At 39.1% G+C, this 72,089-nt stretch overlaps 3 protein-coding genes across 3 annotated transcripts in view; all 3 read right to left on the bottom strand.

The window, feature by feature from the left end:
• The window catches only part of SRSF3 (serine and arginine rich splicing factor 3), a 4,790-nt gene extending 2,783 nt beyond the window's left edge, over nucleotides 1-2,007 (bottom strand). The window contains exons 1-2 of the mRNA XM_053457518.1: nucleotides 1,766-2,007; nucleotides 1,479-1,613 (exon numbers count right to left, since the gene is read on the bottom strand). Coding sequence (XP_053313493.1) covers nucleotides 1,479-1,613; nucleotides 1,766-1,971 — 341 coding nt within the window. The 5' untranslated portion in view covers nucleotides 1,972-2,007. The remainder of the gene's footprint in view (nucleotides 1-1,478; nucleotides 1,614-1,765) is intronic.
• Nucleotides 2,008-8,903: 6,896 nt separating this feature from the next.
• Nucleotides 8,904-17,553, bottom strand: LOC128474526 (parathyroid hormone 4-like). Its single transcript, XM_053456877.1, has 3 exons — nucleotides 17,490-17,553; nucleotides 12,334-12,435; nucleotides 8,904-9,744 (listed from the first exon to the last, which is right to left on the bottom strand). The coding sequence occupies exons 2-3, from the start codon at nucleotides 12,417-12,419 to the stop codon at nucleotides 9,492-9,494; spliced, it is 339 nt and encodes a 112-aa protein (XP_053312852.1). The 5' UTR covers nucleotides 12,420-12,435; nucleotides 17,490-17,553; the 3' UTR covers nucleotides 8,904-9,491.
• A 15,938-nt stretch (nucleotides 17,554-33,491) lies between these two features.
• Nucleotides 33,492-64,553, bottom strand: ADORA1 (adenosine A1 receptor). The gene is made up of 3 exons (XM_053457516.1): nucleotides 64,378-64,553; nucleotides 59,509-59,880; nucleotides 33,492-34,298 (listed from the first exon to the last, which is right to left on the bottom strand). The coding sequence occupies exons 2-3, from the start codon at nucleotides 59,841-59,843 to the stop codon at nucleotides 33,647-33,649; spliced, it is 987 nt and encodes a 328-aa protein (XP_053313491.1). The 5' UTR covers nucleotides 59,844-59,880; nucleotides 64,378-64,553; the 3' UTR covers nucleotides 33,492-33,646.
• Nucleotides 64,554-72,089: the final 7,536 nt, after the last annotated feature.

Below are 72,089 nucleotides of genomic sequence, written 5' to 3'. Positions count from 1 at the left end.
GATGGCCAAGTAGAATTTGTTGAAAAGGTTTTGCCAGGTGTTGCGTTGGATTTAGATGGTTTGCGAAGGGGGATGTTGTGGATTTTTCCTGCTTTTTTTTGGTTAGCCGAAGGCTGGTGCTGCAGTTGTTGTGAAGACATTTTGTCAAAGTTAACAGCCGTGCGGATAGGCCGGGAATGTGTGGGCGCTGAAGGAGGGCTGTTGCCGAGATTTGGTTAAGGTTGGAGAGGAGGAAGGCTGAGTGGACAGCATGCTCGGAAACCAAAGGGCGGTGCAACCTGATGACTGGCCATGCCTGGGTCATGTGATACGACACCAGCCAAGCTGAATGGGGCGCGCTGGTCACATGACGCTGAAAGGGCTAGTTGACTGGCTAATGTAGACCCAGAGGGTGGTGAGAAGAGACATGATGGTGACTCTGTAACAGGTTTCATTTTTATTAGATGGACCAAAGGCACACACAAAAAAATAAAATAAAAATAAAACAAGCCATCAGTACAACCATCTATTATCTACAATTCTTTTAGGGTCTACAATGAATGGAGTCATTGCGCACAATAGACACTTTATGAAATCAAGAAAGGCTTCCTATTCATACATATGAAATCTTAGCTTTAGAGTCTATATGGGAAGCGTTACCCTCAGGGCAAAATGCCCGATTCTTTACGTGAATAAATACTGTGCAACTAATGTGGATGCACCTGAAGACACAATAAGGGGCTGGAAAATGTACACTAGCGTTCACTAGCCAGAATGCATAGAAGATGGTAGAGTTTGTGTGTGCTACCTTTGCTATGGGTTAGCGGCGTAGTGAGAGATTCCAACCCCAAGTGCAACACACACAAAGCTATGCAATGGTATATCTAAAGTATACCTGTCAAGACTAGCATCAACCGACACATGAGAAGTCTAAATTACACAAATGAGGTAAATGTGTCAATAGAAACTGGTGCAATGTGTCATACAATCAAGTCACATTGTGTTAAACCAGGCACACATATAAACTGAAATTGTACTAAGACACGCTAAGACAAAATGGAGTGGATCTTAGTTCTCAAAAGAAAAAAATCTTGCTTTAGGGTGCAGGCACCTTTGCCACCTCTGCAGCAGATAAACTAGGAATGCAATCAGCTTACAAAAACTACACTTAACCTAGGCTGTTCTGATGAGGGTTTAAGATATTATCAAAATCAAACTGTAAAAAAAGAAAAAACCGAGGATGAGATTAAATAAAGATGACTTACCCCCAACAGGGGTAAAGTGTTGACTTCGTACTGTGAAAACTAGAACCCCCTCCAGAACAAAGGTAATAGTCATCTTTCAGTGTGGGATAAAGAAAGGCACAAGCTGTTCTCAAGTGAAATCAAGCCTACTTTAGATTTACATATCAATGTAATGCCTCCTATCAAGTTTACGCATATTATGACAATTAGGGATGATTTAAAACAATTATCTTGTTAGCGCCTAGTGAATCATACCTGCGCCTAGGTGCTGGACTTCTCCTTCGATAATCATCCCTGGGACGTCTGTTCCATGATGGAGGAGGTCCACGATTTCTACTCCTTTTCTCTCCATTAGATAATTCTACACGAACTCGACACCCACATAACGTCCTGCAAATTTAACATGTAAATATAAAGAGACTATCGAGACCGAGATAAACACACAATGGTATAGACTCCTTTGTGTAAAATGTTTATTAAAAAGTATTTTTTTCTTGCAATATCTTGGGAATGTCCTAAAGGAATCAATAAATTAAAGTTACCTTCCATCTAGTTCCCTAACCGCATCAGCTGCATCTCTGGGATCTTCAAACTCGACAAACGCAAAGCCAGGGGGGTTCCTAGCAACCCACACACTTCGCAGGGGTCCATAATAACCAAAAGCACGTTCTAATTCAGTTTTGTTGCCGTTGTTTCCAAGGTTTCCAACATAGACTTTACAGTCTAACGGACAGGAGTCACGATGCATGGCTGTAAGAAAAAGTTACATGTCAACTATGCCTTCACAACACTTATGAATATCAAGGAAGCTGTCAACAATTAAAAAAAACAAAACACTTAGCTGTGCCCTAACCTTAAAGCATGAGAAAAAAAATAAGCATTTATTTGAACCCGCCACTTTCTCCCCAAATTACCATTCTTAGAGTTCCGTAGATTTAGAAGCATTGTGGTTCGTTTTATTCCTTGATAACATGCATAGCGGAACATCAAGAGATGCCAATTGGACACTCATTGGGGGGTTTTCAGCCCACCCACCTTGTATCTGGACGAGCGGCAAATAACCGAGCAAACATTTGGAACACGCCAGACCCGTTTACAAATTGAATGCTCATTTGTTTGTATTCTGCATGGACCTCGATACTTTAGTTACTAGATTTTAGTCTCATTTCACACCTCCTCTGCTGTTAGTAAGTCTTAAGTGTTCGTGCATAATTTTTTTTGCACATCGAGCAGTGCGCCTAATGTATACAATAGGGAAAAAAAAAAAAAAAAAAAAAAAATAAAATCAGGTGTTCCCAGCATTCATGCTATTGGCTGCTGCACCTGGCGACCTTAATAAAAATGCAATTGAACACCTGCAGGAAGTATGCTTCTTGATTGCACTTCCTGTTTCAGTAGAGGCATTCAGGGGAAGCATTAAATGAGACAAATCACATTTACTAATTATATTAAAAAAACGTAATGCCTGCATCGACTTACAGAATAAAACACATCAGATCCCACGCATTTAAAAAACAAAAGTTGCGGGCTGCTTAAGTAAAGGCCCACAGAATATTACTACCCAAAGACGCATGCAAACGTTTTACTTAAGGAAATTCTAACCCCTCCCTTCTACTGAAGCAGGAAGTGTACTTGTGCATCCTTCCCCCATGTGGGAAAGCTATGTATGGTATGTGTATTCTTTCACATTCAAACATTACATATTTCCAAGCACTGAATGTATGTATGGATATAACCGCATGGGTGGTCCCTTTAAATTGTTATGGCGTCTCTTGCCAACACATTTCCTCCTTCCCCTAGGCCTCTTGCTTACGGGAGTTGTGTTTGGCTGAACATATCTCCCGGCGTGTAATATACTTATGGGACAACTCCAGCACCGGTGGGCCTAGCGCAGGCACCACAACAGCTTGAAGCAGCCAGCCCCCCCCCATTGATGAACGCATATTAAAGTATTCACAGTACTCTTAACATGCATTCATAGAGGGGCTGCAAAGGACAATTTTAAGAATCCATTTGCCCCAGATAACAATTACTATGCATTAGAACTACAAATGATTGATGCTAAGTAAAAAAAATAAAAAATAAAAATGAGGCTTAAAAACAGTGCAAACACTTAGGAAATTCACAATGCATGTTACACCCATAATGGTGCATGCATGTTTTATACATTTAGCATCTAGATTGTTTAAGCAGGACCCTCCTCACCTGTTTCTGCAAGCCAAGTTGTTATATTATATACTTATGCCCTGTCTATCCATTGTACAGCTCTACAGAATACGATAGCGCTATATAAAGCAACAAATACTAGCAGTAGTACAGCTCCAGTTTGATGATAAATATGTCAAGCACTCTGGGCCCCGTATGGTCTCCATATAGGGGAAAAACCTGTTCACGTTATCTGACTTATAAAGTATTTTTCTTAGTTCAAGATGTTTACCATAGAGAACTACAGAAATGCAAGAGTGTCGCTCAGTGCAATATCTATGGTAGCAACGTAACGTATCCCCGTAAATCGCTGCCCCCAAAAAGACAAAGGCTGCGGAATGGTGGAGACATTGTTTCATTCCTGGCCTACAATGTGTAACCAGCCTTGGGATGCTTCATAGATCTGCAACAAAAGCCGAATTCATCAAGTACTTGCAAAAATTGGTCGGTCGAGCCCATCCGTGCAACCGGATGAAAACAGCAGTCTAAAATAAAAACCGCGTTGGATCGCTCGATCAGGGTAGAACGCTCGTCACGATATGATGTATTAATATGACGTGTGATTTGCACTGATTAGCTTAATTAATTCCGCAGTCTTCCATATTAGATTATAGATAATAAGACGATGAAGACCCGGGGGGGGGGGTACCGTAACATGAGCCGGTATAAAAAAAAATACGAGTGGCCATTACACAGGCGCTTTCCCGCTCACAATTGTACGGACAAAATGGCGGTGCCTCCTTTGTTACACCGAGACACGCAGGTAGATAAAATCACGACCGGACACGGACTAGCACAAACGCATCGATAAGAGCAGGACACGCTGAGCTTATACAAATAACACGAGCGATTAATTACCGATATCAATAGGGACGCAGGCTTCGATGATCGTGTGCTCCTCTATGCTTCCTCTCTGCGTCCTCCCCCTTCAGTCTTCAGGCACAAAATGGCTCTCTATTCCTTCGAAAGCCACGCCTCGTAAAAACCACTGCCTGCGTGCCCCAAAATGAACCAATCGCTGCGCCGATGAAACGGGTTAAACTAGTCGCCACGCCCACGTAATGGAACGTCTGTCATGTGAAGCGCGTTCGGTAGTTTTTTTTTTGTATTGGCTGATTAGTTTAAGGCGTTCCCGCTGTATAGGAAAAATGTTTACTTAGAATTGTTTCAATGGTGCTGGGTTTGTGGGAGATAATGCCGCAGGGAAGAGGGCGTCGGGGTGGGGGACGCAATTACTGAATGCACTGCTCAGATTTAAATAGGGAAGGACTAGCAGAAGACAAAGTGAAGTAGCCACCAGGCTATCTTCAGTAATAAGGACTTAGACTGTGCCTTTTTGGCCACCAAACCTCTTCTGGGGGACCTTAGAAGAAAGTCATTTGACTTTGCAGGGAGCTGCAGAAGAAGAGCATTGGGAACCTGGTTTCCATTGTGGCCCTGCTACTTGGAGCACTTTTTTATTTTAAGTCAGAGGCTTGATAGTTAGCCTTTTAGCTAAAATAAGCTGGGATGGGGACGCTCGGTTCCTTTTGGTCGAATAGTTTTAGAAGCCAGGGGGCTGAGTACATTGGTCTTTTATCACTACACATGCTCGGCTGGTGAAAGCCCTGTCACATGATACACCTTGGACCCATCAATTCAACTATTTTTCTTTTTATCCTTCACTTACAATGCCCTAGCCTATGGCTAGTGGATGGAGGAGATTTTTTTGGACACCCGACATTGGCTGGGGCCCATATTTGCTTGTTTTACTTGGACGCTTTCATATTTTATGTGTATTTTTAATTTATTTTTTTTGTACAGATTTTGGCTTGTCACTGAAAAATGATGCAGTGGAGTCTGATCTTTTAAGACTCTGTTTTTAGTGTGAAAGGTGGGCTGTGGCTTTTGGTTGCCACCTCTCATTGAAGACTTCAGTGGGTCCTCTCTTTTGGGGCCCTCCTTTGGTTTGAGGGAAGGAAGGAAGGAAGGAAGGAAGGAAGGAAGCAGTTGGTTGTCACTTCACAGAGTGCAGCCCCAGAAGAAGAGTGGGGACCTGGTTTTACCACTTTGGAGCACCTGTTTACAGAATATATTTATTTATTTTAAAAAAGGATATTTAGAGGGCCACTCCAGCCCCCCGTATGACAAAGACTTTCCCAGCTGAACCAGGAGTTCAACTAACATTGCTCATGGTGGACAATTACTGGGGTCTGTGGTGGACGATTTCATAATGTTCTATGGACCTTCACAAACCTTGCCACAGACACTGGTGACCTTGTATGGACACTTCGCCTATCCCTGAGCTGAACGCATCCACTGCAAGCCAAAAAGCTGGGGGAGGGGAAGAGAACAAGAATCACACCCTCCCCTCCATTGATTTGGAATGTGTTATTGCTGGAGTGTCTCTATAAGAACCTGAGTGGATCATTCTTTATGGGCTTTTGTATGAATCTCTTTTCTGTAAATAATAATACAACTGATTATCTAGAGGGTAATAGACAGCTTTTTTACCATCACAGGATCACAGTGCACCTTCTAGTATGTCAGGACCATGTGCATTAAAAAGAGAGCAGCGCAAATGTTAATGAATATTCACGTAGCTTTTTGTCTCTCATAAGTTTATAAAAACCTTTCCAAGTTTTGGTGTATCAATACTGCTGAATTTTGGTTTATTGGACTCCTAAATTTTATAGATTTATCCTTTATGAATGCTTTTTATAGCTTTGTGAAATATTATTTTTTTGTAACTAGCTAGTGAAGGGGGGGGATATGAAATAATGAATAATAAAATTAATTATCCAGTCCTAGATTTAGACTTTCACTGAATATAAAAATTGCACACTATAAAAAAAAAAAACTAACAAGAAAGCTGTTCTGCTCACAAGGAGTACATAGAAGAAAAATTACTAACTGCTCAAAGATGAGAGTTGGTACCGTGTTAGCCGTAGAATTACAGGAGACAAGTGGAGTTTGAATGATACCTTCAGACAGCCCCCCAATCTTAAACAACAATTAACCAGGAGTGCCCTGAACAAGTCCACAAAAATGGGCACTTTCCCCTGCCTACAAGGAAGGTGTAAAACATGCACACACATCCACACTGTGGACTTGGTCCCTATACCAAATTCTAATACACTCCATAAGATCAATGGTGCTTTCTCCTGCAAATCTTCTAATGTGGTTTACCTTATTATGTGTGCAAAGTGTCCAACAGCCCTCTATGTGGGTGAAACAGGCCAGCCATTGCATAAAAGGTTTAATTCACACAGATTCAACATCAACAACAAGAGAGCAGAGACACCAGTGGGAGAACATTTTTGCCAAAATTGATATAGCATCAGTGACATCAGACTGGCTGTATTAACCCCTTCGTTCCCCTATAGACGTACCGGGACGTCCAAAAAACGCCCACTAAGTAACCCCTATGGACGTCCCGGTACGTCCAGCCCTTCGTGCAGTGTCAGGGACACATCCCTGACGCTGCACGGGAGACCAGGCTGTCGTTTGACAGCCTGGACTCCCCACTGACAGCAGAAGCCGGCTTTGCCGGCTTTCTGTCGCCTGTAACAGCTTCCGGCATGAAAGCCGGTAAGCTGTTACACTGTAAACTCCCAGATCGTGCGATCGCGCAGTTGCAAACCAAAAACCCCAGGGATTGAAGGGGTTAATGGGACTGTTCAAAACTCAGAGGGAGAGAAAAATATGGGAGGTTAAATTAATACTTAAATTTAACTCTTTAAATGCTGGCCTCAACCGGGATAGGGAATTTGTATCCCATTATCACTTTGTAGAAACAAACCAGACATATACACAACCTGAACCCCATTAGAGTTGTGAATACCTCCTGACACCTCCTTTTATGACTCCAATCCACCTCTGATTTTAACACTATTGACTGATCAAAGAACCTTGTCTTAGACATTTTGATGTTATCTGCTTCCCAATTGTAACCATGCTATTTGACTGATATTTAAAGAGAGGTTTTTCACATTGTTGTATAACATGCCTGATGAAGGGACCTGAGAGGTCTTGAAAGCTTGCAATCTATATTTACTCAGTTAGCCAATAAAGGTATCATTCAAACTCCACTTGTCTCCTGTAACTGCTCAAATGCATAGCGGGGGCAGGCCAGGGCCAGCCCAAGACACTGTGCTGCCTTGATTCAGGAACAAAATGCAGACCCCCAGACCAAAACCACAGCCACCAAACCATGCCCACAACCATTATGTGGCACCCATATTAACGCACACAGGAACTGATACTAATACACTCATCCAGAGATTCACACCAGCATAACCACACACTCACTGTAAGTTGCACACATGGTAATGTATCCAGACACACACGAACAGTCACCACACTAGTATACCCAGACACACACACACACGCACAGTCACCACACTAGTATACCCAGACACACAAGCACGGTCACCATACTAGTATACCCAGACACACAAGCACAGTCACCACACTAGTATACCCAGACGCACATGTACAGTCACCACACTAGTATACACAGACACACAAGCACGGTCACCACACGAACATACCCAGACACACACACAGACAAACCGTGTGCTTCAATTTCACAATGGTAAGTATGCTAAAATGATACAACACTGCTTAACCCCTCCCCTGTTAGAGTGCTGCCATGGTCCCATGGACCAACTGGGACCCATGTAATGTTTGGGACTGGGGAAAGGAACAAATACATGTAAGAGTTACTGCGTTTGCAAGGGGGGCGCTATGAAAATTCAAAATGACCACATAGCTATTATATGCATGAAAGTAGGCAAGGTAGGCTCTGGCCTAGATCACAGATCCATGTGGGAGTTCCTACTCTGCGATGGACTGGATGGGCAGTCCTTTGGAGAGGAGGCACCCCACGTAGATCCGCTGAAGGAAGAGGGCCGGTTGGGGAGATCATGGATCTTTCTCCAACCAGACCTCAATAAAAGGAGAGCAAGGTCTGTCCAGACCTCTGTCTAACTGCCCCCTTGTTATCCTGCTGGCTCTGGTATATGAAGTCATATGAGACAATAAAGACTTCAAGGAGAGATGGGAACCAAACAGTCAGCCCACCTCCCTCACCAGAATAGGAGTCCCCAGTGGCCTGGCTGTACTGTGGCATTTTTACCGTTCACCAAAATCCATTCACCCCATGACATGCACTGAAGTGTGGCCATTCTTTTGGGGCCATTGGAAGCATTGTGGGCTTCAATACATCTGTTTCTCTCTTACATGTCCTACACTTCATCTTATGTATTCAGTAGGGAAATTTTTATACTTTTAACCTTAACCCTACATGGTAGCACTGATTTTAGTGTTCATTTACTATGGCCATACTACATTAAGGAATGGAGGACTTGTCACTCCTCTTTTCTATTACAGAATGGAGCCCTGCTGTGTATGTATATTTATTAGTGATCACACCATGTGTCTCCCTGTCTTATGTTAAGGTATTAGTTTTGGACAGAGTGAGATCAGTGAACATTTATAGCATTAAACAGTGTGGTATATTTGCCATAGCTTTATTCTGTAATAGTTTAATGCTTAATAAAATATAAAGAAGATCACAGATGAGCACACGTGGCAAAGACAGCCCATGAGGGATCATACATGACTCCATAAGTCCTACCAACTGGCTTTATTTGCGTCCTTGACAAATGTCAAACAGTGTTTAAGGTGCAAACAAGGGTTTTGGGTAATGATATGCTCAAGGATTTACATCGTTTTTTATCCTCAATATAGATGATTCTTCAAAGCTGTTAGCACTTAATTATTACATTGGTATGTTTTTCCTTGCATTTATTTTCTCTGTTTTATTTAACATTTTGTGATAAAAAATGTTCTTCTTGTCCTTATTCTTGTTTTCGGCTGCATTGAGGGCTTTATCACAGACAGCTTCTTTGGGTGCATGCAAGGCAAATGTTTCTCGTAAAGGACTATTATATAATTATTTATCTTTATAAAACAAAGGTGACCCATAACCCAGCATACATCAAACCTTTAAATAACATATTATACAGGTAATAAAATGTAAGCATGTAAGCGGAACTGACTGTATTAATTTCTATGCACTCATTGAAATATCTTTTTACTGCGTGCTATAACTGTTCCTTTGTACTGCAGAACATTCTTCATATTGTCGATTTGCTGCTGGTCATCTTTATTTCCGTGTGTATCTCTGCGGGAATGTTGTATTGGAGAAACCTCTCTCCGACCTGGGTTGTGAACAGACCCCAGTATTCCTTGTAACCATCTTTGTCGGTTTAGTTCTTCAATAGTCTTTCCTTTGTCGTGCATTAGCTGAGCCTCTGCAACTGACCGTTCTCTGAAATGAGTCAACAGAGAATTATCACGTTGCTTAATAAATCTCTATGATAAGTTTGACTTACATTCCAGGAACCCTTAAGTATAAAGCTGCATTATAAAAATAAAATAAAAAAAGCTTTATAGGTGTGGAATAGTCCGAGGGGGGGCAGTTTGTCCTTGCCACTTGATCACAATGGAGACGTAGGATAACATTCTTTAAATAACTCCCTGGGCATGGGCAAATAGGGAGATAATGGAATAGCATTAACACACAGGGGAATCTAATTGGATTGTGCTTGCTAAAGTCCTATTTCTGAATATTTCTAGACGCACGCTCATCATCCAAGTGCGATGTTTAAGGGCTGCAGTTTAATTTCCCCATCTTCATTATGCATTACATAGTTACATAGTTACATAGTTACATAGGCTGAAAAAAGACATGCGTCCATCAAGTTCAGCCTTTCCTATATCTGTTAATTTGTTGCTGTTGATCCAAAAGAAGGCAAAAAAAACCCCGGCTTTGCTCTTTCCAATTTTGCACTAACCAGGGAAATAAATTCCTTCTTGACCCCAAAATGGCAGTCAGATTTCTCCTTGGATCAATAAGCTGTTTCCCCATAATTAAAGATTATATCCCCGAATATTACGTTTTTCCAGGTATCCATCCAGTTGCAGTTTAAACGTCTGTACAGACTCTGATAAAACTACCTCTGCAGGCAGAGAATTCCACATCCTTATTGTCCTTACTGTAAAAAACCCTTTCCTCTGCTTTAGTCTAAATCTCCTTTCTTCCAGTCTAAATGCATGACCACGTGTCCTATGCATAGTCCTGTTTATGAACAGATTTCCACACAATGGTTTGTATTGGCCCCGAATATATTTATATAATGCTATCATATCCCCTCTGAGGCGACGTTTCTCTAAACTAAACAGATTTAAATTAGTTAACCTTTCTTCATAACTATAGTGCTCCATTCCTTTTATTAATTTTGTAGCCCGCCTCTGCACCCTTTCTAGTGCTATGATATCCTTCTTTAGAAAAGGTGCCCAAAATTGCACAGCATACTCAAGGTGCGGCCTTACCATTGATTTATACAGAGGCAAAATTATATCTTTATTACGCGACTTGATGCCCCTTTTTATACACGCCAATACCTTACTGGCCTTAGCAACCGCAGACTGACACTGCACATTGTTGCCTAGTTTGTTGTCTATAACAATTCCCAAATCCTTCTCATTTGTCATTACCCCTAATTCACTACCGTTTAGGGTGTAGGTTGCATTGCAAGCTTATCCTGCAGGACGTGCTTAGTTCTACATCAATAATAGTTAAATTGGTGGCTTCCAAAAATTCTCCCCACAAACTATGACTGAAGAACCTGACTAGGTTTGGTCCTTCATAATAAATAAATAACGAAGAGAGCACATTGAAATGGCTAAACCCTTTGAAAAGAAAGAACCCTATCTGATAAAACGTAACATTTATTAAAACTAAAATAGACATCAATACACGTTAATCACATGAAAAAGACAATGTGTCCCTCCTTAACCTCCAGACAGGGTTTAGGTAGTGGACAAGATATACAGAGGCAGGTTGCAAAGAGCGAATAGATACACAGGAGGAGTTTCACCGGACTATTGTCTGGACCTGAGGTTGTAGGGTCTGTAGCTGCAGCTCTGCAGGACTAATTAGCACCCACTAGGGATACAATTATGCCATGTCCAGAAGGGACAAATTGTATTGAACTGTTGTTTAGTTGTATCTTAATAATTGTTACGTTTTATCAGATTCTTTCTTTTCAAAGAGTTTATCAGCTAGCAGGGAGTTAGAAATCTCTTTTCTGTTATTCAGTAGAGCAAATATTTGTGTTTGCCCTTCAGTTCTGGGGTTTGCATTCCCCATTCAAGGCTCTCGCACTCTCTAAAATCAGCATGAGTTTTTTTGTTGGATGCGTTGAGGAAGCGTTCAGGAACTTACGTATGCAAGTTTACATTTACAATATACTATACACTTTGGACAGGGAGATTGTCATGCTAGTAAGATCTGATATATGGAGCAGTTTTTTTTTTATGAAGATGCCTGTAATGAAAATGGTATATTAAATGTGTGAGTTTTAAATGGTTTGTCATATGTTTTGTTTTACCAATTGGAAACCAGGGGTGTGGCTGGTCTGCCCAATGGTGATCGAGCATGGGCTTTTTAAAGGTCTGTCTGTTGCTCACCAGCTCCTCACACATTGTCTTTTTCATGCGATTAACATGCATTGATCTCTATTTTATCAGATTCTTTCTTTTCAAAGAGTTTATCAGACAGCAAGGTTTTAGCACGCAGTAATCCAATCTTTTCTCATGTATTCAGTAGAGCCAATATTTGTGTTTGTCATGAATAAACCTCATGCCGGAGCACGTGACACTAAAATGTACAGCTCCGCTTTGTAATATTTGAATCAGGGAATGCCTGGTACCATATATTTGTTTAATAAATGTGAACAAGGTTGGTTGTCATATTTTAAGGGAGTAGGATCAAAAACATGCAAATAATTAGTTGACTTGGTTTTGCTTAAGGGAGTTATCTTGAAAAGTTAAGAATAAAACAAAACATTACTACCTTTCCTGGTTCTCTGATGCAGTCAGGCAAGCAAAGCAGACAATTCCTAGGAAAGCCACTAGCTGCAGATACTTCTGGGAAAGCATCTCCTGAGACAGCAATCTAGAAAAATGTAAGATAATGCAAGTTAAGGAATTATTTGTAGTGTGTTGGCAAACATTGGGAGATTGCAACCAGGGAAACCAAAACTTTACATAGAAAGAACACCAAAATATACATAACAAAAAAACAGAAGGCCATGTTCTCATCTGAAACTGATATAAGCATTTATAACACAGCATGAGATCAAACTGCATCTCTCACAGCCTCACGGCTGCTTGGTAGACTACCCCTCCAAAGTAACAGAAAACATGAGTAGAAAGTGTCATGCCCATGCCTTGATCCCCGCCGCTCCAGTCCCCCTTGGAGTACTAATGGCGGGTATCCTGGGAGCATGGTCTCATTGCTGACGCGCGGTGATGCACAGCCGGGTTTTTCTTTATTTTATTTTATTTTATTATAAATACATACAAAATTACATAAATACATATAAATAAGCCATACAAAATATATAACACATAACTTAGTACATTATGTTAATAGCCGGGTTTTTCTTACCTGGCGCTGCCATGCTGCTGGTATATAACAGGGAATGCTCTTCTCCTGTAGCAGTCACGCGTGACCTTCACCAGCATGTAGTTCAGTACTAGCTACTGGGCAGATATATAAAGGGTAATACCTGCCCTATATTTTTTAATGGGGAAAAAACGCCCAATTTTAATTGCTGAGTATGTACTACATTACTCTTATACCCATACCTGGGAACTCCTGGGCTCCGGCTACCCGGAGCCTTCCCTTGCAGAACGCGGCCAGGGTGGTCGCGTGACGTCGTTGGGAGTTCCCGCTCACGTCGGGGGCGTTCTGGCTGATGGTAGCGGGAAACACAGAACCGGAGAAGCAGTGCTTCACCCGGCAATCTCCGGATCAAACCCGGAGAGTTCCCAGGTATGCTTTATATACCCTTTATATACCCCTCTCCTTGTAGCCCTTGCCCATGCCATTGCTATCTTTAGTGTCTGGGTGTTATTCCTTGTCTTGACTTCTGCACTGGTTTTCAGGAGTTATCTTATCCTGTTATACTTTCGTCATTGGATTCTGAGATGTAAACTAGACCTTCACTTAGCATGACCTTCATTTTTGTCTTATCCCTGTGTACTGCACTTATTGAGTCCTGCAACCTGCCTTGACAATGATGCACTACATTCCTGCTGTTCCCGTGCTGTGTTTTGCCCAACTGGTGATACCAATGTGGATCCTTAACCTGACCCCTATACCTGGTGTGACAGGAAGTCTCTAATGTATCCCACCCCACACATTGTCTATAGTTACATCCCCAATTACAGTGGCTGAGGATATGAGCATTGCCCCCTCCCCCCGCTCCACTAGCCAGAAGATCTAGTCTGAGGTACCTAACCACAGGCAGTAGTCCCCTAGAAAAGAATAAAACTAATGGAGTTCTACATGTTTTCCCTCTTGGCCCAGTCTCAGGAGGTCTGATGAGTCACAGCAACACCTATGAGATGATGCTGACTAACCATAAAACAAGGGCATAATAAATAAATAAAATCATCAGGTTACCAAGCATAACCTCACTTTGTCAAACCTCACGTTTGGAACTTCCATTACAGCCCCCTGAGGGGAGAGGGAGGTCAAAGCATATATTAATGACAATTAGAGCCATGTGGTTTAAAACAGTAAACGCATTGCCACCATAGAGTTAATGGTCACTTTTCATCTCCATTAGAGGGGATCAATTTGACATCCCATGAAATCAAATCAAACGTGTGAGACTCCCTTTTGCTAGTTTAAGTTGCCAACTGATTAATGAGTGCATGAATTCTAGGCTCAAATGACCATAGTGGGTCTGGGTGGAATTAGAAATTCAAATTGATCTAAGTTCAAATATTATATATTAAGCAAACTTATTTGCTCCACTGGTCACTATTTCAGTAAGATACCAGCTCCCAAGGCATCCACTTTAGTACCTGAGTTCAAACTTGAACTCAACTTTTATGCATGCCACTCATTCATTGTTCTGGAAGGTTCTATAGATGTGTATGGAATGTAGAAGGCATAGTAGCCCTGTAGGGTGTTTTTCATACAAATGTTCTGCAGGGTACGAAAAAGAACTTATTTCTATGACTTAGAGATGTTGACACGAGCTGTAGCCATCATTACATTTTGGTAATATATCGGCGTGAAGAGAGACAGATCAGATAGTAGTTACATAAAAGAAGGGGGCATCTAGGACACTTTCTTTTCCATTTGAAGGTAAGCCATGAGAGTTTCTCTCCTTCTATCCCAGCTTGTTTTTTTCATTGTTTGGGTTTTTGTGCCCTAGAGCAAGTGTTATGTTTTTGTGCCCTGGTATGGTGACGGGGTTGACATATTTTATTTGGTCTTATCGTAAACAAGCCTGCAGGACCTTTCCTGAACCTGATGCCCCATTGATGGAAAGTGTAGCCACTGCACAATGGGCAATGTGGGTGGTCTAAACAGTAGGTTCTGTAAATATAGTTGTTAATTAGTAAATTGGAACAACTTATATTTAATATAGCAATTGTATAATTCAATATTGTCACTGTTTTAAACTATTTATCACTATCTATGTGACTATATTTAATAGTGTATGTCAGGGGTAGGCACCAACATTGCTCATTTACTGGGGTCTGTGGTGAACAATTTAATGATGTTCTATGGACCTTCACAAACCTTGCCACGGACACTGGTGTCCTTGTATGGACACTTTGCGTATCCTTGGTGTATGTGGCACAGTGTGCGTTAAGGACGGACGCACACTGTAGCCATATACGCAGCAAATAACAGAAGAATCAACTTTAAAAGTGTCTTTGTGTTTTATTTAAAATCGGCAAACTTACAGTTCCATAGTCAAGTGCTTCTGTAATGCCATTCATCATTGAAACACTCCCTCAATTGTGTTACTCTTCTCCAGTCCCATAATCTTCTTTGGTGGAGTGGTGTAGTTGAAGGTTAGTACGGTGAATGCATTCTAAGGCTATTTTTCTTAGCTGCACAAGTTATTATATAATTGAAAATAAATTACATGTTTTTCTCCTTTAATATATATTTAATATTAAATGACGACTCAAATATCTAAATAGGGTGAATTAAGCAACATTACCAAAAATGTTAATCGCATGCAACAACCAGCATAACTACATATAATCTATATATATATATATATATATTTAAATTTGTTATTGATTTAAAAGTCCTGGTGTACATGTCTATCACCTACGTCTTCAGGTTTTGTAAATAACAAACCTCGACAATTCCACATTTAATTTCCTGCACTTGAAGTACATTCTTAGGGTAAACCCATTAAATGTAGCCTGTACATTAAAAGCACACATGTAAACCTACGTTTTAATTCTTCCTTTTGTATAGGTGCCAATTTATTCACATGTATATTGTGTGCTTTTCTATTTGTTTTTTGCCATGTTCTCATTATATCACAGTTTATGATGTGTGTTAACCTGCGCAATTTTATTAATCTTGCACCTACAGCTTCCTTATGGGTATATCTTGGGACAGCTGTGCAGGTTCAGTGATGCAGATGGGAATACCTAGGTTATGGGCTACATAATGACCCTTCTTTTTATTGCATTTCATTAAAAGGTAAAAAGTAAAGTTTCACTAACCAGGAAAAATGAAACCTAGAAAATGAGTAATTGGCAGGAATATATAGGGAGATTGTACACAGATCACAGCGGTACAGGACAGCAGTGCCCAGTATCGATAGCCCAGAATGGACAATGCTTTATTGGAAATCTGAATGTTAGATAGATAGATAGATAGATAGATAGATAGATAGATAGATAGATAGATAGATAGATAGATAGATAGACACATACATAGACAGACAGAGATTCAAGTAGAACTTGCACACTAGAGTTAAAAAGAATACATAACAACAATAATCACAGTAAAGACATGGCGTAAAACAAATTAGCTTTTTGTGTTTCATTCTTGATTTACTAGGCTGAATTTGCTGCTTTGGCATCCTAATAGATTTTAAGCTTGCAAGACCATGGACCCCTTCTTCTTCTGCGGCAGTATGTCTTAACATGTGTTAATCTTATGCGCGGTTTTATATAGCGTCAGGTTTAATGTTGGTCATTTTGTTTCTACCCCTATTATAATAGCTCTACAAAATCTGCTGGTGCTCTATAAATGTAATGTATGTTTCCAGGAAAAGAATATAAGCACTGAGGGGGAAAAAAGGCTAAGTTCAACTGTCTTAGTTTGGGTTCCTTGGATTTTTCAGCTTTGTTTATGAAGTCAATGCTTAAAGTACTTACATGTTTAATTGCCTTTTTAGTGTAGCTATAATATATGAATTTATATGTAATCCATGAAAGATAGAGAGTGGTAAAGCTCTGGTACTAGAACGAGGAAAGAATTGTGCTGGACCTTTAAAAAAAAAAAAATCCTTGTATATTTATATGTTTTTTAAAGCTAAAACTATTAGAATTATTATAAATATAATATCATAATAATAACAATAGCATATCAACGGAAAATTTATTTTAGTAAAATATTTTTGTAGCGGTTATTACTCTAATATTACAGTAATCTCTGTACTTAGGTAGGACCTGGTGACTTATAATCAATTTAACTCTGGGACATCAGCGATTTTAATAATGATTATATAAGATATATTCCAAAAGATATATTATACAACAAAGCTTATTTACAGCTGAATAAATAGACTCATAGCACTTTTGGACTAGGTATGTTGATTGGATTTTCTCTTTATTCTATAAGAATCCCTGGGATATCTTTGCTTAGGAGATCTTTTTTTCAGTTGAAAGCTATAGTGATTGTATTTTCAATTTTTATTTTCATATATGTACCTGGAGTTGTTACAAAAACATGCTTTCACTTAGTACTTTATTATTTGATTTATGTAGTGCTACCATATTTCGCAGCCCTACTTGTGATAACAAGTAGAACATCACTTATCCATACTTAATAAATAACCGTATGAAAAACTGAAAATTATAATACAAACACAGAATCAAACACACTTGCTGTTCTCGCATTTCTTTCAATGATCATGATGTGAAAGTAATATTAAAAAAGGTACTACTCACTGTAAATTTGTAAAGCAGGGTTCCCAGCTATAGGATTTCTTATCTGGTAGTCCTTTAGCAACTTTGTGTCTCCTGCGGAGAGGAATCCTCTCCTGCCCTTTATATAGACACACCATTCAGACAAACAATGAAACGGTAATTGTGACTAAGACACTTCATTCCTTACAAGGAGCAGGCCATTCTCATTTAAAGGAACCATGCCACCTACTAAAGAATTAAACCTTTTTAGATATAGCATTAGAAAACACCATTTTCCATACCCATGAATGACAAGTCTTGTCCTGAAATAATCATTTTGTCATCTAAGACCTAGGCATTAATGTCTCCGGGAATGGTTAAATTACATGAAATAAAAATCTCTTTGCTGTTTTTATGTAATTTTTATTTTTTTGAGGGGTTTTTTGATCATACATTTGTTGTAAGAGATTTTTTAAATTCAAGAAAGCTGATGTGTGTGACAAAGTGTGGTTTGCTATGCAAAATTAGTAGTATGCCTCACCTTCTCATCCCAACCTTGCCACAGTGGCAAGGAACAATCAGTGCCTACAAAATGTGAATACCTTAAGAAAGAGGAGGAACAACTTACCAAAAGGTGAGGAATAGTCAGGGACATCCTGTAAACAGAAACCACCATGTGCTTCCATGGCACATACATAAATACCACATTTTAAAGGTTTGTTTATTGTGTAGAACTCAACATATAATAGTTGGGAAAGGTGACAGATCATCTTTAATATGATTGAACAAGCAAAGTTTTGTCGATGTCATTTAGGATACGCATGTGTCTATCTATCTGTCTATCTATTTATCAATCATCTGTCTAAATGTGGATTTATAATGGCATATGGATACATGGAATATGTTGATGCTTTGCTAATAAATCACAAAAAGCTGATCTATCTGTACTTTTAACATCCATTAATTAGCTGCTTTACATCTAATTAGCCATATGTCACATATACATTAATTCCAAACAGATCTAATTAGTTGAATTCCTTGCTGTGTGCATCACCGTGACACTCATATTGTCTGTAATATATTCAGACTTTGATCTGCTTTAATTATAACACCATCTAAATTTGAAGGTGATATTCTGAAACAATGTCACGAGAACTGGCCCCATTTTTTTTGTAGTGCCCAAGGTGCCAATCAGCAGGGGTCCTCGTGCTGGGTTTCCACAGGGAGCATTTATATTGATCTTTGATCTCCTTGCTAACTGGCCCTGTAGCATTAAAAAATGCAAAACACTGAAAAGAAGTCTGTGCTTGCACATACCTTCATACCAGTGTTCCCTCGCCCAATGTGCAGGCACACTGTACAAGGCAGCACTTCACCATTTTTTACCTTGCAAGCATCCATAATGATGTACTCAAGGAAGAATTTGAGACAACTTGGCTCTGGCTCTCACACCCCCAATCTTAATGAGCAAAGATAGAAGAACTGGGCCCCTCAAAACTTTTAAACTTTTTAGCATTTTACCACCATGAAACATATTTTTTATAAAAAAAATTAAAAGGGAAAAAAATCAAACATTGAACAAGAGGCCATGTTCTTCAGTTAGGTGGTAAACAATTTTAGATAAATACAGGGTTTGTATGGTTAATTCAGTTGATCTATACCTGCAATGCTGTGTTTCCATGTGTTGTTTATTTGATCTATGCCTGAACTACATAAGGGAGTAAAAGAGAGGTGTAGTACAGTGAAGAGGGGACAAAATGGACTCGAGGGGGTGGGGGTTGATGTGGAAGTGGCAACCACGTGGGGGGTATGCCAAGGGGTGTGGGGACCCAAGCAAATGCTTGCCCAGGTTCCAATTAATATTAAAGGTGGCCCTGTACCACCTGATAATATTTTGAGCAAAATTCTGTTTATCTGACCCATAATATAAGTGAGCAGCAATTTTACTCATTCCACCACATTTTTCAGTGACACAGTCATGTAAATCCAAAACAGGACACATATATATATAGAGAGAATGAAGTCCCTCAACACAGCTTTAAGGAGTGGATTTAGGATTTAGTGCTATGCCAATTAACACCTCCTCAAAATCACCTTTTAATGTTAATGTTAGTTTTTAAAAGTTTCTAAAATTGTTCTGTCTTGAAAGACTTTTAAGCGTGCGCCATAAAAATCTTTTGTAACATTTCCCATGAATACAGAAACATACTTTTCAAATCATAGCAATTTGTAGTCATTAAAATGTTATATGAAATCAACTTTACTAATTGTTTACAAACCTCTTCTAAAATAGCCACTGGAACTAAATAAAAGATACGCTTTCTTTGGTTACTAGGATATTTAAGAGTTGAATAAAACCATTCTCATCTGCTTAGTTACCGAGTCATCTTCCGGTAATTATTAGCAAAACTCATGTGTAAGAAATCTACTTTAAATGATCATTGAACTTTTAGCTAATGCTAGCAATGGGTATTAATATAAAGCAATCAACAAGTTTATTTTTCCTATGCATGCTTAGAAACTGCCGCTTTTCAGTGTAAATGAATTCATGAATGTGGAATCTAAAAATGGAAAATTGCAGACAAATAGTTTGCAGTTTCCTATACATCTCCCTGACTACACAGATAAATGAACTCCCCTCTTTTCATTTGTAGCACTAAAAGATACAAGTGATGGGTTTAAATCCAGTCTTTTTTATTTCGTTTCAAAGTATGTTCTGCTACGCACCTTGTTAACCCTTTAACGACCAATGTCGTGCCTGGCACGTCACAGATAAACGGACAGTTAACGACCAATTTCTTTGAATGTCGAGGCATTCAGAACACTGAAAACTGCCGCTAGGCCCCCATGCGGAGCCCCCCTGTGCATAATATGGTAGCAGATGTGTCCTAACTCAAACTGCGTTGCTGAAATGCCTCTATATCAAGGCATTCCGCGAGGAATTCTAGCTTTGGTTTGTGTTATTATATATGACTGCACCTTTCTAACCTTTCCTTTATTATAGCATAAACTGTAAAATACATCTGTAAGCACTAAATGACTAAAATTATGCATACTTTGAAAAAATGGTAATTCCTGTAAAAATGCTGTTTCATTTGGTTGATCATTTTTGCTTTATAGTTACTTTGAAAACAAATGATCTCATTTTATTCAAAATTAAATATCAGTGTTAAAGGTGCTGCTTTACTTATGCTGAATTTAACACGTGTACCTAAATGCAGCATCAGAAACATATCCATACCTTCCAACATTTTAGGACACCTTCATTGGGAGGAGGCATAGAGATGGTGCTAGGGGGGATGGTAAAAAGTGGGACCAGGGCAGGACCATTCATTGACCTTACCCTGTCCAGGCACCTTGCAGCACTCAGCATCTTTGGGCCTGAAAATCAAGATTGTCCCTCGTAAAGTGGGATGGTTGGGAGGTATGCATCCCTAGTGCTGCTCAATGCCAAAGGCCCTCCCAGAATTAATTCTTTAACCATTTAATATTTTTGTAGCCAACAACGCAAATATGATAGGTTGTTGCTATAGAAACCAAATTAAGCTTATTAAAAGTCCTGTAATCTTAGGTGTGTTTTATGTAATAAAACCCTCAGATGAAAGAATAAGATCAAAAATGTTTGTCTAAATGGAACAGTTGGGCCACAGTGGGAATTTTAAATGCACTTTCTATTGGGAGCAAAATATTAGTTCATTTTCTAGTCCCTGGAGCAACTTGCTCTGGTGTTGAGAAGGTACGGCTGCTTGGTAACCTTGTCAAAGCAGGAGAAAACAATGAAAATTCTCTAATGATTTCCTTTGAGTATCACAAAGAAACTGTGTTGTATAAGCGATATGATATATTAACCAGTTTGCTACCATATGGACGTACCAGTACATCTATAAAAGATAAGGCAACATGTCTGGGATTCCTGCCGACAGATATATAATGGTAAACTGTTAAAAAAAGGAGTGTCCTATCAAGTGATCAAGAATTCCCTTCTGGTTTGTGGGACATGGTCTGAATTTGTCTGAATTGATTTTGCTTGCATTACACAAGTCTAGTAAAAAGTCTAGTAGGCAAATTAGTACTAAATCAGTGCTAAAGCGATTAAATATAAAGAATAAATGTGTATTTTAATAAATATGACTGCTATTGTTAATGAGAAATTAACTCTAAATGAGAAAATTCTGTTTTTGCACAGCTGCATTCTCACATTCCCCAGTCTGAAAACATCTAGAATAGAACTTTTATCTCACAAATTATATTGGCTATATATATAATAAGGATGGATATTGGTCATATTACCATAGCAATGAATTCAATATTTTTGATTACTGGACCATTCCATTGATTGCTATGATTATAACACTTCTTAGGCTTTGAACCATGCTTTATATAGGTTATATAGCCTCCACTGTAACAGATGTACTGGCAAGAATGAGGTGGATTCCCCCCAGGGCTTTTCTGATTTAAAAATCTTGAAAAATGTTAAACTGATCAACATTGATGTTGAGGGAAAGCAGAGATCTAGGACAAGTCAAATAGGGTCAAACACCAATGATGGTGCCAGACACATCCTGGAAAAAACAACAGTTAACAACCAATAAAATGCCTGGCACGTCATGGCATCAAATGAGCTCAAAAAGCAATTTAAAGTCACTTTCTTTGATAAAATGGTGTTGATATAATGCCTTGATATTGAAACATAGAAAACTGCTCCAGGGGCCCATATGATCCCTACCCAGAGAGTCCACGTGCAACATATACAATATGGCTGTGGACGCCTGCTTTAAAAGAATTTAGCTAAAAATGTCTTGCTGAAATGCGACCAGAAGCAAGAAAAAAAATGTTTAAAAAATAATTAAAAATTTGGTAACATGCAAAAAAAACATGCAAGCGTGGTCTGCCGCTCGGTCGACAAAGCTGCTTCATGTCAGTGGGGATTGCAGTCGCCGGAGCAGCTTGCAGAGAGCGGGATGCTGTGGGACGCGAAGCCAGGTAAGTCCTAACACCATGTAGGGCTCCTCCTCTTAGTGACGTAAACATGCAATTACGCAATTTGCTAGAAAGCTTTGTCAGATGTCTGAGTTGTAATGCCTTTGCAACCCAGTAAGTGAATAAGTGAGTAAGTTCAATGCTCTAGCAAGTAGTAGAATTAGTGCATGGAAAGAATTTAATAACATCATTTGAAATACCCTGGAGTATTTTTCAAAAATACATATAGTTTGACAAGGTAAATTGAATTTACCAGGTTCAAAGATGTCGCAAATAGGACATGGAGGAAGGATGACAAGATGTCACAATCCCAATTTGAAAAATGCACACCACCCATATGTGAATCTTTAACCCTCAAAGAACCCAACCAACCCATAAATGGGTGGTATCATTGTACTTGAGAGATGTTGCTGAACACATGTTTTTGTGTTGTGTGGAAGTGACAAATACCAAAAGCTGTAAATTCATAGCTGACGTCCAGTATGTGTGTGAAAAAAACACAACAAAATATTATTACCGCAAACTTTGGCAAAGGCTGGTGGTAAAATTAGTGCATGGAAAGTTCTAAATTTCAAAGATGCCCCAAATAGGACATGGGGCATTGGTACTTGTACATATTGCCCTATAACTTGCAAAATATCCATAAAAACATTGGGTATTTCTAAACTCAGGACAAGTATTAGAATCTAGTTAGTAGGGTTTTTCATTAGCTTTTGAAGATGAGTAAAAGATTTTTCAAATTTTTCATTTTATTATTTTTTAGTAAATTAGTGGGTATTATCAAAATAATGGTATTGAAAGCCTTTCTCGTCCTGGAAAAAAAACAGTGTGTAATTTGCATGGGTACATTAAAAGCGAAAATTACATCTGAACACAAGCACCGCACAAATGTTAAAACAGCATTGATCTCAAAGGGTAGAAAAAGAAAAAACAGCCCAGTCTTTAAGGAATTAAAAGTTGTAGTTTTTTCCATAATATAATGCTTTCAGGCAGCTGCATATGTTCTTGCTGTTATCGTAGCCCAATCCACTTGACAAACACTTACTCATTATTATACTACTGTTATCAAACTACTTGTAGTAAACAATTAAATGGCTCACTGGTCAGCCAGAGAGGATAATGAAAGTCTTTGGAGGAACAGATTTAATGAGCATTGCCATAATCAGTTCAGCTTAACGTTTGAGCGGGGAAAGTCACTCAAAATATCAGGTGACAAAAATGTCAGGTCTGCTGATAAAGGATATTTATTTGAACAAAAAGAGATAAAGCCAGATTTATATCAATGCTAACCTACTTTACTATATGGGACACTGTGTTTTAGAGGATCTACAGAAATATTCTACCAGTCTACTATGGTATATCTGATTTAAACTGTACAAGTATCTCCCCTAGTGTGTTAATATTTTAGGTTTGGAATATAGTCAGTTTTTTTTTATCTGTGCTTTACTCTCCCATATTGGAATAGTGCTATGGCATCTGAAGGTGCTCTAGAAATAAAATGTAATGCAGTAGTAGATGTAGTAGTTTGCTGCCATCGTCTGGTCATTGACAAATATAACATTATTTACAGAACTCTGTAAAATCTGTATTTTGTTTTCCTGCAATTTTAACATAAATCTTTCTTTAAATAATATTTTATATATATATTTGTATGACTGCTTTATTCCACTTACTTTTCTGGCAATAACAGTAGAATATGCATAAGGAATGACTCAGAGGTGATATGACAGAATCATTGAATATAGGAGACTGAACAAAGTAAAGAAATGAAGCATATTTCAAAAGAAGGGGGAATGCCACGATAAGGTAATTGTATAAAAGAAAAGGTTAGTTGAAAGTATTTTCCTTTGAGAAGGTTGAGGATGAGCAAGAAGGTTGAAATCAGAGCAAGAGGAGCCAATCGCACGTCCTAGCAAAACATTAGTGTTCATATTGCATTGACGTTACATGGTTCATAAGGTTGGAAAAAGACCTAAGTCCATCAAGTTCAACCCTTCTACCTGATTGGCTGCTGCCACTACCTTTGACTAGACTGGGAGTTCTACTGAGTATCTACAAGAAGTGAACTGACAAATGCTCCCTGCTTTTTAGAGGCAGTTGGAAGAAGAGTTAATGAGATTGAAGTAACAGTAAATAAAACATTCCTGTGCCAATCTGCACACAGTAAAGTTCACTGGACACCATGCAAAATGGACTCCAATATGCATTTAACATGACAATAGGGCTGCAGTACTCCTTTAGATATTCTGTTGAAACAAGTATTTGCTCACGCCTTAGAATTTGTATGAGCACAACAATACCCAAGGCCAGATTAAGGAGTTTTGGCAATGTAGCAATAACACCAGGAAGAGCTCCTTTTCTGGATGTTTTGCCTTTAGCAAGCTCCCTTTTCTGCCACTTGTTTTTCCTTCTGTTCTATTCTTTACTTCCTTTTTGGCAATTTATTTTGTTCTAACTCTTTTTTGGACCACACTTACCGATATTTATTCCTCGTTGTCTTCTATCTTTTTTTTTTTTTCTTTTATTTTGCTTCCTTGCCATTTACATTCACTTGGTGCTCAGACACCAGCACCTGAGGACTTTAAAGGAGCAGAAAAGCTGTAAGCACCCTTCCAACTTCTGAGCCAACAGAGGTAGGTTGGGTGGGTGTGTAAGTGTAAATAAATATGTTATTGTGTGTAAGTATGTTGTTGTAGGTGTGTGTTAGTATATGTATGTAGGTATCATAGTGCGTGTAAGTATATTAATGTGTATTTAGGTATGTTACTGTGTAACTATGTATGTGTGTAATTATGTTAGTTCATGTGTGCTAGTATGTGCAATTATATTTCTATGTTTCTATGTCTGTAAGTACACTATATGGACAAAAGTATTGGGACACCTGATCATTACACCAACAGGGACTTTTAAGACATTGCATTCTAAATACATAGACATTAATATGAAGGTAGTCCCCCTTTGCAGCTATAACAGTTACCACTCATCTAGGAAGGCTCTCCACAAGATTTTGCAGTGTTTCTGGGGGAACGTACTTTTGAACGTTTGCCCATTCAGTAGAGCATTTGTTAGGTCTGGCACTGATGTTGGACGAGAAGGCCTGGCTCGCTATCCAGTTCCAGTTCATGCCAATGGTGGGTTTTGATGGGGTTGAGATCAGGGCTCTGTGCGGGCCAGTCGAGTTTTTCCACACCAAACTCATCCAACCATGTCTTTATGGACCTTGCTTTGTGCGCTGGGGCACAGTCATGCCGAAAATGAAAAGTGCCTTCCCCAAACTATTCCCACAATGTTGGCCAAAATCTCTCTCTCTCTGCATATCAGGGGGCAGATTGGTATTTCTAGGGGGCATAAAGCATATCTAGGGGGCAGAGTGGCATATCAGGAGATAAAGTGGCATACCTGGGGGGCAGAGTGGCATATCAGGGGAGCAGAGTATGGTGCATTATGATTTAACAGGGGGACCTTAAAATGGCTATTGGTTTTCTGTTTGTATATAACATATGCTAACTGCATAATAGATACCAAAAATGATAAAATACATATATATTCCTGTGTATTAGGTTAAATACTGTTTTACCATTCCACTAAGGTGTATTTTTAGCACCAAACTTTTACGGTGCGGACTATAATCGGGTGCGGACTATATTCGAGCCAATACGGTATATATATTATGTTATGCCTGAGAAAGAGAGATGAGAGGTCTTGGCAGCTTGCATTGTAAATCTACTCACCTGATAAAGGTATTAAAATGACTCTACTTGTCTCCTGTTTTCTGATTACTAACACTATATCAGCAATGAAGCAGAAGCTGGCAGGAATACATCTGACACAGAAAGTTAGGTAGAACTTAGTATTAACTTCAACAGAAGGATTAAATAGGAAGTTTAGTTATTGTCTTATCATTGTAAGGAACATGCATGAGATATTTTGTTGTAAAAACTCACATAAACACATCATTATTTCTATGTTTCACGCAAGTACTCCCCTACCCATGAGTCTCTATTTGTGAAGCATTTTCGTCACACTGACAAATCAGGAGCTAAGGGACTCATGATTTTATGCACGTTTTTTTGCTACTTCAAGTAACAAAAACCTACTTACCGTAATACTGGTAAATCAACCACAAAAAATGATAATAATAATGATAATACTTAACTTTTAATTATGTTTCCAAAAAAATAACATAATGGAAGGAAGCAACAACATAAACAGTAGTGAAAAAATCAATCCAGTTTTTTATTGAATTAATTATTTAATTGCTTCTCCTTAATTGACCCTGCCTTCAATGTATCGTTAGTTGTGAGTACAAATCAGCTATTAGTATTTTTACACATTCTTCCCAAACTGTAAAAAGGGAGACTCCAAATATAGTTTAATTGCGACAAACAACAGCTAATAGTGTTGGTTCACTTATTATACAGTATATCCTACACTTGCAACTAGACACTATAAAAATAGTGAACCAGGACTTGGAGAAACCTGCATTGGGATTGAGCAGTCCTCACCTTGTGTTTGTAGTTTCAAGTGTATAAAAAAACACACATAATAACTAAAATCGAGCTGCTGTTTGTAGCATGAAATGTAGCAACAGTGAAGTGTATCGACTAATAGCGCATATGTGACTGGAATGCTAGCCACACAGTGAAGGCAGAATGCAACTTAAATCACTTAGAGCAATTAAATACTAAGTTTAATTATATGAAAACAGGATTGGTTTTCTTTCCATTATTATATCGCTGCTTCCTTCCATTATATTAATTATTTTTTATGAAATGTAATTAAATTTTTTACAATGATTTTTTTTTTTGCGGTTCATACGATAAATTGCGGAATTCAATTTTCATTTTTTTTAGAGGTACTGAGATTGGCTGTTTTGTACATTGCTATTACCTTTACAACCTGTTAAATGTAAATCTCCATTAGCATATAAGTCTAATCTTGCCACAGGGGCTGTCCAGAATTTAAATGTAAGGCAAATTGATTCTGCATAAGGGAACTGTTCCACTTGGGGATAAACCACAGAGAGCTCTAGATGGAGGAAATATGTACAAAGTGGTATGATATTAGCTCAACCAAGAAAACACAGTACCCTATGGTGTGTCCACGCTTGGGGATTTCTTCGGGTTCAAACTAAACAATGAGTCCAGACGTGGAGCTCCTTGCTCACTTATGCATTGAGAGCTCATCAGGCCCATGAATGGTAAAATATGTGTCTGGGATTGTTGCTAGTTAGTGGGAGCACTAATCTAGATGTGTGAGGACAGCAAAGCTTCAGATGCCAATGTGAGGTGCAGTTCTTTGGACATTGGGACCAAGCAGCAATGTTGAGAATGGATTGGAGTAATGAAAGATGGAAGTTAGTAGCAAATTGCAATAATCTAGACTTGGTCTTTTGGATGGATTGTGGCATTGTCAACTGTGAAAGGAATCGTGGACAGGGGGGTAGTGGAATAACCAAAAGTTCAGTCATGGAGATGGTAAGCTTCTGGTAATGGGACATTATCCATGATGTAATTCTGGTAAGGCAAGAAGGCAGGGTGAAAGGTTGGGAGAAGAAATGTAGAATAGTGTGTCCTCTGTGTATAGGTGGTACTGGAAGCCAAATGAAGATATCAATTGTCCAAGGGAAGAGGGATAGATGGAGAAGAGTAGAGGCCCTACAACTGAGCCCTGAGGAACACCAACCGATAGCAGTAGGGTAGAGGAACAAGTTCCACCAAAGAAGACACTGAACGTATCATATTATTTGAAACAGGAGAGAACCATGTCATGGATGTCATTAGCAAGAAGGTTTTTCAAAAGGAGAGGGTGACCAACAGTGTCAATGTGAGGAAGCAGGGAGATATGACCTTTTGTTTTAGTGGCAATGAGATTGGTAGTGATTTTAGTGAGCGCTACCTTTGTAGAATGGCGTAAACAGAAACCAGATTGTAAAGGCTAAATTAGCACTTTAGCAGCACTTACACCCACTTTGTTTTGGGTTTTCTGCAGGCTCATTTGATTAATATGAGCTGGACAGTTTTTTTAAGGACCAAAGAACAGAGTCTGATAGGCCAGGGAAGGGCATTCCAGAGAATGGGGTAGCCCTTGAGAAATCTTGTTGGCAAACATGAGAAGTGAAAATAAGACCAGATAAGACAGAGCACGATCAGATGAGTCAGATGATTGGAGAGACCAGGTAGGAGTGTATTTGGATACCAGCAGTGAGATGTCAGTAGAGGAACCATTATGAGGAGGTTTAATAGTAAGAGTCAGGATTTTAACCTCAATCCTAAAGCGTATGTGTAACCAGTGAAAAGACTGACAAGGGGAGTGGTATTAGTAAATCGATGGGTAATTAAGATATGTCTGGCAGCAACATTCATCATGAATTGCAAGGGGGCAAGACGGGTATGAGGAAGACCAGCTAAGACATGAACAAAAGCTTTGGTTGCATCTTGCGTTAGGAATGGGCCTTCGGGTACACCAACTAAGAGAGGAAGGCCAAAGAAAAAGTTACCAGAAAGGGAGCTGCTGAAGGAGTGATCAGAAAGGTAGGTGGAAGAAGCATTTAGGGATATGACAAAGAGGTAAAGTAGGTCTCCTTAGCAAGGGTGAAAACAGAGTGATAGGGATGAAGGATTCATTTATAGTGCAGAAATACAGAGGCAGAATGAGACTACTGCCAGATACCCTTGGCAGTATGTGATATATATGCTTTGGGTCACTAGGATAGCCCCTGCACTGAATTGAACCAGCCTCCCCTTGCTGTTATACTTTGAATAATTAATACAGTATTACCAACGCCATTCCTAGTACTGTTGAATGTCTAAACCCTTCCCAGAAGTATTTTTTTTAATCATATAAAAAGTAGCTTTGTTTACACTTTTCCCAGGAATGGGAATATTTGTCCCAAAACACAAAAACATGCAAATGTAAAATCCAAATGTTTGTAGTTTTCACTGTTTATTAAGAAGCGTAAAATGCTAGAGGGGGTACTTAACGTTTAGTCTAAGTAAAAAAACACATTTAAAAGAAATATGTGATAAGATGTTTGGCATACTTTTTATAACCTTTGGAGTTAGGATACATCCTGATCTATTGGGGCCCAGCTGTCACTTGAGGCTCCTGCGAAAGCCATTCACCTGACACTAGGCTTTACCAGCTGTTGTCTCAGAGATATACAACCATCCCAAGCAAGAGCACACACCATGCGAGATAACAGCTGGTACGACAATGACACTGAGAAGAATGTATGTCTGAAACGTATTCAATGAAAGGGTTAAACTGGGGAAATGCCACTTCTTTTGCAAAAAGTATGCCACCATTGTGATGATGTATGCGTTACTCTGGAATGGACAACATTTCTTGAATTGAAGAAAAATATTTAGTTAATGCCAATGGAATGTCAACTTGAAAGTTTATTACTGTGCACGATAAGTTCCTGGTTGAATGTGAGGCCTACAATCTGAAGTGTAGGATATAGTAAAGCATAATTGACATGAATTGCCCCCAGGCTAGTTGTAGATTCTTCAAACTTGGACTTGGAATGCAGGTAATGTTGTGGTGACATAAGTATTGTTGTCAATGTTTTTGCCAGTTGAACTCTTCCTGTATCACGTCTTGATATGTTAACAAGGGCACACCTACAGTGATTCAATATGCCTGTTGAACGCAAAATATTAGTTCAGTCTCTCTCTGCCCACCATCCTGCATGGATGGGGTAATCGGTGGTGTGGGTTATGTTGGACCTTTAGGTTGCAGGTTCGTCTTGGAAAGTGTTGCATTGTATGTTGAGCTGTCACTCATTTATTGTATGTTACTGTGTTTTTGTCTCTTATTAAATATCTGTTAAAGTAGATGAACCTTTGTGTTATATTTTTATATGTGGTTTAAACACCACAATGTAATGTGATATTACGTGATGGGGGGGGGCATGCTGATTGCACAGTGTGCAGATATTATAAAAAGGCTCCAAACAGGTAAGGAGAAATTGAGTGAGGGAGTATGTATGTATGTATGTATGTATGAGTGAGTGTGTATGTTGGAATGAGAATTCATGTTAGAGGGAGTGTGTGTTAGCATGAGTGTGTATGTGTGTGTGTAAGTGTGTGTTACCGTGAGAGTATATGTGTGAGTGTAAATGTGTGCCAGTGTGTTTGTTAGTAAAGGGGGCAGGTGGTCTATTTTTCCCCTTGTCAGATAGAATGTCATTCTTTGCGATGTTCCAAGCACATCAGCCATTAAAATGTTTACACATGAAGCAATATAGAAACTGTAAGAAGGGTTTTTGTTCCTACAGTAGTAATATATCTTGGATGGCCAACCTAGGCCTGACCCAGGGCAGAGCCTCAGCTACTCCTTTCATTTACCTCTGCGACTACTTTCCTCTGTGCTGAATGTTAAGATGTTATGTCATATCTCAGCACATTGTATTTTAAGGATGCACAGTACAGAGTTCTCTATAGAGGATGCACCAACTAGGCACAGTCCTCTATAGTGTATATGGACTACTTAAAAATGGATCTCTAATCTTGCCAACAATCCCATAAAGCAGTGGCGACTCCAGGGAGCCTGATTCGCCCCTGGTTATTTGCTAAACCCTTTTGCCCCTTGGAACTACTGCCCTAGGAAGGAATATGACTGCCCTCTTTACATGTCACATGGCTACGGGTAACTATTAAGCATTGCTTGACAAAGAGAACACTCCAACCAGGCCCGGACTGGGACAAAAAATAGGCCCGGGCATTTAAGCCCGAGCAGCCCATTTTTATTTATTTATTTATTTATTTATTCTTTAAGCCCACCCTTCATGTACCATCATTGCATTTACTCATTCACACAAATCATTAACACATTCATTAATGCAGTCTCACAAATCATTCAAGCAATTTATCCACACATGAATTCATTGTCATACGCATTCACACAATTCATCCACACATTTATTCATTCATTCATTCTCATACGCATTCACACTACCCCCTCTCCCCATCTTATCTGCCCCTTCTCACTGTGTTCCCCTTTTCACTATGTACCCCCTCTCACTATCTATCCCCTCTCCCCATTTCTCACTATCTAACCCCCCTCTGCCCCTTGTCACTGCACCCCCCTCCCTCACCCTACTTACCTTGTTGCCTGAGCAAGCAGCAACTGCGGCCGGGCCCGCGGCAGGACCGGACTGACTGGGCCTATACGGCCTCTACGGCCGCATTAACGCAGGGCATAAAGGGCACCTGCCCCTTAAGCCCACCGCAACTGCGACCGGGTCCGCCACTCTAAGGGGCCGGGAAGCCCCCACCAGGGCCGGCCTTAGGGGTCTGCGGCCGCACAGGGCTTACATTAAAACATCGGGGGTTTTTTTTTTAACTTTATTTAACATCCTCCATGTTAAATAAAGTTAACAAAAACTTTATTTAACATCCTCCCCGATGTTTTAATTTAAACCCTGTGCGGCCGCAGACCCGTAAGGCCGGCCCTGGTGGGGGCTTCCTGGCCCCTTAGAGTGGCGGACCCGGTCGCAGTTGCGGTGGGCTTAAGGGGCAGGCGCCCCTTATGCCCTGCGTTAATGCGGCCGTAGAGGCCGCATAGGCCCAGTCAGTTTGGTTCTGACTGGGCCTATTTTAAGGTAGGGCCCTGGAGCTGCAGCTCCATCAGCCCCTAAGTCAATCTGGCCCTGCCGCGGCCCGGCCCACCGGGCAAACTGCCCGATGGCCAGTCCGGGCCTGACTCCAACCATTATATTCCTTTTAATAAATATGATAGTTGTGTGTCCCCTTTAATATTTGTTTCAGAATAAATGCAAGAAGAGATTTTTTTATAATCTCATCTATACATGTGAACCTTTCTTGCCAGGGATTGGCTGCTGCATGCCACCATAACTGGCAACAAACCTTGAAAGCAGAAGAAGGGTACACCGCAGCTCTGGAGTTTTAACAATGGACTTTCTTTCGCTTTTCCTTTTAATTTCCTTTCCTTATATAATTTGAACCTACCACATACATTATCTTCAATTCCTATACGCCACGTATGGTTGTTTAATGGCCAGGATATCTCAGTTTTTTTATGTTTTACTTACCTATCGCAAAGGTAGTGTTGAAAAACTAAATATAATGTGAAATGATTATACATATACATGGTAACCGATTCATTTTAAAGTTATGTTACTCAGTTTTGTTGTGCTTGTCATTTGTTTGGTCATATGTTTATCACACTATTTCAGTAACATGTTTTGTAGTACTCATTTCTGAACACTTGGTGGCGCTATAACTACATTATTTTTTTGTCTAGCAGTGCCTTTACATTTACCAGATAAACAAGTCTATAGTTTTACATTAAAGCTTACAGAACAGGTCAGGGGTCTCTTCTGCCACAAAACTGGGACACCAACATGCCAATTTACAGCACCTTAACATTTGTTTTTAAGATACTGCCTTATATCTTGGTAACGCTAGTGAAGAATTTCAGCAGTCCTAGTGTGAAGACCAAACCTACAACTATGAGTTTGACATTTGTTCTGTTATCTGTGTTAGCTTTACGTACCATCCTCTCACTCACACAACAGAGTTGCAAAATGCCCTTTACTAGTTCTACTAAGACGTGATTAGCTAGTGTCTGAAGTTTCTTTGTAGAAACTCATTGTAGTAACGTACAAGTCTACTCAGCACCTCAGAACACATTTACGCAGGGTACAATTGAAGAGTCCGGTTTGATGCAGAGTCAAATTGAAGAAGACAAACTGCGTTTAAGTGCTTAGGTAACAAGTACACTTTGAGCAATTTCAGATTGCAGTTAAAAGTCCCCCCCAACAAAAATTGATTTTGTTGGCATTTTCTGAAATTGAGATATGTTCACTTACTCAAACAATTGTATTTGAAATTTTGCATATAAAACTATTTTCATGTATCTACCATTAATGCATATTAAAAGCTTTTGCACAGACTAGATTAGATGGGCCAAATGGTTCTTACTTGCTGACACATTCTATATTTATACACTGAAAGCTCACATTATATATATATATATATATATATATATATATATATATTGGCTATTACATCTTCAAATATAAATAAAATACTCATATTTTTAAACATAAAAGTATAAAAACATTTTAATGCTGAAGCCGACATACACTTCATATAATGACTGTGGTTTATTGATATAATGAAGATTTTAAACAACTGATGGTTATTTCACTATTGTGATATACAAAAAAAAGACCTTTATCATTCACATTTCTAGATGATATGTTTTGAAGCTGATCTTTCAATGACTGTAGTCTTTGCTCTGTTCAATGCTCTGCCAGATTTGCAGCAGAAATATTTTTTCCAAATGTACAAAAACGTAGTTCGGAATTTCTCAATCCGGAATGCGTAGACAATGGGGTTCATAGCTGAATTTCCGTGCGATAAGAAGATGGCAATGTAGGTGATGATCATCGGAGTTTTGCAGGTGTGGCAGAATAAAGTAATGCAGTTCAAGGTGTGAAGTGGCAACCAGCTTAAAGCAAAAAGTAGCAGGATTAGTGCAAGGGATTTTGCAATTTTTAGTTCCTTCCCGTAGTATTTCTGTGGGTCCTTGGAAGTGGAAGATACTTTTTTATTGAGCTGTTTTTGAATTAGATTGAACACTTCCAGATACACAATAAGCATTAGGAAAAGTGGAGGAAGTACCCAAACAAAAAAGTTAAAGTATACCATGTACTCCATGCTGATTACAGTCTCAAACTGGCAAATAATGATAACATCGCTACTACTGGAATTAAGTGCTTTCCTTTGGTTGTCTATGTTGTTCCATCCAAACATGGGAACCAAGCCGACGATGAAAGAGAGCACCCAGCATCCTGTAATTGCTATGCCGGCTCTTCTTGCTGTTACAACGCTCTTGTAACTGGAAAAAAAGAGGAAAATGAACCATCATAAAAATGTAAAATCACAGTCACAGTCCCCGAACACATATGTTAATCCCATCAACTCTAGTGCATCCCGCAAAAAAAGACTAAAGAAGATGCTCCCCCAAAGGGTGTTACACAGTCAATAAAAAAACCGCCATTTCTTGAAGCAAGTTATGTTTTCACTTCGTCATTACTACTTTCACAGTGACTAACTTGAGTCAAACTGTGCCCCTAGGAATCTGCTTATGTTAACTTTACTTTCTCTCCTAGCAACTGGGTTCTGCATTGAACAAAGCCGTGACAGATCCAAGTTCTTTGATAACACTAGAAAGCGTGCCTTTAAGGGAGAGTGGTCACACAGGGTACAAATAGGATTTAGGCCCTGACTCTAGTAGCCATTTTTTTTACACTGTTTCATTCAGCAGATTTTCATTTAGATTGTCAGGGCCCGATGTGTTGAGGGATCAGCAGTAACATTTCTAACGGACAAAAAACATAATAATGAGGCCAAAATCCCAATGGGTATATTTACTGACCTGGGTGAGCTAAACTCTAGGTGTGTGTTACTGTTTCTTGCAAGGGCTTAGATGTAAAATGCTATATAGACATTCTTCATTCTCAGTGACCTAAATCAGAGACAATTTCAAAACACACAACTCATACCTCTACCTTACACTGACTACCATAAATCAGAAAAACGGGGCACAATAATGGTTCCCAAACTATAAATATCGCCAAAGAATGTCTAAAGCAATAGATAATATAACCCAATTTCATAAAGATAAATATACACAATCACATATTGCAATTCATCAAGCCATATAAACCATAAAAATGATATATGTGTGTATGTGTAGTGATAAGGACTGGCGACGAGGGATACTGCTAGCTTGCAAACCCATGAGAGAATGTGGAATTATATTGATTGACAATAGAAAAGCAAAAGCTATTTAGAATTTAACAATTTTGGAGCAAGAAACTGTAACAGCAACACTTCCCCTTTAAATTTCTATGGCTTAAACCATGAAATGCTTCATATGCTTCATTTGGTTTATAAATGATTCATCCTATATGCATCTTAATTTGTAGCGCTGTAGAAACCTTTTGAACATTTTAGTGCTCCAGGCCAACACTGCATAGGTTTTATTAAATTATCTTTGAAACATATATGTCTTGTTTCTACGTTATCTCCACTTTCATTGTCACTTAATCCTTACATATGGCAATAGAATGAGGTAAAAAAGAATTACTTATACATTTACAATGTACTATAAAGACCTTCTTAGGATATTGTTTCTGAACCAAAACATCTTGGTGCTGTATGTAGTTTGGTTTTAGAGACGGGTTCCTTACTGTAATACTACAATTTAGAGCTTTACTACCCATAACCCATACCCCATAATGTTTCTCTTACAGGAAGGGCCGAAGTTCACCTTGCATAACATAGGTAATGTGGTGGGATGGTCAGAATGTCATCTCAATGACCTGACTATACACTATGCAAAACAAGCTTAGAAAGAGAGGCTGTCTTTGGCACTGCGTGAGAAGGGGTCAAGGTAGACCTTAATCCATGCATAAACCAATTTTGTCTCTCAGGATTGGTGACTTGAGTCCATACTCCATACTTTGGCACTGCGTGAGAAGGGGTCAAGGTAGACCTTAGTCCATGCATAAACCAATTTTGTCTCTCAGGATCAGTGACTTGAGTCCATACCAGCTCACCCAGCTTCCTAGTTGTGTACATGTTTAGAATCTATGTGCTAATATTTTAATAGACCGGAACAAGGTAATTTTGACATTTAAAGGGTAAATTTTAAAGGTATTCAGCCTATCCAGGAGATGCTTAGGGTAAAAGGATGAGAATGGTATAGAATCAAAGTATGAGATGAGACACCTATAGACATCTATACAAGTGAATACAGATCCCTCATAAAGTCAGATCATTGTAATATTTTTACAGCGTTTCCTAGGCACAATCCATGTTCTCTCAGAATCCTAAAAACCTACATCCACTGCTCTGCCTATGTAAAGCCCTTAACAGCATTCTCCGATTTTGGCTAATCCCACCCAGCAGATACAAGAATGTGAAAGAGGCACAACACCTACTGAAAACATAACAAAACCACAAACTATAACAATCGACCATAAAACTATTCTATAGAGAGAACAGTTTCATGACTGCCTCGGGGCAAATGCTGGTATACTGTTTTATCGGATAAAACAGGCTTGGTATATTAATCCAATTGTCTTTTGTTCTCTTACAATGACTGATTTTTTATTTTGTGATTGTGAGCTGTCGAGAAACTGTCTCCTGCTCCAACATATTTATGATGAAATGTTCTCAAATGCCACGCAGAAAAAGCTAACCTTATATATTATAAATCTTGGGTTAGAGTGTTAATATTCCTTGGGTTAAAGATCAGAAAACCCCCTGAAGTCTTGGTCTTTGCCACAATTATGCCATTCACGAATAATAAGGGTAAATCAGTAGTGTCCTGAACTGAATGATTCAGCAGGGGCCGTACTGATCTTGGACTTGTACTGCAAGTCACTTGTAATTAATAAACAGAGCACACAGACAAAAGGAAGTTAGATTAGACAAGATAGAGTTTTTCTCTAGAAGCTTTTACACACACACACATATCCAGTGGGTTTATTTGTGCAATGTCTGTGCCTTATTATAACCTTGACTTGTTGTTTTCACCCCACCGAAGACTGATTGTGTCTTTGGTCTATCTACATAACAGCAAAACAGTAGGTAGCACCTATATAACCCCTTAATGACAAAGCCTGTACATGTACGGGCTCAAAATGCATTGTTTTCAATGGGTTCTGGGACCGCCCATTGTCCTTAAGGGGTTAAATACACAAAAACGCGACAGTAACTCAGCAGAGAGAACAGACAGCACTGTCCTCTTATGAACCTCTGCTTGGATTGTCTTACATTAAAGCTCTCTTTTGCCATTGTAAAGGAAAAGATCTCCACCAGCATATCAGATAAGTCCCAACCACATGGATAGTCTAAAATCATATCCCAAGACAAAGATCCTTTGTACAAGGAAACCCATAACCCAAAAAAGAAATTTCGACTTTTAGGCATCATCAGCACCTTTATGCTAGGGAAGCCCCCCAAGAGATTCTCAAAATAAAATATATATACACAAAAATTTAACAAACAGGACAAGGACACTGACGAATGTCTGCTCAGTTGAATATCACATTTCAGCTCCCACATCTCCATCTGTATATCAGACTAGTCTCACCCATGAGGGCAGTCTACAACTATAGCGCAAGACAGGTTATTCAACCATCTTAGCAAGCATTTGTCTATGGGGTCTTGGGCAGTGTGGACAAACAGGTGGAAATGACCATTTTGCAGGTAGGTACTAGCTAATTTTAGCCTGAGGTGGGACAAACACTGACGGATAGCTTAGTGGTACAGAATAAAAAATCCTCTTAATGGTCAACAGAAAGTTTGGTACAAAGCAAATGATCAAAAGGCCTTACATAGGGTGCTTTTGAGCCACTGATTATATGTGGCATGTATATAGCACAAAAAGCTTTTTATAGTGGCATATGTTTAAATCTAAGCTTCCCAGGGGCAAATGGACCCCTAGCCCTTTTCTGACCCGATATTTCATGCACTTAGTACTGTTTAGTATATCTTCTGCCCTGTTAGGCATGCAATTTGCTTTCTCCTGACCAAATTGGCTGGCTATTTCGCTTCCTTCTTCATAAATAGGCTATTATTTTCATCTTGCAGAATTTCCTCTGTACTTTCCGTCACATAATACATCTTGCTGAGAACGTCTTCTTTCTCATTTTCTCTTTCCAATCTCTTTTAAGTCTTTCCATTTACTTGCTAATGACAGCCTAAGCCAGATGCATTGTGTAATGTGTATCTAGCTCGCTCTCCACTCACTTTGAGATCTGCAGCTGGGTCGCATATGATCCACGCAGCAGGCTGACCTCCCAACAGCAGATAATCAGAGACATACATCCATGAACCAAGGCTTCTCTTTTGAGAAGGACCTCTCGACTTTATTACATAACATACCAGCTAGATTTGTGGCTTAGTAATTAATAACAACACTGCATCCCAGCACTGAATTACCATATTGACCATTATCTTTTGTTTAAGGGCATCCTAACTGCTTGAGTTGAATACTTATCAACTCCACTGGCTTTACATTTTCTGTATCATACCATGAAATTCTGTTTAGTGATTACATATTTTACATGGGAAACATATCAGTAAAGTATGATTTGTTTTTCCAATAGACCTCTTTTTATGGGTTGTCCCTGCTTATATATATATATATATATATATATATATATATATATATATATATATATATATATATAATAAATTCTGTGGGAATCTAGTTAAGACATTTAGTTATTACAAAAACTTTATTTCTTTCTCTTTTTCTTTCTTTCTTTCTTTCTTTCTTTCTTTCTTTATCTATGCAGTATAATGACTTTAACGCCAATAAATAAAGCCCCTGTCTGTGCTTGGATAAAGGGAGTTTTAAACATTTTAGCATCAATGAAGAGACATTGAAAAGAAAATTGTTCAAACTGGATTTACATTTTTAAGACTTTGGTCTTTTCCTGCAAAATATCCAGTTTTCTTCAATGTAGAAATACCAAGACGAATGACAGCTTCATCTTTCAATATGCAATTGTGTTTATTATTTGAGAAACCGATACCGAAATCTGGTTCACATGATTTGAAACAAATTAAATTTATAAATCATTTCCGTAACATAAATATCACAGGTAATATATTAAGCTGTCAGGTTTAAGGGTTAGTTAGGAAATAGTCATTGATCTATAACAGCCAGTAAATTAATTTTACATTCTACTAACAGTTTATAATGGAGATTAATGCACGGGTGTCACTTTTGGTTCTTGATAACCGTAACCTAGCCTAAGCTCTTTGTTATTTCCGAATTAACATTGTGTATGCTAATTAACATCTAGTCATTCAATTACCATTGTGTATATTACATATTATATTATTTTGTACATTAATCTAATACATATTGATAGAAAAAAATATATTGCTTATCTAAAGTGTAATGACTTCAAGATCTGAGGAAGCATTGATTTACTGTAGGGAGATCAAGTCAGACTAATCTTATCGAGTTCTTTAACACCTTAAGTAAAATAATAGATGAGGGTGGAGTAGCAGATGTTGGAGCTTATTTGGATTTAGTAAGCATCTGACACTGTTACACGCAGTAAGTGAATCCATAAAATGCATATTTTTGGACAGGACTTAAATGTAATTGAGTTGAGAAGATGTTGACGAAATGATAGGGGAGTGCCATAGTAAATGAAGGAACGGTTACCTGTTGAGTTCATCAGTTCCTGTACTATTTATATATATATATACATACAAGTAGGACTGTTTGCAGATGACACACATATTTGTGAAAGATAACACTCCATCTAAGGAAACTATAGGAATGACTTGGGTTTTGGGATGTAAACTTTAGTTTGCACAAATCCAAAGGTAGTTTTCTGACTGCTACATTATAAGAAAGAAAGCCACAGAGTTATAAGCGCAAGGGCAGCATGACTAGGGACCTGAACAAAGCCATTATGCTGATATCACCCATGTGAGCTATAACAATCTATAGAGAAGGAAAGCATGGGGTTAATAAATGATGAACAATGAAGGTGGAGCTACAGGGGGAAATTATGTCAGATGGAATGTATCAGTTTAGAGTTCCTGAACAAAGCAGGTTGTAACACCCACCCGATCTCCTTTATTTTATTAATGTCCACTATTGTAGATGAAATTAGTAGAAGGTAATTTATAGCACTCAGGAAACATGTTTGTCCTTAAACTTGCATGTTTTAAATTTAAATACATAGCGATATCACCCTTTGATGAGTGACTTTGGTATCACTATGTAATTTCTTATCCTTACCCATTTGGGCATGAGTAGTTATGGCTGTGAAAACAGTGTAGGGGTTGCCTTCAACTGGGTCAATCCTAAATATTTTGTTGGATTACTTGAACTTCACTGACTTATTGTTTTCCAAATTTCTATAATAGAAACATTTCATGTTCCTATGAAGTTTACATGTACGTTTGGGAGGTTTTGGCAAAAAATGTTATATTTTATTTCACGGAAGCGGTAGGACCTTGTCAGAAAATAGGGAGAAGTTTAGAATTTATTGCCCTCTCTTTATGAGACAGCACGACCAGGATGGATGGCTGGGCTTGTCAAGATTAAGACAGCCCAAGCTCATTTGTTTTCAGGTATGGATGGTAAAAACATTCATTGGAGAACATCAGTGGGTAGTGTAGTGTTTTTCTCATAGAATTAATTTTGATATATGTAATGCGCTGGCAAGGTCTTCATATATTATGAATAAATGCGGTGGCCATTCTTATCCACATTTTATGGTTATGTGCATGAATGTATCAAATTAGCATGGCCTTATGATGTAAGGGAAGTTGAGGATTCCTCTAGTCAAGGGACTTATTTTTTTATTTCAAACGATTTAGAGGTGGGCAAGCTGTGAAGTTAAACAGTATGGAAAAGCCAGTCAATACTAGATTGTAAAGAAAGATATATTAGTAGCAGGAGAAAAAAATACTAAATGCTGTTTTATATATTATTGGTTTTAGAACACTGTGCCCAGTTCTGGAGACCATGGCTTCAGAAAGACATAAATACCGTAATTCAGAGAGAATTCCAGGAACGGCCACTAATAATTCTTCCTAAATTCTTCCTAAAGAATTTTCTATTACCCTTCTTTTTTAAGAGCCTTATGGATTCTGCTGGTGCTCTAAATACAATAAGTAAAATATCACATTAACTGTAATGTAATTTGTTTCAGGAATGCCTTAATCAAATCCAGTTAAGTCAAATTCAAATCAAGTTATGATGATAGTATATTGATTGGGTATTCACAATGTTAATTGTAAGCTGTTAACTCTAGCATATCTTTAGTTGAAGGTGATACATTTTATTGTGCCAATACAAAAAGAAGATGCAGAGCTTTCAGGGCCCGAGAGGTCTCTTTAAATGTAGCCGTCAAACAGTAAAGGCAGTGGCAAAAAGGACTTAGTGGGGGGTTTTCATGAGGGAAACCACAATGACACTTTCCATCTAGCTAGCTATGCACTTGAAGGACACACTGACCGCAGCCATGCGACATCAACGTGGTTCAACGTATTAACCAGGGTGCTCGCGGTCCGCAGCATCAGCATAGACTTGCCACACAGATAAAGCTCAGCCCTCTGCAGTGTACACACAAAGACCTGCATGTCTGCAATGTAGCGTCACAACTGGAGGTCATCGTCTCAAGGCTGCAAAAAGGGGCCTAAATAGAAACCACTGGAACCCCCGTCTTCACTAAACGTGTACACAGTGCCACCTTTGTCCCAAAAACGCTTACCTGTTCCATCACTATCCCCAAATAGCTTATCCGTGGCATCTTTGTCCCCACACAGCTTGTCAGTGTCATCAAACAGCTTGTATGTGTCATATTTGCCCCCAATCAGCTTGTCAGTGCCATCTTTTTCACTTAACAGCTTATCGGTGCTTCCTAAACACCGTGCCAGTACCATCTTTGCCACCAGCTTGCAAGTGTCCCCAAACTTTGCCCCAGTGTTCCTCTGCCCCTATGTGCTGTGTGCATGCAGGAAGTGGATTTGATGCCCATACTTCCTGCCCACTGGATCAGACAAAGCATGCAAGGAGATAATGTGAGATCTCTACATGCTGCTTGCTGCGGGTATTACCTGCTATTACCTACTATTAAACCAATCCATGTTAACGGGAGTAGTCCCAGAAGATTAGAAATCAGTGAAGGTCAGGCAACTAGAGGCCAGTTAGTCTTAATGGAAACTATGTTATAAGGATAAGGATAGGATTGTTTAACTATCCTAACTAACTTAATTATCTAAATGGATTTCAAGATCGGAAACAACATGGGTTTACTTCAAGAAGATAATGCCAAATTAATCTTATTGATTTTTTTTTTCTGGTCTGGTTAGTCTGGTGACTAAAATGAGTAAAATGAGATCAAGGTGGTGCAGTAAACATTGCTTATCTATATTTCAGTAAGGCTTTTGGCATAGAAGACTTACCAATAAACTCCAACAGATTGATGTCTGGCCACATGTTGGATGTCCCTGCCCTAAGTGTTTCCCATATTAGATAGGGACATAACGTGTAGTGTGTAGTGTAGGAGTAGCATTCTTTTACCCTTATTGCTATCAGATTGATAGAATAACAACTATATTTGTTTGCTCTTTCAATGGTTCAACGCACACCAATATTGTCATAACAAGTACACTCCATTGAAGGTGTTAATGGGATGATGAATGGGGGATTGTCAAATGTGTTTAATACACAAAGAAGCCATTCAGGTGCACATTACCTCTGTATGTGATTGTACACAAATGGGCACAGATACACACATACTATATGTGTGTGAGTATGGCACACAGGTGAAGTGGTAAGCAGGTGAAATGCATCTTCTCCAAATCAAGGAGATAGAGGGGCAGGAAAAGAGGGAAAATACATGGGGTAGAGGAATCGTTTGTATCTCTCCACGCATTGGCAAGCAAAAGAAAATGGTAATTTAAAAGGGACATTCAGGTATCATATGCATTAATATGTATTAAAAGTATCCCTTTAATTAAAATAAAATCTTTGCAAAAGATGATCACTGTTTTTTTTTTTTAAACCATCATAAAAAATCCTGTTGTATTTTAAAAATATATTCACCATTTTTATGCTTTCTTTGTTTAGTCAAAGTGGCGTTTCTGTTTTCCAAATGACATGTGTGCTTGAAGTGAATCCTAGTTGGGTTGTCCCAAAACTGCATTCATGCATGAGTAGGGAATGTCATTTTGCCTTAAGCAAAACATTAGTTAAAGCTCACCTGGAATACGAAGTACAGCTTTGGTCATTTATATCAGCATATCATGGGATTTATTGGATAGAGTACATAGAAAGGCTAAAAAAAATATCTAAAATTAATAAAACCAATACTTTTTGGTAAGATGACCTTACCTTAACTTATCAGGGATGCCTCCAAATATAACCAACAGAAGTATGATTTGATTGCTATTCTATTACTGTATATTTTTCCTTTTATACACAAGCGCCCCACTTTTTTGGTTGTGAATGCCTACAAATGTACTTAATGGTATCTTATCCACGCTCCCTTCCATAAAACTTTTAATTTCCTCTCGCCTTGACCCGTTTAAGTGCTCGGAGTTTGGTCACGCTTTCCCTATGGGACCCAATACTAATTTTCTTAATTTTTCTACAATTATTTATGACAATATCCTTATAAATACCTTAAAAGTTACCTAGAGAAACCTATATTTTTTCTGGACAAGTAAAGCTTACAGCATATAAATATTCCCATAATTAATAGTTAATAATAATAAATATTTAATTTTCCCATATATTCCGAATTAAATAGTAAACAGACTTGATATTTTTATTAAAAGCCCCATCGCCCTTCAAAAATATATCCAATATCTATGGTTGGAGCAATGGTGAATCAGATTTTTTAAAATAATATACTCGGAGAAGCTGCCAGTAAGCCCGGTGGGTAGCCCCTACAATACACAGCCTTTGGTTTAATATGGCCGACTACTACAATGTTGACAATAGTGTTGAAAACATGGCCCTGCTGCCTTTGTTACTGCTGCTGTCTCTGTTACCTTGGAATGTGAAGGCTAATACACATGTCTGATCCAGGGATTTAACTCACTGCCTTTGTTGTTAAGAAAGAACTCCCCCAGCCTCAGGGGTATAAAATATCTGGATCAATAAAAATACCTAAAAAAAGATTAACCAGAGATAGTTATTATTTCTTCCACACAAACTGTAAAACTACATGACTGTTATATCCGAGGAGAGAAACTGGATGCTTCGTGTTGCAGAGTGGTATTCTATTTCCGTTGTTAGTAGCTTGTAAAAATGCATTTATATCCAACTTTTATTGGTAATCTGCCATATGAAATATCTCTAAGGGCCACTCTACTGCTACTGTTAATATGCATTTGTTACATGTTTTTGCATAATTTAAAGGGGATACAGTTATCATATTCATTAAAGTGCATATGATGGCTGGAGTGTCCTTTTAATATCTGGCTATATAGCAGGGGTGTCCAAGTTTTTTCTGCAGTGGGCCACTTCATCAGAATTGTATACGTGCGTGGGCCACACTCATTTTTCACTGTGACAAAAAATATGGCCTTTAATAAAATATGCAGATGAAAATAAAGTAAAATGACACAAAACCTTTACTCTTCCTCTCACTGATTTCTGGGCCTAGAAAGTTTTGCGACTACAAATTCAGGATTCCCTAGATTTATTCTAGGGATGAACTACAATGAAAATTCTGGACCAAAACATTCAGGGTTCACTTAGCCAAAACCGAAAATGGCCCCCACCTTTGAAAATAATAATAAAAACTCACATTTTTAATAAAAGTAGATAACACACAACTGGACAAAATTAGCAATATGACTTGGCAACCAGTAAATGCTGGCAACCCAGGCAACCAGTAAATGCTGGTACCTAGGCATGATGGGACTGTGCTCGCTGTGATTGCTGTTAGCAATCACACTCCTATCATGCCAAGTCAGCCAGTACATGCTGGTACAGGGTGGCTGTAAGTGATGTGCAGACCCCATACTGCTGGCAGCATCACTACACAAGGGGGGCAGCTAACTAGGTTTCAGCACGTACTGGCTGACTTGGCATGATAGGAGTGTGATTGCTAACAGTAGTCACAGTCCCATCATGCCTAGGTTCCAGCACTTACACATCCATCCAGTAAATGCTGGAACCTAGGCATGATGGGACTGTGATTGCTGTTAGCAATCACACTCCTATCATGCCAAGTCAGCCAATACACGCTGGTACAGGGTGGCTGTAAGTGATGTGCAGACCCCATACTGCTGGCAGCATCAATACACAAGGGGGCAGCTAGCCAGGTTTCAGCATGTACTGGCTGACTTGGCATGATAGGAGTGTGATTGCTAACAGCAATCACAGTCCCATCATGCCTAGGTTCCAGCACTTACACATCCATCCAGTAAATGCTGGAACCTAGGCATTATGGGACTGTGATTGCTGTTAGCAATCACACTCCTATCATGCCAAGTCAGCCAGTACATGCTGGTACAGGGTGGCTGTAAGTGCAGACCCCATACTTCTGGCAGCATCAATACAGAAGGAGGGCAGCTGGCCAGGTTTTTAGCATGTACTGGCTGACTTGGCATGATAGGAGTGTGATTGCTAACAGCAATCACAGTCCCATCATGCCTAGGTTCCAGCACTTACACATCCATGCTATCACACACACACACACACACATTTATTCATATAATCATTCATTCACAGATTCATTCCCTCAATCACACACACTCATTCAAACACCCTCCTGACCCCCTTACCTGCTCTGCAGCTCCTCGATGCCGCTTACAGACTTCAGCAGGGGGCGCGGCCTCCCTCTGCCTTCTCTGCTAAAGCACAGAGGAAGTAGGATGTCACGTGAACTCCGCTTCCTCTGTGTGCAGTCCAGAAGACCCTCCCACAAGTAAGTAGCAGGGCTTGAGGTGCGGCTCGCGTAAGATCGGTTGCCCTGGCTGCCGATCTTACGCGGGCCGCACCTCGAGGTCTCGCGGGCCGCATTTGGCCCGCGGGCCGCATGTTGGACGCCCCTGCTATATAGGGAAATTAAACCAGCTATCAAAAGTTTAGTACTAGAATTATTTATTTCTAAAGATACCTGGTAATCTGCTTGATTTTTGGATCTGTGGTCCAGCCATATTGTTTTCATTTTGACTTCAGGCTTAATTGTAATTTAACATTAATAGGTCCTGCGCAGCTTTAACCCCTTCAAGACCGGGACGTACCTGGTACTTCCTGGTCAAAGGTCACCGGCAGACGGGGACGTACCAGGTACGTCATCGATGATGCGCGATCCAGCGTTGCTATGAACGCTGGGACCAGCAATCCGTAGCAGCCACTCCCCCTCAATTCCGTGCACGTGATCGCTTTGAAGCGAATCACGAGCACGGAATTTAAATATTTACAAGACGCAGTTTGCCAACATCGGTCCTGAAGGAGTTAATACATAGAGTGCGGGATAGAATGTCATATCCTGCCACGCTGCATCTAAAAGGCGCGCTTCCCATGATGCAATCTATAGTGTAAATAGGTCAGTTCAGTAAATCAAAGATCTCCCTTGTAACCAGCCCATTGGGCAGCAGGACACCAGGGGGCTTGAACAGAGATCTTTCTTCCTAACTGGCCGAGGCCAGGATACGTCACTGGTGGAGAGTTCAAGTCAAGATTAGAATGGAAAAAAATATATATTTCAATGATAACACAACTGCTCTTTCAACCATGACATTATAACGTCTTTTGAGACATGAAGCTTTTTAAATGTGCATATATAAAACGTCTTTCTTCCATCAGCAAACTTTAGGCTACCTGGGAATGGCAGAAGTAGTAGCAGGCAGGATAAACTGTAAGTCAAGTGTGAGAAGAACCTCCTAGGATCACCATATGTTTGGCTTCTGTCCCATGTATTTCAGTCTGCTCTGTTGTGGAAAAGCTAGCGGCCCTAGCTAGCTAACTATTAATTTCCTTTCTGGCAGTTTACAATTCGTTAAAGGAATTAGAAAGTATAGAATATGAAAGGGTATGGGTAAACGCAAATATTTTAGTTTAATAAATATGATATACATTTTATTTCTGCAATTCAGGGACACACTATGAAGCCCGTGCTGCCAATGTATGTATGTATGTATATATATGTATATTTGACCCTAATACCGATATTTATTAATATTAGCCTCTGCTGTGAATAAATATATATACCGTATTGGCCCGAATATAGGCCGCACTTTTTTCCCCCACTTTAAGCCTTTAAAGTGGGGGTGCGGCCTATATTCAGGGTCTAGCGCCCAGCGCCGGGCAGGCAGCGGGGTTAGGATACAGATCCCCTGCAGCGGTGCAGGGGACCTGTATCTTACTCTCCGATACGCTCAGACAGCCTCCCCTGCCAGCACTTCCCACTTGGGGGGTGCCGGCACGGGAGGTTGTCTAAGCGTCCGCACGATACATTTTACACCTCCCCCCCCCCGACTTACCAGAGAAGACTCCCGGGTGTCTTGCGGGACTGGCGGAAGACATCTACCCAATACGTGTATACAACTTCCGGTGCCGGCACTTCCGCTGAGTGCCGGCACCGGGAGTTGTATACGCGATTTGCATAGATGTCCCCCTCCGGCCCCGCAAGACACCCGGGAGTCTGCTCTGGTAAGTCGGGGGGGGGGACAGAGGGACAGACTGGCAGCGTATCTCGGAGGGGGGGAGGACAGAGTGGCAGCGTATCTCGGGGGGGGAGGACAGAGTGGCAGCGTATCTCGGGGGGGGAGGACAGAGTGGCAGCGTATCTCGGGGGGGGGGACAGAGTGGCAGCGTATCTCGGGGGGGGGGACAGAGTGGCAGCGTATCTCGGGGGGGAGGACAGAGTGGCAGCATATCTCCGGGGGGAGGACAGAGTGGCAGCATATCTCGGGGGGGGACAGAGTGGCAGCGTATCTCGGGGGAGGGAGGACAGAGTGGCAGCATATCTCAGGGGGGGACAGAGTGGTAGCATATCTCGGGGGGGGACACAGTGGCAGCATGTTTTTTTGGTGCTTTTTTTAAAGAAAATAACTTTTTCTTTAAAAAAGCACCAAACTTTTAGGGTGCGGCCTATGTACGGGGGCGGCCTATATCCGAGCCAATACGGTAAATATTAGACCCTGCTGCCAATACATTTTACACTGAAAAAATTGGACCCTAAACAAGCATTTCCTTGCATGCTCCCTAGCATGCAATCACTCCCTCTGCTCCTACACCACAAAATAGGTAATGATCAAATTAACAACACATAAAACAGCACTTGCATGTATAGATCAACTGAATACGACATACAAACCTGCATAACTACATAATAAATAATGTATGGAAACATCACATAGCAGACTAACACATTAACACACAAACTCAGCTTTGCATGTATAGATCAATTGAAATTCAAATGTGAACTCAGCATTGAATGCATAGAATCAGACAAACAAATTCTGTATTTGCAGGTATACAATAATATTGTATGGAAACATAGCTTTGCAGGTGTAGATCAACATAACACACAAGCCCCGCATTGCAGGTATAGATCTACTGGAAATCACATATAAACTCAGCACTGAGGATATAGATTAAAAAACACATGAAAACAGCACTGCAGAACTCCGCAACTAAAGGTATAATAAAACCCCTTAAATTACAGGCATAGATCACAGGTTGCACACCCCAAAGCCAGTCCTGGCATCCACAGTGCCCACACAGAAACTGACCAGCACCCAGATAACACACATAAGACTTGCCATCTTTGTCCCCAAACAGCCCAGCACGAGTCAACTTTGTCCCCAGACAGTCCATCCTATGCTATCTCCCATAAACATGTGCCATCTTGGTCCCCAAGGCTCAAGCACCCTGCTTGTGCCATCTTTGCCTTCCCACAACACTTTTACAGTCACTCGCTAATTCACACTTTCATAATTCACAATTCATAATTTCATAAATCACATAATTCATTCACATAATCATTTATTCTCTCCCTCATTCAGACAATTCATCCACACACTAATTAACGCTCTCCCTCATTCAGAAAATTCATCTACACATTAATTCATACTCCCTCATTCAGACGATTCATCCACACATTAATTCATTCATTCTCTCACTCAATCTCACTCTTTATTTATTTCAATATTTTTACTACCCCCCTCTCCCCCTTTCTCATAATCTACCCCTCCCTCTCCCTCCCTTCTCATTATCTACCCACTCTCCCTCCATCCCTTTAATCTACCCTTTACCCCCTTTGTGCTGTGAGAGCACGAGGCATCTGTCTCCCTGCTCTGCCGCGGTGCGCGCTGCTTCACTGCTGAGCGATGAAATATGATGTCATATTCCGGTGCTAAGCATGACATACCAGCACCGCAACCGAGCTAGAGGCCTCGCGCAGTAGACTGAGCGAAAACCACTCGGCGCCCCTCTCTCTGTGGTGGCGAGAGACGTGCTTCTATTCCGGGACAATGCATTCCAGGACGTGTGGTCGCCCTGCCACTTGGGGGCGGGCTGGGCCGGGGGGCAATTGCCCTCCAGGCCGCCCAAAATGTTTATAAAACGGCTGGCCGAGTGGCCGATGCGGCCGCACGAGTGCCATGGCAGTCTTTAAACTTCAGTAACAAAACAATGGCTGCACCAATTTAAATGCAATAAAATACACAAGTCCGTACACAAGTCCGTGCAAAATCTGGATAAGTAACCCAAAATATCACATGATTGACAACGATGGCAGCCCCCAAGTCTGCAGATAAAGTTTATTGGAACAATATGAAATAAAAGCAAGCGTTTGTCAAAGCTAACCTACATTACTGTATGCAGCACTGTATTCTATGCTCAAGTTAAAAAACAGTCTCCATGGGGCTTCCCTTTAAACTGAAGCTGAGTGCGCTGCAATTTTCAAGCCAAATAGTTACATAGTTGAGGTATTCCGGGTTCTAATCTCAACTATGCAACTGATATCCTCCTACTCTGTGGTAAATTTACACTTCCCGCTACAGCTTCCAGATACAGGTTAAGCAAGCATGTAGATTTATATAAGCACCCAGTTCAGAACAGCAAGTGCATGAATTGAGTGCACATATCGGTGTTAAGTTAATTTTTCTTTCAGTGATATGGTCTCCAGGGCCAGAGTTTACATAACATTAGTTTAACGTGAAGGAAATGCATGGCACTTAAGACATACAGTAAGTGTTATCACAGATAAAGAACTGTGCCAATCTCCGGCATACATATGGACTAAAGACACACAACTCCAGCACTCTATTCTGTTGCGTTTGCACACACATCACAAGCTCAACAAGCAAACTAAGGGGATTTGGTCAAATTGGACGATGGGGTTAAATATTGACAAATAAAAAGTAAATGTGTATATTATACCTTAACTAGGGTCGTGTAAGTGAAATCATTAAATGAAAAGGACTTTGGAATACTTGTAGACAATAACAGGATGATATGTGAAGGTGCAGGGTTTTTTTTCCTGGTGGCCAGTCGGGGACGTTAAACTCGGGAACATTGACCGCTGCTAGTAAGATATTGTCATATATTATAAATGGTATTAACTCATGGGAGGAAAATACAATTTTGCCTCTACATAAGTCAATGGTAAGACTCCACCTGGAATATGCAGTGCAATTACAGGCGCTTGTTCTTCCTGGCGACATTATGGAAACAGAAAAAGTGCAGCGAGAACTACAAAATTGAAAATGGTAATAAAATAGGTTAGTTATAAAGAAAGGCTAGAAACATTACATTTGTTTACACAAGAAAAAAAGGTGTTAGAGTCTATATGAAAGCATTATACAAATCCATATGGGGACAATACCACCCACTCTCTGATGACCTGTTCGTCAACAGGACCGTACAAAAACATGAGGTCATCCATTCACGCTTAAAGTAGTTTTCATCGACCGCAGTGAGAACAATAAATATGTGTAATTCACACCCACAGGAGGTTGTGCTTTAAAATATGGATTTGGTGATTATTTTAGCAAAGCATAATATCCCAGTATATAATGGGCTATAAGGACATGATTAATTAGAACTCGTTGGCCCAGTGAGAAATCAGATTGCACTTTTGGACTGTGCAAGTTATTTTTCCCTTTTAAAGGCGCGATTAGATATCATGATATCACTTAAGTTTGGAGGTTTTGCCTTCTTTTGGATCCACAGCGGAGTTGAACCTCATGGACTTCTTTTTTCAACCTAAGTTACTATGTTACTATGCAAATCCCCTGCAGCCTCAGATATTCAAATGCTTAAAACCCTTAAATATACTACAGCCATTTGTGGACTCTATATTAAAGACCTTAAAAGTTTTAAGCATTACTAAATAATTTGTCAAATTAAAACCTATTGAGTATTTTGTTTCTTCTTCAACCAGTTGTATAGCTTCAGAAAAGCAAAGGAAAGGGATATGATTTTGAAGCAATGCCACGTCTGATTTAAAGGTTAATTAGATCTACTTAAAATACGTTCTGTAAAACATGTAAATATTAATACAACTTCTGCCAGTTTGGCAATGGCGAGAAAGAAGAGGGCAGTTCAGACACTTAAGGAATGAATGGTGCTGAGCGTGAGTAGACCATGGGAAGCCTAGGACTAAATAACCTGATCTTCAGTTTTCTTTGTGCCGTTTAATTACAAAGTATTTCACATCATTTCTTATAGTCGGTTAAAGATGAGTTAAATGTGGTAAGGCACAATGTGAATTATTGTAGCTTTATAAGATTACCTGTATTTTTAATGTGATAACGTTTAAGATTTTGATATCTTATATGGTGATGCTGAAAAAAGACCTATGTCCAAAACATCCTTAATTGATTGAAATGAAGGCAAAAACTTTTAGTGGTCTACTCCATTTTCATATTAAATTGGAATACATTTTACGTGTTAAAGCAGCAAAGTTATTTGTTTTATGTTATATACATAAAAAAAGGGACTACACCGTTTCTTTAAGCCCAGGCCAGGCCGTTACAACCCAATGATCAGCCAGAATTATAACTAGACCAACAACTTTTGTGTTTTGAAGGCAATCCAGTTTAGTGCAAACAACTTATGTGGTATGTGCTATTTTGGACTGGTTAAAATAGGAAATTATTTACAGTTTCTATCTGGATATGAAAGGGTTGAAAAGATCTGGAAGCGTCCTGAATTCTTAATGTCCAGTCTTAAGCCAACTGGCAACAGCCATGACTAATTCCAGCATCAAGCTATAGTTTTACAATTTATATAACAAACTAAAAATCTGGTGAGATGTTTGTAGCTGTTTCTACAGCTGACTCCCAGACACAGAATTTAATATTTTCCAAGTAGAAGTCCAAAGTGCCAAACCCCTCTTCCCCTACCCCCAAGTCCTATTGTTGTGGGGAAGACTGATTAAAGGACCTTATGAACAGCTGTAATTATCGAAATCTCTGTATAGTCTGAAAACAAATCTGAAGGAAACATTAAAGTGCTTCCTTTAAGTAAAGAAAGAGAGTGGGTAGCTTGCCCAATGCTACAAATTGCATGTCTTCTATTCAGTTTTCTACACTACAAGGAACTGCACAGAGTATAATGGAAGTAAAAGTCTTGGTGTGTTCATCCCAAGAACTTTTTATCAGTACACTAAACAAAAGGATAGATACTAATCAAGTTCTATCATAAACAATGTTAACCTTTTTTTTTTGCCTAATTTCCCATACCCCTGAATATCTCTACCCTCTTATCCAAATACACCCCTAACCGTCCTCTTCATTCCATCTTTCTTCTGTCATCACCCTGCACCCATTCTGCTGAATTCTTTACCCTGTTCTGTCAGACTTTCACCCTCGTATACAAATTTCAAAAGCTCTCTGAAAACCCACCTTTTTGAGAAGCGTACAACCTTTCTTCCTTACACTCTCAGCCATCATCCCAACCGAGATCATCCGGACCTTATAAACTCAATCCCATCCAAGCTGTCCTCTCCTATTGTTTAACTTCTTCCTCAATCACTGACTAGATCGTAAGCTCGCAAGAGCAGAGCCCTCTTCTCCTTTTGTACCAGTTTGTAATTGTGTGCGGTTTTAAATTATATTATTCACTCTTTTGTAACAGCTCTCTGGAATCTCTACAAATAAATGCGTTAGATGATTCCTAATACATTTGTTGATATTTTCAGCTGTCATTTTAAACATCTGGTGTCTTGTGTTCTACACATGTTGTGATTTGCTAGGAACCGCATGAACCTGAGTTGGGAATAAGTCACTATGTGAAACTCTCGCAGGCTAAGCCTCCGCCTGCCTAAAGACTACTTCATTATTGACAATCTTGAGGAGGAGGAGAAGGACTAACTTTTATGCCACCTCTCATCTGATCCCCTTAACCCTTTGGACTTGTGTGATATCCCTTTCTCTATCCCCTGTCCACCCTCTATCACAATTGTTGTGCTCTATTTATAGTGTATACTGTTGTGATGACTACCATTGCTTCTTTATCATCCTTTTCACATCAATGTTTACACTTAGTGTTGGTGGGCTGCAGTGACACAGTACTTACAAATGTGTTTTCATGTCTAAAGTGTACTGTTTTTAGTATTAATTGAGTGCACTTATGTTATGCCTGTATGTACTTGATGAAGCTGTCAGTGTTTGTGTTCTGTGTTGTGTCACAGCCTGCCTTGTATATGAAATGTGAATAAACTCAATTGAGCCATTTAGAATGTCATAAGTGACCGTTTTCTTCCAGCATGTCATACGGTGGCTGCCAGCCACCTAGGTCTAGTTTAAGAACGAATTTAAATCATTAGATAAAAAATAACCCAAAGCATGATATGAAACTCAGATCCTGATTACAATGAGAATATCATTTGAAAGAACAGAATGTTTAGGTACTAAACTTGGAAAAGTAAGCATTACGACTATTTTTAGACTGTCTTTACTATTGTGCTACAGCGGAAACAGTGCTTTATAACAAAATAACCACACTTAGAATGTGATGAATATGACAAACAGTACTGCCTTGTCATTCAACAACGGACATCTGATGGCATTTTTCCAGGATCAAAGACAAAATAATTACCAATTCTTCACAGTCCTATTACATAGAACATTAGTGATGACATTCAAGAGTTAGGGTATAAACTCAGGTTCTAGAACAGGTTCTGGGACTGTTGGCAGCTATTCTATAGAGGCTCCGTATTCTACCCTGTGCGCTATTAAATTCCATGCTATTGTAGGCAAAACGTGGGAGACATGAAAGTTGCTTTTGGTAAAATACACAGTGTTCCTCCTCATGTTCTCCACTGCATATATATTCAGGTCTTAGCATAAAGATAATTATTACAAATAAACAATGGGGGGAATTCAACTGAAAATGAACGGGCTGTACCTGTATTTGTGTTACCTGCAGCTCTATAATAAAACCCATGGGGAAGATGAATGATGATGATGTGACTCTAATAAAGATTGAGGAACCGGCTTTTCCTCCCCACTGGCCCTTATTACCAAGCACTGGGCTACTCCTTTATCTCTGATGATACCCTCTTTAGCTGTATATTTAGCATTGGCTGGCTTTACAGCGAAGGCTTAATCTTTTAATTTTCACATCACATTTCCAGTGACACAACGAGGAGGACCCTGATTCTCTTTGCTTATGGCTGGTCAAAAAGTGTACAGAGCACAGCAAGCAAAATAAGATACACATGCCGATATATCCAAGATACACACACGTCTGTCTGTCACGCTTTGATTACTTGTCCTGTTTTGCTGTTTTAGTTGAGGACGTTGCAACGTCTCAGTATAGTCAGTGGCGTATTCTGGCAGCAGGTCATGGGGGCAGTATCAGGCCCCCCAGGGCTTTGTTAGGTCGGACCAACCCCTGAGCACACTACAATACATTTTTTTTAAGGTTTTCATAACATTTATATTTTTAATGTTGTTAAATCTCCCCTAAAAACACAATTTCGTTTTTCACCCACACTGGAAACAATAATGGGCTCTGCCTATATATATTTATTCCAAAAATTGCATTTATTCTCCCGTAATGTGGAAGCTGGCACTTGTGCTATAACAGCACTGTCCTCCATTACTGGATGACTCCCAAATTGGAAAAACAAGGCTTCATACACTTTTTTATGTTCAAGACCAATTACACTTTGGAACTTGCCAGATTGACTGTTCTTAGCCATTAAAAGGCTAGGAATGATAGTGATGGCTGGATAGCTGCAGGTTGCCAACCCAGGGATTACAATATGATTGCATTATTTTTTTTTCTAAAGTTAAAAGGCTGAGCGAGATACAAAGGTGAGGGAGGGGTTTTTGTTTTATTTTATTATTTATTGATTTAAATTGAATCAGGAGCCTGGCCGCTTCTAGCAATTTCACCTACTCTTGTTTCATTTCCTCTTCTGAACAGAGCTCTGACAACAATCTATCCTGGGAATTAGATTTAGAGTTAGAGTATTTAATATACCCACTGTACGGACTTGCAGAATATGACGACACTATATAAAACAATAATAATAATAATAATAATAATAAGGCAGTTAGTTGCTGCTCTAAGGTCTGATGTGGGCTAAATAGGTATTATTATTAACATTACATCTAATAGCTATCACAGCTTTTAGCACAACTGGAACTGGAAAGCAGCCCTGGAAATAATGGATACCAGCCCCATATATTTGATATGCTCATGTGCCCATAAGCCACACCAGGGGCGTAGTAACTAGAAACCACAGGGCACCAGAGCGAAATTTGTCCTAGGGTACTCCAACTTTACAAGCAACATGTCTCACAGTGCCACCTTTGCACCCAAACAGCTTGCCTGTGCCATCTGTTCCCCCACACATTTGTGCCATCTTTACTCTAGGCAGCTTGTCTGTGCCACCTTTGTCTTCAAACTGCTTATAGCATTTTTTTTGCACATTAGAGTCCATTTCGCACGTTGAGCTAAAGTTTTACAGTATGATAAAGTGAACTGCCACATGTTTAGTCCCTAGATGCTGCATACGACCAATCCTTTGATGCTACTACATGTTCTGCCCAACATGTCTCTATCCCTTTCAGTGTACTCACTAAATTGCCAGCTTCAGTCTTGTTTTTAATCTCTGGATTTCCTTAGATGGACATATTCCCAGGGCTTTGGAGGCACCATTTCTTCTAATAATGGCCCACTTTAATAGTAGCCTTTCCCTGTCTTGTTTAATATGGATTTGAGAACTGACCTACATAACAGGATACAAGAAACGGTATTTGTTTAATGCTAATTTTGGATCTAACCTATCAAACAGGGTACATAATAGTGGATGTTGACTGAACATAGTCCGTTTTATGTCTCTTATGGACCTAATAAATCATTTGGTTCTCATGACCCTATCTGCTGATATGATCAAAGGATCTTATTACAAAATTGCCTTAAATGTCTATAAAGATCCTGAAAACTTGGAAAAACAGTTCAAACTCTATGGAATTTTTATTACCTTATTGAACGTGGAAAGAGAGCTTAGACTATGTACTTGTTTACCCACTGTATAGCGCTGCGGAATATGATGGGGCTATATAAATCAATAAATAATAATAATACCTAGGAAACAAGAAAGGATACATGCATTTGGAAGTTTATATCGACCACTTCTTATGCAAAGTGCAGGGTGTTTGGTTTTGTAAAATCTCAGCTTGTTCACCATAGAGCAGACACTGTTTTATTTCAAGCGTGGCAAATGTATGGAATGTACTTCAATCCTTCAAGACATATAAGTGCCAGGTCTCGTATTTTCCCCTTAAAGTCTGATAACTCCTCATCTTGCAAGGTGTTTCTCGACAATGATCATAGTTCATAATAGTTATGAGAACTGGAGGTCAAAAGTGGATGAAATGTGCAAATGTGGTATGAGTGTCAGATCAGTGTAGCATTAGTTTGATCACTTTAAAATGATTCAAGTTATAAAGCCTAGAAAGAAAAAATGTAAAGAACTTTGTGTTTGAACATTAGATATGTTAGATGTTTACTGACCACCAAACAACTAGGTAGATTTTTGTTTGGTTTCTATCAAGTTTATTAGGTTTCATTGCACCAAAACATTTAATATAATCACCACCACAAGTCAAAAGTAATTGCTCCAATGTATTGCAGCAACCGCCAATAATTTGGCCATGGGGCAAAACACGCTTCATTTTTATCAGGACAGTCATGCATTTTAAAAATAACCAGCACATAGAATTTAATTCTCATGAGTAGATACAGCTGCAGATGTTAGCTGTAAACTACAATTCCCATGATGCTCAGCAAGCCAGGTGTCCACCATGATGCTGGCTGAGCATCATTGGCAGAGTAGTCCACAGCAGCAGAAATTTCGTTTTTTTAATGCCAATGTTAGCCTCCCTCCCAGGACCCTTACACACCTCCTTTACATACACCTGCCCATAAACACACATATACACACCCTGCCATTACACACACCTGCCCTTACACATGCATATGCACATATACACACCAGCTTACAAAGGAAACAAATACCTACACTGCTCTTACACACACATGCTTACAGACACACACACATATATACACATACACTGCCCTTACACCTCTTTCTCCCCATCTCTTACCTTTCTCATCCTCCATCCTCTCGTGGGAGCACCAGGTTGGTCATTTCAGTGCTCCCTAATCACTATGCCCCGCCTATTAATGCAGAGTGCAGGGTATGACATCATATCTCGGTGCTCGACATCATTTGCCGGCGCATTGTGATTAGGGAGCAGGGAAGCCGAGGTCTGAAGCGAGCGCCTCTCTTGCCTGACCCTTCCTATGGCCCTGGCAAAGCACAGGTAGGGAAAGGCGGAACAGAGGAACAGAGTCCCAAAATCAGGACCGTCCTGCCCGTATCGGGACAGTTGGGGGGGGCATGTGTGCCTAATGTAATTAATGGATAATCTATTACTGACTGCCTCCACTGTTTGGTTGGAGAAATGAGGGAAAAAAACCCACCAAAAAAACACTTTGCTTTCTGAATTCCAAGCATACAAAAAATGTACGTTTTATCAGAGAACTCAAAGTTATTTAAAACATTTCCCGGTTCGTTATGATTCTGTAAAAATGAATACTTGTTAAGAAAACAGTAAGACTGGTGTCTAATTAGCAGCTGCTAGAAAAATGACAAAATGTAAAAATGTTTCTAAAAATTGCAGATTTGCAGCCACTACCTTAAAGTTAAAAATAAAACCAGCTGGTGCCAGGTTGATTTCTGAAATAACATAATCTTTCTGTCTGTTTTCAAGCAGCAAGCAGACACCTGCAATCTGCTGTAAATTTTAACTGGAATTTCAGACCTATAATTCTGTAAATACAACTGTCTGAAGGACAATATCACAACTTTTTGATTAATGTATTCACGGGATATCATCTGTTATAATTTCTTGTTTTATATAGCGCCATCATATTCCGCAGCACATAACAAGTAGTTTTATACGCACACACTGGAACTGGATAGCAGCTTCATAAAATATCTTTGTTTACTACGCAGAGCAATTATTGTGAAAGTTTGGGGGGGGGGGGTTGCACTTTATAATACGTGCGCATGTGTGTATGAGACGTGTGCTGACCCATTGTTGAGTCTTTTTTTTTTTTTTAAACAAAGGCTAGAAATAAAAGGTCATGTTATAAACATCATGGGGAATTTATGGGTCTTACTCCAGAATTTCTATGATTAATGATTAAGGTTTAATAATTTGGTTGCCCTAAGTAAAGTAAAAATGTACTTTATACAATGTAGAATTTTTTTATTTCAAAAACTATGTAGTATACCTTTTAAACCTAAGGTATTTTCATAAAACACTTTACGTTTCTGTATTTGTTTTTGTAAACCTGTTGGAAACGCAAATAAAAAAATGAGTTGAAAAAAATACTTTACATTTAGTTTTAAGAGATTTTCAGTGGACATTAACAAGGACAAAACGTAATTTGGGAGAGAAGACTCAATGATAGGATTGCTACTTAAAAGAACGACATCGTACATCCCTTTTTGTTGTGTCCTCATAAAATTCTTGAAGCCTGGTGAAGAAAATCTCGGTGGCCATAGAGATCCAGTGTGACAAATCCAAACATCTCAGGATATTTGTTCTACATGCGAAAAATGTCAGAATACTGTAGGAACCACCCAATTAGCCATTAAGTGACTGGATGCATCACATCCACATAAGTAGATGAAAGTATACATGGTGAGCTCCTGGTATGATCTAGTCCTTTCGAGATGATGTCACATTAGCGTACTCAGCAGTTTAAAGCCTCCCTGTGCTAGGTGAGACTCAAAAATGTTCACTTATCAATTATGAGTAGAAGGCGCTGAGAACATGAACATGTGTACCAGACCCAGCTGGGCTGCTAATGAGTGCTTCTAAGTAAGGCATTGAATGAAGGCAATTACCAAAGCAAACAATGCTTAACTCACTCATCCAATGACTGTCCATTTCAACATCAATAAAACTGTCAAAAGATATCAAGAAAGAAAGACATGGAACAAAATACAATTATCAAGCACAAATCAGGCAAAACATCTTAATACACTAACCTTGTTGGGATCTTGACTCTAAGATATCTATCCGCAGCAATGGCCAGCAGTGCTAATATGGAACTCTGGGTGAGGATCAGCACAATGCAGGCCCCCATAAGACAGCTATAAAATTCTGTCTTCAGTCCAATGCTGATTGTGATAGCCAGAGGGATAACCAGAGAACCAACTGCAATATCAGCCACGGCCAGGGACACAATGAAAAAGAATGTGGTGTCTCGGAGGGCTTGGTTGACAATCACAGCCCAGATAACTAGAACATTCCCGACTACTGAAACCACAGCTATGATCACCTCGATGACAATGTAGACAACCAGTGAGGCCATGGATTCCATGCTGCTTCAGTTCCAAGAAGCTTTTTTAGGATTGAACCTGGGAAACAAAAGCATCCATAAAAATTATTATTATGGATTATTTTGTAATATAAAATTAGCCCAAATCTATACTAAAAGGTATTTAAACATATGATGGTTATAAATGTGTAATCTATTATAACACCATGTCATGACATGACATTATTATATTCCAGTGTCGTCCAGTCAATATAGGATCAGAATGTATATGCTTTATTGATTTTATGAGAACGCATTCATTTTGTTTCTACAAAAGTCAAGCTTCTGGTGTATTCTCATTTAAACAGTAATATGCCATATGTTCAGTAAACATTCTCTATCAAATACAAGAAATACATAAATTATATATATTAGAAACATGAAAGCCGAATTTTAAATATTAAGATACAAATTTCCGTGCAGATTCTGCCACTGGTACTTTATTTATGAATCCCCCTTGGCAAATGTCCTCTCATAATGCCACATGGGTTCTGCCTCAGGATATCCATTCGGAAAACTGAAACTATGTTTCAGCTGCATAATTTTCACTTATTATGTCTTCAAGTATGGGAAAATTTATTTTTTTAAATTAAATTTGAAAGGGAAGTATGATGTCATTGCACGCATCAGTAAGACCGTTGGATCAGAGGGGGCGGCTAGTAGCACTGCCCTGGATTAGTCCTAGGTAAATACGTCACTGGTACCATGCCACAACATGGTTAGATTCACATATCCTTCAGCTGCTTCCTGTCACATGACATCATCTTGACAATCCCCAATGAATCTTAATTGAGAGTCTGCGGTGTTATTTTTAATTTGTATATTGGCTTATTACAATTCCATAATATACTTTCTACTCGCCTTTTAAAACACATTATGCTAATGCCATGGAAATTACATAGATGTCACACATTCTAATTAATTCTACTGCGCTCTTAAATTGTTTTCTCTCCAGACAGAGTTTATTAGCCGTGATGCCGATCCATTCTGATTTTTAGGGACTGCATCTAATTATAAACCTTTGCCTTGACCAGGAAAAAAAAGTACCTTAAAATAATTTGGGAGGCTCCCAACGTTTTAGTAGGAATTTATAATTTCACAACTAAACTCATCTATTAAAAGCACCCACACCTTGTGTTTCTGGTTTGCCAATCTATAGTATGTGTGTAAAGAATGTAGAAATGATTATATACATTCTGAAAACAGAAAACAGTCATACCTAACCAACTATCCCATTCTAAGTCATAAACAGGACTATGCATAGGACACGTGGTCATGCGTTTAGACTGGAAGAAAGGAGATTTAGACTAAAGCAGAGGAAAGGGGTTTTTACAGTAAGGACAATAAGGATGTGGAATTCTCTGCCTGCAGAGGTAGTTTTATCAGAGTCTGTACAGATGTTTAAACAGCCACTGGATGGATACTTGGAAAAACATAATATTCGGGGATATAATCTGTAATTATGGGGAAACAGCTTATTGATCCAAGGAGAAATCTGACTGCCATTTTGGGGTCAAGAAGGATTTTTTTCCCTGGTTAGTGCAAAATTGGAAAGAGCGAAACTGGGTTTTTTTGCCTTCTTTTGGATCAACAGCAACAAATTAACAGATATAGGAAAGGCTGAACTTGATGGACGCATGTCTTTTTTCAGCCTATGTAACTATGTAAGTGAGACAGTCCTGACCTTCAGACACAGCCTCTCTGTCTCACTTTTGTGGGCAGCTGTAATGGTGGAACAGTTGGAGATTTCCCAATTAAGCGGTAAAAACAATTGAGGTTGATATGATTCCAGAGTGAAACTCTGTCACAATGTGCCACCCTGGGAACTTTTGATTTGGAATGTTAGGATATGATGTCATATCCGGGCACTTTGCTTCACTAGATTATAAGGCGGCGCCAAAAACAAACCCACAAAAGTTGGGGTATGAAAGGTTAAGATGGCAGCCTCAAGGTCCTCAGACGGGAGGTTTCTAATACAAATATATTTTATCTTAAATCTGTAAACACTATCGCATGTTTACCTTTACTGTACTGAAATGTAAAATGTGGTTTTGGGGGGAAATTGACAAATCTGCATTAAGTTTACCATTTTGACCGTATTCATTTCATGGCAGATTGTTTACACTTCTCAGAAATAGTTTTTCTGCACAAGTTCATATAAGTGATGTACCGTTTTTTCAAATAATTTCTGAAATTGAAATAAACTGTAAAACTGCCAACTCCGCAGCTGGTTCTCTAGAGAGGGAAAAAAACAGTAGGCCAGTGCAGTTAATTATTTTGCTCCGGAATATTAACACATGCAAACGAGTCCAGGCGCTATAAAATGTTTTACTAATTGCTCTGTGATATCCCTTGGCCAATGCGTTAAATTCCCAAGAATAATTTGGTATTGAGATTATTGATGCCTCAAACAATAGCTGATTTGCAGGAAAATTGGCTCAAATTGGAAGCAATGTATGTGTTTGTATTTTTCAGGAAACACACAAGACATAAGAGATCACTTAAGGACAGGGTATAAGAACAGTGCAAAAATGTGCATCTCTTTCAAGTCTTCGGCAGACAAATATACCAGGCCTACTGAGATATGAATGAGTTCCCGTAAGAAAAGAAACCGCAAGGAACATTGTACCACCAGAGTTGCCCTTTATACGTAACCCACTTTTTTTTTTTTTTTTTACAAGGTACTGATCATGGGCATCTGTTCTGGTGCCCTTGTCAGGTAACAAATACTAATTCAACCTTCTAAAAATTTCAACCCTGGATTTAGTTTTTAAATTGATGTTTACATTAAAGGCCCAGGAATATTTTTTTCCATTGTAGAGTTCAATATATAAAAAAAAATAATATATAATAACAATATATATATATAAATAATAATAAAAAAAATATCAGAAATCGGAATTTTCAGTACCATATTTTTTTTAATATGTGCGTGCAAAAAGAAAATCTGAACTTTGGAGGTGGGACGGATTGTCCTAATGGATATAACCCAAAGGACTATTTGGACAGATCAGCAGATCTGCTGTGGTGTGCACATTAAAGCACAAGGATACTTTTCTTCCACTGCTATATATTATCATTACTCGTTGATTTATATAGCTCATATTCCGCAGCACTGTACAATATATCCATGCTTCCTTGCAGTCGTACAGTGGTTTCATAACGTGGAGCACTGCAATATGACATCATATTCAGGCTCTCCATGGCATCATAAAATGAATGCGTAGACCTCAAAAATTCAGGGACAGATAACGATGATCTTTCATCTTGTCATATAATGTGCACCAGATGTTGGTAAGCTAGCACTGTGATCTGTGGCTTTTACCCATGCCAAAACATGGCGGTAAACAGTAAAGGCGGAAAAAAGTACGCAGGGTGGAAGGCTGAAGTAAAATAGAGTCTGAAGGACGGGCGAAGAGAGCTGGATAAAAATTTAAATGAGGCAGTAAGGGGGAGTGGTAGGTCACTTGATGGATCTGTGGTCTAATACTATAAAAAATTAAGGATCCCCCCTTTGTTACAAAGACATCTCATTCTGAAGTTGTATATTAATAAATTTGATGCTCTGTGCATTTAGGTTTCAGTTTGTGGGAACTGAAAGTGCTGACATGTTGTAATAAGACCCTCACACCTTTCTCAGTAAGTGCTGGTTTTTGGAATATTGGTGGTCCATCAACATCATCAACTGATGCCATATTTATAGACATTGTAAACGGCATATACACACATATACATATATGTGCGTGCATATCTAGATAATATTTACTGATAATGCGTATCGTATTTCTGCATACACAGTTAACACAACACAAAGATACCTTGCTCTGTGCCTTATCCGTTTTCACAGATCTGTCCTGCCAGGGATGTGACAAAGCCAGGAAATGTACAATCAGCAGGGAACATGCTACCTCTGAATTGTACAATCCTCAAAGAAAAAAACAGTGATTGAACATGAAAACCCTATCTGCTCAGGGCAATAAATACACCTGCTTAGATATTTCCCTGCATTTATAAAGGCTTTCTTAATGGATGCATATCTGCTGACTTCAAGCAGCAGCAGCCATACATTAGTATCTCCCCTATCATAAAGACATGCAGCATTTCCCAGCAGATCTATTATTAAATATGCATATATGTATTATTGTCCAGTGATCCTGCCTTCAAACTTCTTGGCAGGGATCTATGTTGTGCAAACTCCCCAGCTCCTCTTGTATAAATAAATCGTTATCTCAAGACAAAGGCAGCAGAAAAAGAAAGGTGCTGTGTCTAAATTCCCTGCAAGCCACGAAACTCTTATCTCATGTCTTTGTTTGGAAATGCCAGTGAGTGGTACAACTGCCTTTCTTTTATAAGGGGTTACACTGCTGTTCTGTATCTCACATGCTCACTAATGCATTGCTACCTATAGATCAGCTTGCAATCCCATTGTGTGAATCGATTCTTGTTATTTTATGCAATGTGCCCAGCATCCCTATATATATATATCACTGATCGATGTATGGATCAAATTGATACAAAGGCGTAAATATCCACTTACCATGCCTGTGTGATATTTCTGGTTTGCATCCTCAGTGCCTTGGGTGCTGTGCATTACCTCCTGTGCATAGCATCACCCTTTGCCCTTGAATAGGTCCTGCGGTATATCCCCGTATAAGCCCCGTGCTGCAGTGTAGGATGACATCCAAAATGCACATTCCTCCCTTGGACGTACCTCTGCCTAGTCTGCTCCTGCAGCTTTCACCACTTCCCAACAGTGTTGTAATCAATCAGTAATCACATGACCCTCGGTAGTAGCCTCCTGAGCTTCGTTTAAAGGGATAGAATCCGCTCAGATCGGTGGTTTACTACCTGCCTCATCAGAAGCGAGTGTAAGTGTACCCGATTGAATACCAAGCTGGGCAGAGAGTGCTGCTGTGTTAACTCTTAAACTGGCGCTCCACTTGCTCCCAGCATATCCAGCAAGCCTCATACTGTATATTAATATGCTGCTGGACCAAGCTCCTATCACATAATTGGAAGCAATTAATCTTAGTTTTCCCATAGTTTGTCTGTAGTAGGCAAGTTGAGGCAGGTTGTGAGAAGCCAGGTTTTAAATTATTTAAAGTGGTGACCAGTGCCCACAGACACATGACTGCTCTAGATGTGGCATTAGAAAGTAAATTAAATATGTATAGCTTGGAGGAGAGAAGAGATGAGATAACAACATTTAAATACTTTAAGGGATTTAACAAAGTAAAGGAGGGAAGTTTATTTCACAGGAGGAGAAATGTTAGAACATAAGGACATAATCTAAAAAGGGTCAGAGGTTCAGATATAATGTAAGGAAGATTTACTTTACTGAGAGGATGGTAGATAAATGGAACATCCTCCCAGCAGAAGTGCTAGAGGTTAACACAGTGAGGGGATTCAAACATGCATAGGCTAGCCTGAATCTAAGATGAGACCAAGAACTGATTAAGGTTTGAGTCTTTAAAGCGAGAAAAAAATAGGCAGACTAGATGGGATTGGTGGTTCTGATCTGCCATCAAATTCTATATTTCTATGTTTCTGTTATCGTACAGAAACAGCAATCGGGGCGCGTGTGTATATAGGAAAAAAAGAAAAATATATCTGATAGTGTGATAACGTATGTAAAAATCAATATGTGTGATGAGTATATGCACTCACAAGTATAGCCGGTGAAAGAGGCTCTTCAAAGGTAAAAAAAACAGTTCTTTATTCATTAAAATCTATAAATATAGAAATGAAAACAACCACATAGTGCAGTAACTTCCTGTTACTCTATATTGCGGATTACTCTGAATTTGTTCTCCTGAGGAAGCCCATTAAGAGGCGAAACGCGTTGAGACAGTGACCGCACAGAGGAGGTTTGGTATTTCCTGACGTGAGGATCTCCCTTCCTTTCTCTGAACCCTGGACTTTTTATGAGTTTGAACATACCATATGAATTCAACCATCCTGTTACTGTGGTTGTTTTCATTTCTATATTTATAGATTTTAAAGAATAAAGAACTGTTTTTTCCACTTTACTTCAACACGTGACAGGGTGTTATAGGTTTATATTTTCTATGTTTCTGTTATGGCTGAGTGCGATGAGTTATACTCCATTTTATACATGACTAAGGTAAAGTGGTGTCTGCCTGACTTCCATGAATTTACACAATCAATAATTACCAGTAGTTACATGAGATTCCATTTCAAGCAAAACCCTAATAAACATGCACGGTGTATGGGTGCATTATTCTAAATGAAGGCTTTGATCATTAATAATTTATTGGTATTGTGTGTTATGGAATTATGTAGTTACTTGCAAGGAATGGGCAGTAATTAAGGGATAGTTAGTGTTTTGCTCTGTTCTGGTCACTAGTAGGTGTCCTCAGGGTGCTGCTGGATAATGTTGTGTGCCTCATTCTTTTTTACCCATTCTACCCATTCCAATATCCTGGAGCATTTCCTTATCTCTGACAGATCCGACAAGCATTCAGAGTATTTTGTAAACAAGATGGGAATGGGTGCTTTTTAATTATCTAAAAGAACATAGAAAAGCTGAAAAAGATAAAACCTAGTAAGAGATATAAACACATCTCCTTAGGGGAGGGAGCAGTTTTCAGGGCTGCATTATTTTGGCTTCAAAGCATGATGTTTGTATGGTGTTTCCAAACAGTTTCAAAACTGGATGGTCTCATTGTGGTAGTATCTTCCATACTTAATAGAAAATATATAAAGCAGGGCTCCATTGAAACAATTGCCAATTTACACAATACATTTTTACATGCATCTTCCTTTAAAGAGCTGTCTTTTCATCCAACCAATTGTACCACACAGCACACAGATACATGTAAAAGATATAGGAAGACATGTAATCAGATATCTACTCTCTATGAAAGCACGCCATTTTTATATTTATTACATTTTTAGTGTGGATTAGCAAATAGGGGGTTCCAACTGACATTGGGCTGTTCAGATTGAAAGAATTGGGCCAGCAGCTATCTTCTGTAATTTATAGGTCTTTAGGCAGTTTCATACACTGTTCTTTTTAGTGGGGTCAGGGGTAAGTGAGTTTCCTGTGTCTCTGTGTGTATGAGTTTGTATGTGTCTGGACGTGTTTGTGTGTGTATGGTTATGCATGTGTCTGGATATGTGTGTGTGTGTCTGGGTATGTTAGCTTGTGTGTCTGAGTACTTGTATATCTGGGTATATTTGTCTGGGTATGTTAGTGTTGATGTGTGTGTCTAGGGATGTTTACCTTTGTATGTGTGCATCTGGGTATGTTAGTGTGTGTTTGTGAGTAGGTGTGTGTCTGTTTAAGTGTATTTTTGCTTCTGGGTATGTTAGTGAATGTCTGGATGTGCATGCGTTAGTGTGTGTTAGTGTTGAATGTCTAGTTGTGCTAGTATAAGTATATGGGAGTGTCACATTATGTTAGTGTGTGTGAGTGTGTGTAACTATGTGTCTGGTTATGTTAGTGTGTCATGTGTGCATGTATTACTGATTGGTTGTGTTGAATATCTAGTTATGTTAGTGTCTGGATGTGTGTGTTAGCGTTAAGTGTCTGTGTGCATATCTTAGTGTGAATGTACATGTGTGTCTGGGTGTTTGTGTAAGTGTGAGTGTTTGGGGGGGGTTATTGTGAGTGCCCATCACAAGCCTAAGCACTGTATCCACCCCTTCAACCTCCACCTGTTGATCAACAGCAATCGCGAAGGCCTGATAAACAGTTTGTTAAACATGATTAATGAAGCCTTCAGACAAACTGAGAGAGTTCCTATGTGTGGCATTGCTTGATTCACCTAGATAAAGCTTTCATGGAATATTTTAGCTTGAGACTCAATACACAGGTATCCTTCCAATACGGTCATTGGTCTAGTAGCTTAACAATATTAATAGAAAAAGCCAAAATTCCCCTTAATAAAAAAATGATTTGAGTGTCTAGGATAGCCTAAATTCCTTCATATTTAGGAAGCCTCCCTGTTTTTTATGCTTACACTAGTAAATAGGAGCATGTGGAAACACATTCAAAATGCTATCATAGATATGCATGGTTAACCAACTTTTTGGAGGGTATCTTACCTGAAACATGTAGGGCCAAACTTGGGTTTAATTGACCATAAAACATGGAGGACAAATGAGCATGAACATGAGTACCAAAATCATGGACAAAACCTACATAAGTAACGTTGCCTGCCCTAAACTCCTCAGGGCAGAATCAGCTTTCAAGGAGATGCAACAACTAAGGGTGGCCATAATCACAGAAATATAGACATAGCAGGACCATTTCAATCTTGCTCTGTTACAATCTGCTTCTGTTTGGTTCATAAAGTTTTTCCCTGACCGTATATAGACAACTTTAGGGATATGCCATTTAAAATGACCAAACGTTCTTGTACTTATCATTGAGGTCTGCCTCTCTTGGCAGCTGCTACCATTTTAATGTCATAGACACCATTATTTCCAGGAAAGTACTACTCTCAAGTCTTTGAAGTTGTGCGTGCGTCGTACTCAGTCCCTCATTTAAATCCATCATTATTGGGAAGCTTTACGTTTTTAAATTCTACGCATGTTTAATTGATGCAGCTTAAAGTACACTAAAGCCAATAAACTTTGATGTAGGAGCAGTACATCAGAGAAGCAATTGCTATTTTAAAAGGGTTTTTTTTTTCAATGCACAAGGATAACACGTTGGGTTTTTCTGAGTTATTTTAACTTATCTTAAAGTGCATCTCAATAAAATACAACTTTACAGTGATTTCACCCATACGTAGCATAAAACAGTTTTTCGAGCAAATGTGCAGATAGAAGGTTAATCTAATGAGTATAATTTAGGTAGTAACTATATCCTATCAGTTATTGCCAGCAGAGATAGAAAGTACAAATAAGGCATAATCCTCTCTGTAGTGTCACAGAATGCAGTGTGCTTATAGATTACAGGTCCACGTTAAACACCTATTTACTAAGATATCCTTGGCGGAACACCCATCCTCTAATTTTTCATTGTTCCGTAAAAAAAAAAAAAAAAATCATTCGTTTTCTAAAAAAAATTATGGTGTTCTTAGGTGATAATTTTAGGTGGCAAGTTTCTTAGGTGATAATCTTATAAACATCTTACACGTTACCTAGGAAAACCTATATTTATTCTGTTTCTGGTTAACTTAAGCTATTCACAATTTGTGGCAAACTGTGCACCCTATCACGATATAATAATATAGTAAACACAAAAAAAAACCTTAATTCTTTCCCCGTACATTCCAACCAAATGATGTAAGTAACAGAAACTAAATCTGAAATGTATCCAACACAGGACAAACACATCTCCTGACACGTGATATACTTATCACCAGACAGCTCCAGCGCTGGCTCGGAGAAGGTGGTTTAAGAAGACCCAACATGCAGCCAATCAGTGGCAAGAACCGCTGGACAACATAAGAGGTGGGGAGCTGCAGCTTTTATATCATTATTTTATACTTATTCTATATATTTTTATAAAATTTCGTGAGGCTTATGGAACATATTATTCCTGCCGCTTCTAGCATGGACTAACCTCACTCCTTACTCAGATACACTGGAAGTGAATAATCAAGCTTTTATTCCCACAAACCTTTTTTATTAAGATTCATTGGTCTTCATTGATTCATCCTACTGAAAATGTACAAAAAAATATGATATGGATCATCTATAAGATTAAAGGAAAGAACAATGTCTTCTGTTTTTGCCCTCAATAGATCTACATCTCTTCTTGTACTCCTAATGTTGGCTGACATTTGCTTTGAACATACTTTTCAAGATCAATGTAGATCTGCTTGTCATATAATGTGTTAAACTCGTCAACTCATCTTCAATGTTCCAGAAGAGCGTCTTTAGGAAGACAAATTTGGATCAGCTCCAGAAGTTCATCCTGCACACAAGGTAATGTCTTGTATTTTCTGCCAGGTATTTGGGAAGAAAAGTGCGTTCTGTAGCTGTTTTTCTTTCCTGTTGCCTTTTACACTTGATTTGTGGAAAATGGGGGCAAATCTAATCAATTTCTTGTCAAGTCATTTCGCTTCTCCTTACTCAATTTTAAAAAGATGCCAGAACAAATCAAAAACAAAGAATAACAACAACAATTGGTGACGAATTACGTAATAGAAACATGCATTTTGATGGAAGAAACGTTCAGTCCATCTAGTCTAGTTTTTTCTTACCGTTACAACCTTAGGGCTTTTCCTGCCCTGGTAAGAAAACTCAAAAACTGTTGGAGCGCTCCTTATATTAAACACTTTGATGAAGCCTTTGGTCTTCTTAACGTTCCAGCCATACACAGTGACCACAGAAACATATTATTGAAAGCGAAAAAAAGAAACACACAGCTAGTTAATGCATGCATGCAGCATGTTGAAGGATTCCATGGCAATTAAGAATGTGAGAGCATCTCAAATGTTTATGTGTAAAAGTGTTAACACCCTGGCAATTGAACTAATGGATAGGAGCAAGGCAATCATTACTTGATCTCTTAGTGATCTAGTCTAAATGGTTAGAATTGTGACCTTAATCCTAACCTTGAAAAACAAACAGGTACCACCGGTCACGTTCTTAATCCTAACCTTTAAAGAATCCCAAATCTCATTATTATCCATACACACCCACTATGTTCTAAATCCATCCTATCTCTTAGATAGATTTGATTTTATGTATTTAATTCCTTACAGAATAAAACTAAAATGGTATGTATTACCATAAAGCTCACGATTTTACATATTGTGCAAGGATATCGATCTTGCAACAAACTATATACTGAAGACAACGCTAAAAAAAAAACAGGTGGAACATAGAGGTATGTAAACTGAAGTATATTTTTAGGGTAGATAACAATAAAAGCTGAATGGAAGAAGATCATTGGAGAAAAAAGGTGAGAAGAGTCAGGACGGGAGCACCATAAGGGGAAGAAGACATGTTTCATGGGGACTTCATGATATAGATTATTCACCCAAATTCAAACATCATTTTTTTTCAGTTTTTCAGTGGCATTTAACAAAATAATCCTCATTTCATCTTTTCTGTCTCTCTGTTAAAACCTTGGTTGACAGATGTTGCAGAGGCTCAAATATAATTGATTCCATACAATGTCACATCTGTAGTAGTCCTTATTAACATTTATTCCAGTCTTGGCCTTGCTTTATCAGTGTATCCCTCAGTAGTCAAAGACTATTGAGGATAGCTTTCAAAAAACACAAATATATGTCACAGAGGTTTTGTTGGACAGGCCTTTTCTCAAGGGTAGTCAGCGGCAGAATCAGAGTCCAACCCTGGCCTTAACTCAAGAAGCCAGAATCATCCACCACATAAGGAAAGCCCTTGTGAGCACTCATGGTAAGTAATTCTTTTGTGTGTGTGTGTGTATTTAACATGTCAGAATGGTTAAACATATGTATTGTATATTCAATATATTTGGTTATACAATTATCAGTTGAACGTCAGAACACATATTGCAGTCATACAATTAGTAGTCTCATCTCTTACAAATAAAATCTAGCCAGCCTAATCATATAGATTTTAGAAATCCACAATTTAATCACAGCTCTTATCATCAACAAACATTATTGCACAAATTGCATATATTATCTCACACTAAGCCCCTAAAAAGTGTTCTACAGCAGGGTAAACAATTTGAAGGATTAACGGCATCAGAGTTGAAAATACCGCGGTTTAGCTACACGCTTGCAAAAGCTTATTGCTTGGAACTCAGGTAACATTGTAAGGTGTAGGCCATTCAACAAAAACGAAATGCTTTAAAGAGATGTGTATTTCTGTTATAGTTTTATTGTTTTTATTTTGTCTACTTTCTTAAAGCATTGTCGGATATCCTGTTACATACATCACATTCATTTGCCTCTTGCATGTAGCTTGTGATTTACACCTCTGCAGTTGTTTCTAGAGTTTTGGTTTAGAGGCACACTTCCAACCATCATATGAACTTTAATGCATTTGATAGCTGCGAGGTCCCTTTAAATGTCCATGTTGTCTCCTTTGCTTGCACGGCAAACACTGCAACCTCCACACACATGTTAACCCCTTAATGACAAAGCTTTGGTCCGCCCATTGTCCTTAAGGAGTTAAGCAATCTGAATGATTTCTTGCCACTGATTGGCTACTCAAAGTAGATGAAGGAGTGGCTGCTTCTTCCTCAGGTAAGCACCCTTTTCCTCTTTTTGAAGACTGAATATTAAAGTACCTACGTACCTTCTTTAGTTGGGCTGTCTTTAAGTATTGCAG

This window comes from Spea bombifrons, chromosome 2 (assembly GCF_027358695.1).
Source record: "Spea bombifrons isolate aSpeBom1 chromosome 2, aSpeBom1.2.pri, whole genome shotgun sequence".
Classification (NCBI taxonomy): Eukaryota; Metazoa; Chordata; class Amphibia; order Anura; family Pelobatidae; genus Spea; species Spea bombifrons.
This window is presented reverse-complemented; position numbering and strand designations above follow the sequence as displayed.

Excerpts from the sequence above, each read along its gene's own strand:
- LOC128474526 (XM_053456877.1), bottom strand. The coding sequence starts at position 12,419 with ATGCTTTCCCAGAAGTATCTGCAGCTAGTGGCTTTCCTAGGAATTGTC. Across the intron at positions 9,745-12,333 it reads GCATCAGAGAACCAGGAAAG|AGAACGGTCAGTTGCAGAGG; the intron begins GTAGTAATGTTT and ends GACTCATTTCAG.
- ADORA1 (XM_053457516.1), bottom strand. The coding sequence starts at position 59,843 with ATGGAATCCATGGCCTCACTGGTTGTCTACATTGTCATCGAGGTGATC. Across the intron at positions 34,299-59,508 it reads AGAGTCAAGATCCCAACAAG|TTACAAGAGCGTTGTAACAG; the intron begins GTTAGTGTATTA and ends CTTTTTTTCCAG.